Raw genomic sequence first — 71,536 nt, 5'->3', positions numbered from 1 at the left:
GTAAAACAAAAAACTACTAATATCTTCCTCTTAGGGTTGCTATGAGGTTTAAGGAACACTTGTAAAGATAACGTATGGAATTATTTGGTGACTACCATACCAAAAGAGGGCTTGCCCTATCTCTTAGAAACATAGGAAATTTGGTGTCTTCTGACCATCTGTGTGACTCACAATAGAATAAATCATTTTAAAAGCTAACATACATTAAATAAATGAAATGAAGAAAACTTTAAAAATTATTAAAATTTAAGAGTCCAGCAAGATTTTCTGTAGGTAAAGACAAGCTTGGCCGGGCGCGGTGGCTCAAGCCTGTAATCCCAGCACTTTGGGAGGCCGAGACGGGCGGATCACGAGGTCAGGAGTTCGAGACCATCCTGGCTAACACGGTGAAACCCCGTCTCTACTAAAAAATACAAAAAACTAGCCGGGCGAGGTGGCGGGCGCCTGTAGTCCCGGCTACTCGGGAGGCTGAGGCAGGAGAATGGCGTAAAAACCCGGGAGGCAGAGCTTGCAGTGAGCTGAGATCCGGCCACTGCACTCCAGCCGGGGCGACACAGCGAGACTCCGTCTCAAAAAAAAAAAAAAAAAAAAAAAAAAAAAAAAAAAAAAAAAAGACAAGCTTATTCTAAACTTTATACAGAAAGTCAAAGGAGCTAGAATAGCTAAAACAATCTGGAAACAGAAGAATAATCTGGAAGGAAGCATTCTGTCTGATGTTAAGATTTACTGTATTGCTATAGACTCACTGTAAAGCTATAGTAATCAAAACAGTATGGAGTAGTGACAGATACACAGGTCAATGGAACAGGCCAGAAATTGATTTTTGACAAAGGAGCAAAAGCAATTCAATGGAGGAAGAATAGTCCTTTCAATGAATAGCCCTGTAGAAATTGGACATCCACAGGCAAAAGAAAACAAAAAGAAGCTTGACCTAAATGTCACATCTTTTTTTTTTTTGAGACTGAGTTTTGCTCTTGTTGCCCAGGGTGGAGTACAGTGGTGAAATCTCGGCTCACTGCAACCTCCACCTCCTGGGTTCGAGTGATTCTCCTGCCTCAGCCTCCTGAGTAGCTGGGATTACAGGCGCACACCACCACGCTGGCTAATTTTTTGTATTTTTGGAGGAGACGGGGTTTCACCATGTTGGCCAGAGTAGTCTCAAACTCCTGACCTCAGGTAATCTACCGCCCACGGCCTCCCAAAGTGCTGGGATTACAGGCGTGAGCCACTGTGCCCGGCCTAACCTTCACATCTTACGCAAAAACTAATTCAAAATGGATTGTGAATTTAAATATAGCATGTGAAAAAAAGTTAATCACTGTATGATTCCATTTATATGACATTCTTTTTTAAAATTTTTAATTTGATTTAACTTAATTTGGCCCGGTGCGGTGGCTCACGCCTATGATCCCAGCATTTTGGGAGTCTGAGGTGGGTGGATCACTTAAGCTAAATTCGAGACCAGCCTGGTCAGCATGGTGAAACCTAGAGTCTACAAAAAGTACAAAAATTAGCTGGGCAGGATAGCATGCACCTGTATTCCCAGCTACTCGGGAGGCTGGGGCAGATCACTTGATCCCAGGAAGATGAGGCTGCAGTGAGGCAAGATGGCGCCACTGCACTCCAGCCTGGGCAACAGACTGAGACCGTCTCAACAAAAATAATTATTTTTATTTGTTTATTTATTTTTGGAGACAGAGTCTCGCTTTGTCACCCAGGCTAGAGTGTAGTGGCACTACCTCGACTCACCGTAACTTCTGCCTCCCGGGTTCAAGTGATTCAGCGATTCTCATGCCTCCGTCTCCTGAGTAGCTGGGATTACAGGGGTATGTCACCATGTCCTGCTAAGTTTTTGTATTTTTAGTAGGGACGAGGTTTTGCCGTGTCGACCAGGCTGGTCTTGAACTCCTGAGCTCAGGCAATTCACCTGCCTTGGCCTCCCAACGTGCTAGGATTACAGGTGTGAGCCACCATGTGCAGCCCTGATTTTTTTTAACTTAATTTTATTTTTTGTAGAGATGGGGTCTCCTTATGTTGCTCAGGCTGGTCTTGATAAACATTATTCTCTTTTAAATTATTATCATTATTATTATAAGAGGAGAATTATTCAGTCACACACTGCCTGGCATAGAGTAGGCAATCAATAAATATTTGTTGAATGAATAAATGATAGGTATGGGGAAAAGATGGAAGAGTGACAGATTTTCTTTTTTTTCTTTTTTTTCTTCTTCTTTCTTTCCTTCTTTTTTTTTTTTTTCTGAGACAGGGTCTCATTCTGTCACCCAAGCTGGAGTGCAGTGGCACGATCTTAGCTCAATGCAGTCTCCACCTCGCTGGCTCAAGTGATCTCCCACCTTAGCCTCTTGAGTATCTGGGTTCACAGGTGCACACCACCATGCGTGGCTAATTTTTGTATTTTTTTGTAGAGGTGGGGGTTTTCCCATGTTGTCCAGGTTGGTGTCAAACTCCTGGGCTCAAGCAATTTTCCCACCTGGGCCTCCCAAAGTGCTGAGATGACAGGTGTGAGCCACCCTGCCAGGTTGAACTCATGTTCTAATGAGGGAAACAGACTTAAGGCCTTATGGTTTTGAGCTGAGGTTTTGAGGATAAGCAGATGGACAAGAAGGATGAAGAATATACTGGGAAATGAGAATATAAAGATTAATTGAGGCTGGGCATGGTGGCTTACGCCTATAATCCCAGCACTTTGGGAGGCCAAGGCAGCAGGATTGCTTGAGCCCAGGAGTTCAAGACCAGCCTGGGCAACACAGTGAGACTCCGTCTCAAAAAAGAAAAAAAAAAAGCAATTAAAAAAACAAAAAAGATTGATTGAGGAGGCTTCTGAATACATGTAAAGAGTGTGGTCCTGGCTGAGCGTGATGGCTCATGCCTGTAATCCTAGCACTTTGGGAAGCCCAGGTGAGCCCAGGAGCCTGGGCAACATAGTGATAGACACACAAACACACACACACACACACACACTTATACATACAGAAAAAGAGACCTCTCTCTATATAGAGTCTTTATATATATATATAAAATATATATAGTCTTTATATTGTATATATTATATATAATAATATATATTATATATACAAAGTCTCTATTTATGTATGTATGTATGTATGTATAAAGACTCACAATATTTGTGAGCAAATTTCCTAGGGTATGGTCCTCCTCTTGCAATGCAGATGTCACACAGTGTCTATCTGTTCCAGCTGCCTGGACCATTTCCAGGGCTGTCTTCCTCTTGTCTTCAGCCACGGAGGTCTTCAATCCAGATGTTTTTCTCTCCAGTTTCTGGTCCTTTTCCATCTCAGGTGTGGTTTCCAGATCCTCAGGTGGTACTGGTGGATGGGGGCTCTGCCCCATGTTGAGATGCTTGTGGGAGAAGCAGGAAGAAAGGAATGACCAATGCAGAGATAGTTCTCAACTTCCCCAGACAAATAGGTGTCTTGCAGAGGGAAAAAAAAAAAAAGATTTAAAGTGTTAAATCTAAAAACTAGTGATTTCTATAAGGATTAACTCAAAGAAACTCTGCAACTAACTCTCCTAAGGTCCAGTTAAGGATGTTAATAATTTGGGAATTTGTATTTCTCTTCATTTCTCCACCAGGCCTATTTCCTGTTAGAAGGTACTTTGGTTGCCACGAAAACAAACAAATACAACCAGTTTCCTCTAGTTGGACTACTGAATTCCACCCTTAGCAGAACCTCTCTGGTTCCTCTCTCACTACCACTCCCTACTACACTTCAGTGAACCTTTGCCTCTTCACATTAAGCTACCTGCTCCTCCATCTTTCTCTCCTAGACTCCCTCTCCTGGTGTGATTGCACCTTGACTGTGTGGATAACTATGGGTGTTTGCCTCCCAACTTACACATTCCATGTGCAAACTGATCTCCCACCAGTGGGTTGACTCCTGCAAAGACACATTCTTTATGGATATTAGTTGGTCATTGGAATTAGGAATACCTTGGATATTACCATTTTATTTCCTATTAAACAGCTATATAAGGAAATAGTAATCATTTTTTGCGAGTAGGAATCTAAATAGCACAGAGAATCAAGGAAGTTGTGAGATGTATACAAATCAGTACAAAATGGTGATCCAAAACCATGAGTTACCTAGGCAAAATTAAGAATCAGGTTACTGCCTGGCTGTGGTGATTCATGCCTACCCAAAATGCCCCAGCACTCTGAGAGGCTGAGGCAGGTGGATTGCTTGAGTCCAGGAGTTTGAGATGAGCCTAGGCAGCATGACAAAACCCTGTCTTTACAAAAAATACAAAAATTAGCCAGGCATGGTGGTGTGCACCTGTGGTCCCAGCTACCTAGGAGGCTGAGGGTGGAGGATCACCTGAGCCTGGGGAGGTCGAGGTTGCAATGAACGGAGATGGTGCCACAGCACTCCAGGCTGGACAACCTAGCAAGATCCTGTCTCAAAAGAAAATTTAAAAATCAGGTTACTGTACAGCCCAAACATGAAGAAAAGGGATTCAGGCAAGTAATCAAAGCATGGGAAGTTAATAAATGAACTATGAATTAATTATTCTCTCCCTTGCCTTCTCCTCCCTTCTCTTTTCTTCTCCCTACTATATAGTCATAACTTGGGGAAGGATGTGATCGCACACGGCATAAAGTGCGGTGACATTGCTAATGGGATGAGAAGCAGATCAGCTGGGGAGGACGTTGGGCTTTCTGAGGAAAAGCTCCTGAAATGTCCTGAAGTAACAGGTGGATCTAATGTCAGAGCTGTTTGTAAAATGGAAAAACGGTGAAATGTGTCGTCTTCTGGGATAAGTGCTATCAGCATGATAATCCACATTTTACGCACCTGTTTGTGCTTTTTGCTGCTGGGAGCACTTTTCACCAACACACAACTTACTAATGAGGAAATTGCAAAAGAGAACCCAAGAGATTAAACACAGATCTGCAATGAAGGATGTGTTTACATCCTACACGTGAGTAAAGTGAGTATATTTTTAGGGTAGCAAGTTCTGGCCAAGCAAGCTGAACATGTAAACATGAGAATTGCCTTACTTTAAGGGACCCACCCAATTCAATGTTCTGTTTTGGAGTGTGGAACTGAAAACGTAATTAGTATATAGCGCTTAATATATAAATGATCAATTTAGTTTTCACTGTTTGCTGTCCTGTAATAAACCTACATCATCTTCTGAATGAGATGAACTGTCCACTAGGACAGGGTCCCTGTTAAATCACTGGCTACCTGGCAACTTTGGAAAAAGTCATTCTGGACAGACAAGTTAAACACACAGACAAGGATGACTTCTCCAGACATGAATTTTAAAATGTATATTACACTTCTCAGTCTCACACCTGTAATCCCAGCACTTTGGCTAAGATTGGAGGATCACTTGAACTCAGGAGTTTGAGACAAGTCTGGGCAACATAGCAAGACTCGGTCTCCACAAAAAATTTAAAAATTAGCTGGATGTTGTGGCACATACCTGTAGTCAGAGCTACCCGGGAGACTGAGGTGGGAGGATTGCTTGAGCCCAGGTGGGTTGAGGCTGCAATGAGCCATGACTGCACCATTGCACTCCAGCCTGAGTGACACAGTGCGACCCTGTCTCAAAACAAACAAAAACAACCAAAAAAAACCCAAAACCAAAACAAAATACCCCCAAACCTTTTCTAAATAGATCATGATGATATCAATGTTATATAATAAAGTTTGTAGAACCATTTTTCTCTACACCAAATGTCCCAGAATGCTGCACTTCTATGTGGAATTTGTATAGTTTTTCCTGTCAGTCTCCGTGTTATCCACTTCTACTTCTCTTTGCTGTAAGGGTAGAGTTTACTTAATACAGACTCTCTTTCCTTCTAATATAGGGTTGAATCTGCTATGGACAGGTGATAATTGTTACATTTGCACACTTTACCAATTACAAAGTACTCATCAGACCTTTGCAGGTGATATCATTGTCTTTGGATCACAGTCCTGGGGCTGGGGACTTGACCTTGCCTGGCCAATCAGAATATTCCATCTCCCTTACCAATGATTGGTTCTGGGATGAACACATGACCCAAGCTGGGCCTGTTAGAATCTGCCCTGGGAGTTTCATCAGTGTGATCAGGAAAGTGGTTATCTTGATGTTCTCCTGATGATTTTGTTTTTGTTTCTGTGTGTTTTGAGACAGGATCCCGCTCTATTGCCCAGGCTGGAGTGCCACAGTGGCATGATCACAGCTCACTGCAGCCTCAACCTCCTGGGCTCAAGGGATTCTCCCACCTCAGCCTCCCTAGTAGCTGGGACTACAGTCACAAGCCACCCCACCTGGCTGATTTTTAAATTTTTTTGTAGTTTTGGTAGAGATGGGGTCTCACCATGTTGCCCAGGCTGGTCTGGAACTCCTGAGCTCAAGCAATCCTCCTGCCTCAGCCTCCCAAAGTGTTGGGATTATAGGTGCGAGCCACCATACCCGGCCCTGATGTTATCTTATGCATAAACAAACAAACAGGTAAACCTGACTTCCAGAGTCCCTCTTGCTGCCACACGAAGAGCCTAAATACAGGGAAACAGCCAAAAGAGAGACAAACTTGACAACAGCATTTGAAAACCTAGATACTGGACTTTTCAGTTTGCACAAACTCCTTCACCCACCCCACCACACATATCAACATTTTGTTTATATATATACATATATACATATATATATATATTTTTTTTAATACACTTTTTTTTTTTTTGAGACACATTCTCACTCTGTCGCCAAGGCTGGAGTGCAGTGGTGCTATCTTGGCTCACTGTAACTTCCACTACCAGGTTCAAGCCATTCTTATGCCTCAGCCTCCCAGGTAGCTGGGATCACATGTGTGTGCCACCATGCCTGGTTAATTTTTGTATTTTTAGTAGAGATGGGGTTCCACCATTGTATTATTCTGTTCTCACACTGCTGTGAAGAAATACCCTTTATAAAGGAAAGAGGTTTGATTGACTTACAGTTCCACATTGCTTGGGAGGCCTCAGGAAACTTACAATCATGGCAGAAGGCAAAGGAGGAGCAGGCACCTCCTTCACAGGGCGGCAGGATGGAGTGAGTACAAGCAGGGGAAATGCCAGACACTTATAAAACCATCAGACCTCATGAGACTCACTATCGCGAGAACAGCATGGGGAACTTGCCCCATGATCTAATTGCCTCCAGTTGGTCCTGCCTTTGACACGTCGGGATTATGGGGATTGCAATTCAAGATGAGATTCTGGGTGGGGACACAGTCAAACTGTATCAGCCATGTTGGCCAGGCTGGTCTCCAACTCCTGGCCCCAACTGATCCACCCGCCTTGGCCTCCCAAAGTGCTGGGATTATAGGTGTGAGCCATCGTGCCAGGCCAATATTTTTATTTTGCTTAAACTAGTTTGAATTGGGTTTCTGTCATTTGCCACTAGTCCTGGTGCAGAGCTGTCTTCCGACCTCTCCTCATCACCTTCTGGAGATCCCCTTTACCTTTTTCTCCCTTTGCATCGCCTCATCCCATATTTTCCTCCTTCTTGGCTTACTTCCTCATTTTGGTGACACATATCCCCCAGTAGCTTCCTGAATAAAATATAGATGAGAAAGAAATTTTTGGAGACCTTGCATGCTTGAAAATATGTGTGTTTGTTTTCATACTTCATATAAAAGTTTGGCTCTATTTGGGGTTCTAGGTTGTACAGAATTTTCCCTCTGAAACTTCAAGGCATTCCTTCATTAGTGTGGCTGTTAAGAGGTCTAAAGTCATTTTGATTCCTAAGCTTTTCTATGTGGCCTGTTTTTGTTTAGTTTAGGTTTTCCCTTTCTGGGACCTCTTCTCTTTGTCTTTGATTTTCTGATATTTATTGATGACGTGCCTTGCTGTAGGTCTGTTTTGATGGACTACACTGGCACTAGATGGGACGTTTCAATCTAGCAATTCGTATCCTTCAATGTGAGGATCGTTCTTTATTACTTGTTTGGTGATTTCCTCCCTTCTGATTTCTATCTTCTTTTTCTTTTGAGCACCCATTAATTAGATGCTGGATCTCCCGGCCTAATCGAATTGCCTTGGAGCTTGTATTTTGTGTTTTCCTCCTCTATTTTCTTTTTGTTTGTTTGTTTTTGAGACAGGGTCTCAGCTCTGTTGCCCAGGCTAGAGTGCAGTGGTACAATCATAGCTCACTGAAGCCTTGACTCAAGGATTCAAGCGATCCCTCCCACCTCAGCTCCCCTAAACCCCTAGTAGCTGGGACTGCAGATGACTGCCACCACACCCAGTTAATTTTTTAATTGTTTGTAGAGTCAGGGACTCACTGTGTTGCCAAGGCTGGTCTTGAACTCCTGGGCTCAAGTGATCCTCCCACCTTGGCCTCCCAAAGTGCCGGAATTACAGGTTTGAGTTACCACATCCAGCCATCCTCCTCTGTTTTCTATGTTTGTCTTTTATCTCTAAGATTTCCTCAATTTTATTTTGCACATTTTCTGTTGAACAGTTAAACAAATTTTCTATTTTTAATTTCCAAGAGCTCTTTCTTGTTTGTGAAAGTTTCTATTTATGTGTACTGTTTTTGTTCCATTAATTCAATAGCTTATCTTATTTCTCAGAGGAATTACTGATAGATTTGAAATTTTCATGTTTCATTTTATGCTGAAAGAATTTCAAATTTAAAAAATATTTCAAGAAGTTTTTCTCCAAACCATCCAAGATTAAATTTCCAACACGATGCCCATCCTCCCTAACATGAGTACACACTTAAACAAGCATATGACAGCCATCTAATCCACAGGCCCCGATCAGATTTCTCTAATTGTCCCGCTACTGTCCCCTCTCCCTCGTTTTTTTTTCGGACAGGGTCTCACTCTGTTGCCCAGACTGGAGTGCAGTGGTGCCCTCATAGCATAATCTGGAACTGTTCTTCCCAAGGGATCCTCCTGCTTCAGCCTCCTGAGTAGCCAGGACTACAGATGTGCACAGCCATGCCTGGCAAATTTTTAAAAAAGTTTTTCATAGAGATAGGTCCCTATATTGCCCAGGCTGGTCTTGAACTCTTGGGCTCAAGCAATCCTCCTGCCTCAGCCACCTAAAGTGCTAAGTTACAGGTGTGAGCTGCCATGCCTGGCCCTAATACTGTCCTTTATATTAAAAGGGTCTATTCCAGGACCATGCATTGCATTTGTTTTCATGTTTCTTTCTTTCTTTTCTAGCCTCTTTTTTTTTTTTTTTTTTTTTTTAACTGAGATGGAGTCTTGCTCTGTCGCCCAGGCTGGAGTTGCAGTGGCGCGATCTCAGCTCGCTGCAACCTCTGCTGCCCGGGTTCAAGCGATTCTCCTGCCTCAGCCTTCCAAATAGTTGGGACTACAGGCGCCCACCACCGCACCCGGCTAATTTTTTTATTTTTAGTAGAGACAGGGTTTCTCCATGTTGGCCAGGCTAGTCTCAAACTCCTGAATTTAGGTGATCCACCCGCCTGGGCCTCCCAAAGTGCTGGGATTACAGGCATGAGCCACTGCACACCTGGCTCATGTTTCTTTCAGTCGGGAACAATTTTTCAGTGTTTCTTTTTTTGGCAGGAATAGGACAGAAGTGATACTGTGTTATTGCCTCCCATCTGGTGGTACCTCATTTCAATTTGTACCGTTATTGAGAATATTAACTTTGTTCTCTTTTTAAAAACAATTTGATACAATCATTTATTTTGTTTGCACATTTGATTTGTTTTTAATCCAAACCTCACCAGAATGTTAATTTTGACCCTGATTAAGGTGGTGTCTGCTAGGTCTTTCCACTGTAAAGTTACTCTTTTGTCCTTTGTAATTAGTAAGCGTTTTGTGGAAAGGTACTTCTTTGCGGTACATATCCTGTTCCTTATCATAGTTTTACTCACTATTTTTAGGTTTTTTGGCTGAATGAACTATTACTATGAAGGTTGCCTAATAGTGATTTTTTTTATTTCATTGTTCCTCCTAAATTTATTAGTTGTTATTCTGCTGTAAAGAAAAATATTATCTTCTCATTTGTTTATTCTTTTATTTATATCAGTATGAACATATGGATTCCCACCTCATTTGATAGATTGTGACCTTTTACTGTCATTATTTATTTTGATGCTCAGAGTTGGTTAGGGGAGCCTCCTTCAAGCCCCTTTGACATCTGTTGACATGTCTCTGTCATTCTTTAAGCACTTCTTTACTTTCTGCCACAGCAAGATGGTCTGTGGTCTGTGTTCATCTTGTACCTTCCTTACAGCCCTGAAATCAATCATTTCTCCAAGGATCCCTGGTTTCTTTTAGTGGAGAATGGTATTTAGAGACCAAGATTTGGGACTAGGGGTGTTAACTGCCATTGGAGTATGACTGTTTCCAAACTGTCTTGGTGCATAGAGCTAAGGAATACGCATATATGTCTACACTTTTTTTTTTTAAACTTTTATTTTTGGTTTGGGGATATATGTGAAGGTTTGTTACATAGGCAAACGTGTGTCATGAGGGTTTATTGTACATATTATTTTATCACCCAGATATTAAGCCCAGTACCCAATAGTTATCTTTTCTGCTCCTCTCCCTCCTCCCACCCTCCACCCTCAAGTAGGCCCCAGTGTCTGTTGTTTCCTTCTTTGTATTCATAAGTTCTTATCATTTAGCTCCCACTTAAAAGTGATAGCATGTGGTATTTGGGGCTCTGTTCCTATCTTAGTTTGCCAATGATAATAGCCTCCAGCTTCAGTCATGTTCCCACAAAAGACATTATCTTATTATTTTTTATGACTGCATAATATTCCATGGTACATATGTACCATATTTTCTATATCCAATCCATCATTAATGGGCATTTAGGGCCGGGCGCGGTGGCTCAAGCCTGTAATCCCAGCACTTTGGGAGGCCGAGGCGGGCGGATCACGAGGTCAGGAGATCGAGACTATCCTGGCTGACACGGTGAAACCCCGTCTCTACTAAAAAATACAAAAAACTAGCCGGGCGAGGTGGCGGGCGCCTGTAGTCCCAGCTACTGGGGAGGCTGAGGCAGGAGAATTGCGTGAACCCGGGAGGCGGAGCCTGCAGTGAGCTGAGATCCGGCCACTGTACTCCAGCCTGGGCGGCAGAGCGAGACTCCGTCTCAAAAAGAAAAAAAAAAAAAAAATGGGCATTTAGTTTGATTGCACGTCTTTGCTATTGTGAATAGTGCTGCAATGAACATTCATGTGCATGTGTCTTTATAGCAGAATGATTTCATCTCGGCTCACTGCAACCTCCGCCTCCTGGGTTCGAGCGATTCTTCTGCCTCAGCCTCCCAAGTAGCTGGGATTACAGGCATGCACCACCATGCCCGGCTAATGTTTTGTATTTAGTAGAGACTGGGTTTCACCATGTTGGCCAGGCTGGTCTCAAACTCCTGACCTCAGGTGATCCACCCGCCTCAGCCTCCCAAAGTGCTGGGATTACAGGCGTGAAACACCATGCCTGGCCAGGAGTCCTGTGTTTTATCTGGCAAGCCTGCACCCCTGCCCGTCCACCTTCCCTGCAAGCCTCTCCACTTTCAAACCATCCTGCTCAGTGTAATCCGTTGATAATTCATTCAACACACACTTTTACTGAAAAGCCAGGCACTAAGTGAGGAGCTGAGATTCAACAGCGCATGCTCTACAGAAATACAGAAAAATCACTTCCTTGTAAGTATTTAGTCCTTCTACAATTTTTTTTTTTTTTTTTTTTTTTTTGAGACGGAGTCTCGCTCTGTCGCCCAGGCTGGAGTGCAGTGGCCAGATCTCAGCTCGCTGCAAGCTCCGCCTCCCGGGTTTATGCCATTCTCCTGCCTCAGCCTCCCGAGTAGCTGGGACCACAGGCGCCCGCCACCTCGCCCGGCTAGTTTTTTTTTTGTATTTTTGAGTAGAGATGGGGTTTCACCGGGTTAGCCAGGATGGTCTCGATCTCCTGACCTTGTGATCCGCCCATCTCGGCCTCCCAAAGTGCTGGGATTACAGGCTTGAGCCACCGCGCCCGGCTTTTTTTTTTTTTTTTATTTTGACGGAATCTTGCTGTGTCGCCCAGGCTGGAGTGCAGTGGCCGGATCTCAGCTCACTGCAAGCTCCGCCTCCCGGGTTTACGCCATTCTCCGGCCTCAGCCTCCCGAGTAGCTGGGACTACAGGCGTCTGCCACCTCGCCCGGCTAGTTTTTTGTATTTTTTAGTAGAGACGGGGTTTCACCGTGTTCACCAGGATGGTCTCGATCTCCTGACCTCGTGATCCGCCCGTCTCAGCCTCCCAAAGTGCTGGGATTACAGGCTTGAGCCACCACACCCGGCCTGATTCTGACAGTTGCTATGGCCTCCAACCTCATCAAGTACACAGACCTAGTAACCTAGACATCATTCTTTCCATCTTCTTCCTCCCTGAATCCAACCTATCCGCAGGTTCTGTCGTTTCACTTATTGTCAGTGAATTCTGCTCTCCCTCCTTCTTTCTCCTCTTGCTGAGTAGAGGATGGATTAGATGGCCAAGGAGATCAGTTAGGAGCCATTTTCCATAGTCTGAGAGATGACGAGGGACCTCCTCATTGATCTGCTTGGCCCTTCTTAATCTATCTCTATTTGGTTGTCAGAGTAATAGTCCTTAAAGTCCCATTAAGTCATCCTCATCTTTGAAATCTTTAATGGTTCCCCTCACCTATAAGATAATGTCCAAACTTCATAGCCCAACACAGAGGCTGCTGATAGAGTGACTCCTGATGCCTCTGCAGCCTCAGGTATCGCCACTTCTCTCCCCAACACACACGTACACACTACAGCTACTTGCGGGACTCCATTCCTGATCTTAGTCAACCTGTTGTTGACTCAGCCAGTAATGTTTTTCCATCCTTAATCCACCTGACAATTTCCTACTCAACTTTCAAAATCCTGCTCAGAATTTCATCTTGAAACCTTCTCTGAAGCATCATGCCCTTGTCCCCTTGCAGAATTACTTTTTCCTCAGTACCCCTTCTAGCCTTAGTATATATCTTCATTATGGAATGGATCACTGTGTTATATTTGTTCATATGTCTATCTACCTTTGCTACTAATAGAATATAAATTCCTTGAAGTCAGCTATCTGTTTTCATTCATATTTTCTCCCCCATAGTCAAGTATAGTGTCTGGCACACAGTGGGTGTCCAGTTAATAGTTAGTAAACTGAACTGGATTTCTGTAAAGGTGAGGCATGAAGGAGGGAGGGGAAAGAGGGTGCCGAGACAGAGATAGGGAGGCAGGAACTAGGATTGGGAGAAGACATCTTGTATGCCAATCCATGAAGTTTGGATTTCACCCTATGGAAAACTGGAACCAACAGGATCTTCAAGCTGAGAAATGATATGGATAAATTTGTTTGTTTTGTTTTGCTTTTTGTTTATTTTTTAAGACAGAGTCTCGCTTTGTCACCCAGGCTAGAATGCAGTGGCGCGATCTCAGCTGATCAGGTTCTGGCCTGGCACAGTGGCTCATGTCTGTAATCCCAGCACTTTGGGAAGCTGAGGCAAGTGGATCACCTGAAGTCAGGAGTTCGAGACCAGCCTGGCCAACATGGTGAAACCCTGTATCTACTAAAAATACAAAAATTAGTCGGGCATGATGGCAGATGCCTGTAATCCCAGCTACTCGGGAGGCTGAGGCTGGAGAATTGTTTGAACCCAGGAGGTGGAGGTTGTAATGAGCCGAGATCGCACCACTGCACTCCAGCCTGGGTGAGTGAAACTCCATCTCAAAAAAAAAAAAAAAAAAAAAAAAGAGAGAAGCGGCAGCTGTGTGAGGAGTTAGGGGAGGAGTGCTCCAGACAAAGGAAACAGTAAATTCAAAGGCTGTGAAGTGGGAAAGAGTTGAGCTGATCAGAATCTCTAAGGGCCAGCATGACTGGAGCCGAATGAGCAACTAGGGTGTGGCATGAGTTGAAGTGGGAGGGAATGGTAGAATTCAGATTGTGTAGGTCCTTGTAGACCAGAGCAGGGAATGTGGAGTGTATCCTCAGCTCATTGGGAAGCAATTGAAAATGCAGAGTAGTGATACTTTCATTTACATTAAAATAATCACTAAGGCTGTGCACAGAATAGATGGGGGCTAAGGCAAGAGAATAAATAGGGAACCCAAGTTAGGAGACTACAGCAGTAAACATGCCAATGAAAGATATCTGTCTGGATGAAGGTGGAGGCAATGGGGCAACAGGGAGTGGACAGATTCAGAAAATATTTTAGAGGTTGAATTCATAGGGCTTGGTGACAGATTAGATGCACAGAGATCTAGAATAAGGAAGTAGAGATTGAGGTAATGTGTAGGTCTTTTGGAAAGTTTATTTTTGAAGAGGAGACTAAAGGGAAGTAGTTGATTCAAAAGCTCTTTCTGGCCAGGCATGGCGACTCATGCCTGTAATGCCAGCACTCTGGGAGGCTGAGGAGGGTGTACCACCTGAGGTCAGGAGTTCAAGACCAGCCTGGTCAACATGGTGAAACCCTGTCTCTACTAAAAATACAAAAATTTGCCAGGTATGGTGGTGAGCGCCTATAATCCCAGCTCCTTGGGAGGCTGAGGGAGGAGAATCGCTTGAAACCGGGAGGTGGAGGTTGCAGTGAGCTGAGATCGAGCCATTGCACTCCAGTCTGGGCAACAAGAGTGAAACTCTGTCTCAAAAAAGTAAAATAGCCTGGCGTGGTGGCTCACACCTATAATCCCAGCACTTTGGGAGGCCAAGCCTGAAGCGGGCAGATCACGTGAGGTCAGGAGTTCCAGACCAGCCTGGCCAACACAGTGAAACCCCATCTCTACTAAAAATACCAACAAAAATTAGCCGGACATGGTGGCACATGCCTGTAATCCCAGGTACTGGGGAGGCTGAGGCGGGAGAATTGCTTGAACCTGGGAGGCGGAGGTTGCAGTGAGCCAAGATCACACCATTGCACTCCAGCCTGGGTGAAGAAGTCAGACTCTGTCTCAAAAAATAAATAAATAAACAAAATAAAAATGCAAAAATTAGCTGGGCATGGTGGCACGCGCCTGTAGTCCTAGCTATCCGGGAGGCTAAGGCAGAAGAATCACTTGAACTCAGGAAGCGGAGGTTGCGGTGAGCTGAGATCACGTCACTGCACTCCAGCCTGGGCAACAGAGTGAGACTCTGTCTCAAAAAATAATAATAATTAATTAAAATAAAATAAAATTTAAAAATTAGCCAGGCATGGTGGTGCCTGCCTGTGGTTCCAGCTACTTGGCAGGTTGGGGTGAGAGGATGACTTAAGCCCCAGAGATGGAAGCTGTAGTGAGCAGTGATTGTGCCACCGCATTCCAGCCTGGGCAACAGAGCAAGACCTTATCTCAAAAAAAGAAAGAAAGAAAGAAAGATGAACATGACTTTGTTCCTGTCCTCAGTGAGCTTAGAAATAACACATCTTTACAAATGGGTATGATACAAGACTATAAATCCAGTTGTTACATAATTTATTGTCCCAATTGGGATAGTTTGGAGGATAAACAGGGCACTAATAATAATTACCCTAGAAAATCCCAGTGTGTTCTGAAGAAATCTGATTGTATCACCTTAGCAACAAACAAGCTCAAAGTGATGGGAGCACTGGGATGAATCAGCAAAGCTCAATGGTAGAAGTAGATTTGAGTTGGGCTTGCTGTTAGGGAGGGCAGAGGCAATCAACATGAAAACAAAATACTTTCAGATCATTTAATGGTGTACAGAGTGAGGGAGAGGGGCACTGCTTTAGTATCATCAGGGAAGGCAACTAGGAGGAGGTAACATTTACGCCAAAACAAATTATAAGAAGAATCAAGAAATTCAAAGACAAAAATATCACAAGAGCTGTCTTATCCCAGCAATGATCAGAAGGTCAGATCACTCATGGGGTTTGGGGTAAGGAGGTTCCAAGGGCCTCCTACTTATTCAGAAGAGAGATAAGGGATCAAAATGTTATCCAGTAGTTAATGGAGAATTATGAAAGACTCTTCAACAGAATAGGATCTGACTGGGAAAACTACTCTGGCATTACCGTACAGGATGGGTTAGAGAGGAAAAGAGGTTGAAGCAGGAAGTCCAGGAAATAGTCTAAGCAAAAGAAAAAAAAAAGACCTTGGGTTGAGACGTGGCAGTAATCATGGAGAAGCAGAGATGAAAGTGACATCCCAGAGCAAGAATGGCCAAGATTTTGCAAAGGATGTCACCTAACATAGCACATGTCCCTGGGAGCCCTTCAGTGAATACTAGTTCTTCTCTCCTCCTCATTCGACCTGGAACCAGAGTGAGGGAAGATTGTTTTTGTTTGTTGTTTAGAATGGAGAAAAACTTGGGAACAAATCCAGGTTGAGAGGAAGAAGCAACAGAGAGAGAAACATTTAATAATATTAAAAATATAAAGGAAAGGAGGTAACCAATGGAATATTTTACTTTAAAAAAGGATAGATTAGCCTTACATAGGAGGTGTGATGCTCTATCTACCAAGAAAGGAACAAAATGAAGTCTGTCAGGGACGGAGGTGGAAAGTTTATGAAGCTTCTGTGGATTTATGAAGATGGAAAGTTTATGAAGCTTCTATTTGATTTGAAGGTAAGCTTATGGATAGAAGAAAATATCTGGAATGCTGTAGTAGAAAATAATTGTCCTTTAAGAACAATTAAGTGGTTCTTACTCCTGGCTGGAAATTAGGATCATCCAGGAAGCCTTAACACACACAAAAAGGATGCTGGACCCCAGCCCCAAGGATTCTGATTTAATTCTCCTGGGATGGGGCCCAGGCACTAGCGGTTTCATAAGTGCCTCTGTTGACTCTAATGAGAATCCACAATTGAGAGCCAGCAGCAAAGGGTTTGTGGAGCAGCAGAAAGGGCTCAGCTGAGGTTCAGAAGCAAGAATTTATTGTTGAACCAATCAGCCTGGTTACAAGGTTCTCTTTAGCATCAACATTCCTGGAGCAGAGGCTGTGAAATTAGAGTGTGGCACTTGTTTATTAAGGTTGGTAGGGCACAAAGCTGAAGAGCTGAGTGACAACAGAGGCTAGGGAAATAGAATTGAATTGGCCACCACAGGCTGTAATCTGATAGAATAAGAAGAGTTTCAGACAAACGTCAATAAAATAACAATAGCAACACCAACTAATTTTTTTGAGTGCCATTTGCCAACTACTAAAATAAGTGATTTATTTTATTCATTTACCCTCATGACACTCTAGGTCCTATTATCTCCATCTTACCCACTTTATTGTTTTATTTTTTGTAGAGACAGAGTCTCGCTCTGTCGCCCAGGCTGGAGTGCAGCAGTACAATCAATAACTCGCTGTAGCCTTGAACTCCTGGGCTCAAGCAGTTCTCCTACCCCAGCCTCTCGAATAGCTAGGACAATAGGTGCACGCCACCCTGCCCAGCTTATTTTTTGTAGAGGCGTGATGTCAATATGTTGCCCAGGCTGACCTTGAACTCCTGGCCTCAAGAGATTCTCCTGCCTGGGCCTCCAAAGTGCTGAGATTACAGGCCTGACCCACGTGCTGGCCGCTTTTTACCCATTTTATAAATGGGAAAATTGAGGCTCAGAAGTTAAGAAATGGCCAGGTGCAGCAGCTCACGCCTGTAATCCTAGCACTTTGGGAAGCCAAGGAGGGCAGATCATTTGAGGTCAGGAGTTTGAGACCAGCTTGGTCAAAATGGTGAAACACCATCTCTACTAAAAATACAAAAATTAGCTGGGTGTGGTGGCACACACCTGTAGTCCCAGCTACTCGGGAGGCTGAGGCAGGAGAATCACTAGAACCCGGGAGGCAGAAGTTGCAGTGAGCCGAGATCACACCACTGCACTCCAGCTCAGGCAACAGAGCGAGACTCTGTCTCAAAAAAAAAAAAAAAAAAAAAGGTTGAGAAATGCTTCCATGTTTATGGAGTTAACAGTTAATAAATGGCAGAACTGGGATTATGGGATTTTGAACCCAAATCTGTCTGACTCCAGAGCCTGAGCCCTGGTTGCACAGGAGCAAAGGAATGGGAAGATGGAAGGATGGGGGCTTGTGATAATATAGCTAGGGTTCTGGATGAGATTTTGATAGACCCAGAGGAAAGGAGATGAGAGGGTTTCTAAGGGAAACAATCAGAGGTGATGGAATGTAACCTTTCAGGAGACCAGAGCAGCAAATGTATGGGGGGAGGAAGAGGAGGATATCAGAGTGGATAGGCATATTGGCAGTCTCAGTCAGTCTATGCAGTGTAGACTTGATGTAGTAAAAGGAAACTGGGAGCCACTGAGGGGGTAGTTTAGGGTGTGAAGATTTGACAAAAAAGTAGTCTTTAAAATTCATCAGGCAGATGAAGAGCAAGGAGGGCCACTGAGAAGATCTCTGCACTGAAATACTTTTCTCTTTGTTCCTTCCTTGTCCTGGTAGCCACAGATGTTACACAATCCAACCATGGCACTCAGGACAGAAGAGATTGCCCATTCTTTAGCTATAAATTACATTCCCAGGGCCCAAACCTACAATCACAGTTGTATTTTCAAGAATCAATAAAAGTCTCTGCAGATTGACTAGTGGCAGGAAACCAGGGCTGGACACTTACGATTATTCAGACTCCTGTCGCTACCCCTGCACGGATTATCAGAAGTAGAATCTTGTCACAGATTCTTGGGTACAAAGGGGGCAGATTACACAAACCAACATCAGGCAGTTCAACAAGATCGCCAGAGTGTGAATCCCCATCAGTGTTATTCCTCGGCAACTGCCCCTGAACTAACTTGGAAAATACCCAAGGAAAACAAGGTATCTTAGATGAAGATGATGTCAGTTCTTTCTTGATCTCAGTAAGTCAAAGTAAATTTATACCTAAATAGCTATTTTTCAGATTTCAGTGTCTTCCAGCCACACATATTTTCTTTTCTTTTATCTTTTTTTTTTTTTGAGATGGAGTCTTGTTCTGTTGCCCAGGCTGAAATGCAGTGGCGTGATCTCGGCTCACTGCAGCCTCCGCCTCCTGAGTTCAAGCGATTCTCCTGCCTAAGCCTCCAGAGTAGCTGGGACTACAGGCATGTGCCACCATACCCGGCTACTTTTTTTCTTTTTTTTAGTAGGGACAGGGTTTCACCGTGTTAGCCAGGCTGGTCTTGATCTCCTGACCTTGTGATCCGCCCGCCTCGGCCTCCCATAATGTTGGGATTACAGGCGTGAGCCACTGTGCCTGGCCCAGCCACACATTATTTTCAAATTAATAAATAAGTTAAAATTGCTGGTGTGCAGTCATCTTAGGAAAACTGAAGAGTCAAAACGAAAGCTAGAATTCTCTGGGTGATGACCAGAACATATACTATGCTGAGTCCTGATGTGGCTGAAAGACACCGTGAGCTGAGCCAGCTAACTAGCTTGGTTGTGGTGCACTGGGAATGGGGGTTATGTTATCTGTCAAAGGGAATATAAATTCTGCAAACTAAACCTGGCAGTTTGGGGAAAATGTGTTTAACTCACCCACTTCCCTCCTTGCTTGTACTACTGCTTTCCTATACTTTTTTTTTTTTTTTTGAGACAGTCTTACTCTGTCACCCAGGTTGGAGTGCAGTGGTGCAATCTCAGCTCACTGCAACTTTTGCCTCCTGGGTTCAAGCAATTCTCCTGCCTCAGCCTCCCAAGTAGCTGGGATTACAGGTGCGTGCCACCACACCCAGCTAACTTTTGTACTTTTAGTAGAGATGGGGTTTCACTATGTTGGCCAGGCTGGTCTCGAAATCCTGACCTCAGGTGATCCACCCACCCTGGCCTCCCAAAGTGCTGGGATTACAGGTGTGAGCCACTGCACTGGCCAACCTTCCTACTTTTCAACTTGAGTTTACTCAGGGGTTGGAACATTTATTCCAATAAAATGTGCCTGATGTGATCTCTCAGTGATTAAAGACACCTGCTTAGTATGCATTAACTTCAGTGCAGTATGTGCACCTCTCTGAGGACATCTCCACTAAGCCCTCGGTGACTGATGCTGCTTCACTTTCTTCAGGTGTATAAATTGAAAAGGCAATTTTTACCTGCTATGAAGTCCCAAGAAAACAGGACTTGGCTCCTTGGGCATATTAGCCTTTAGTCTTGTTAGTGACTATCAGATGTTGCTTGAGCATATTTGGAAAATAACTTTGTATGTTGAAATTTTGGAAAATCAAAGTATTATACTGCAAATCACTTGAAAGAGGGCAAAAACCAAACCGTAAAGCTTAGCCCGATGTGATATAATCATTTCACTGAAGATATGAGATAGGTAAAACTTTTTTCTTCCAGGTCATGAACACATTTGATTGTAATTTGAGTTAAAGTATTATAGTTCCCTTTAAAAAAATAAGCCCAGAATGTTAAAAGTGTGAAATCCATTTCAGCAAGTTGAAAACGTTTGGGTGTTTTAAGATATTATCACAGGTCTGCGTATTCCAGGTTCAACTTACTTGGAATTCTGGATTCTAAGTATTTTAAATTGAAGTTAAAGTGAAATCAAGTGTAAATTAACCTGTGATTTATTTTTTGGTTCTGGTTATTTTTAGGTAAATAAATGAGGTCAGGATGTCAGACTGGCGAATATTTGCTGAGATAACCCATTACTGTGATTGAAATTCCAGGAGGTAATTGAAGAGGGGTGATGACGCAAAGGTGATTACGAACAACATGAAAACGGCTAATACATGTTGGAAAACTTTTTTTTTTTTTTTTTTTGAGACGGAGTTTTGCTCTTGTTGCCCAGGCTGGTGTGCAATGGCATGATCTCGGCTCACTGTAACCTCCGCTTCCCTGGGTTCAAGCGATTCTCCTGCCTCAGCCTCCCAAGTAGCTGGGATTACAGGCACCTGCGACCACGCCCAGCTTTTTTTTCTTTTCTTTTCTTTTCTTTTTTAGTAGAGACGGGTTTCACCATGTTGGCTAGGCTGGTCTCGAACTCCTGACCTCAGGCGATCCACCCGCCTTGGCCTCCCAAAGTGCTGGGATTACAGGCGTGAACCACTGTGCCTAGCCCACGTGGGAAACTCTTTACCACAATTAATAGGTGAGTTCATTAGGGATGACAGCACACCCTCCAGAAACCATATTTACTACAGATCACTCACCACTATTACACTCAATAATAACTAAAAGGCTAGAGGATTGGATTCATATAACATTTTTAAAAGTATACATATATTTTATAAATATAAGGATATTATTTGCACTAGCAAACAATTTATCTGTATTCCTAAAGTGTCATACAAATGATTCTTGCAAATCTGTTTTAACTAGGGAGAAAACAATGTATTGAGATAGTTGGACTAGACCTATCAACCACTAACACTAAACTTGGAAGAAAAGATCCAAGAGTTCATAGCTTAATTCTAAACCATCTATGCTTCTCACTTGAAAACAGAGAAGGGCTGATATAAATGAGTTGTGAGGGTATCTGACTACCCTAAAAGCAGAATCTTTGCAGGTTTTAGCCCTGGAAGGATTCCTAGGTGAGATGGGGGTACCTATTTCATATTCTACTTTTGGTTGCCTCCTTACTTTTGTTTTGTGACCTCAACCAGACTCCTTGTGTAAGTTACAATTTATTTGTGGATGTGAACCCGGGCTCCTTTTGTAGGTTATAGTTTATTTGTGGGTGTGAACCCCCTTCCTTTGCCTGGTTCAATTTCTTCAGCGGTCTAGGAAAGAGACCCTTCCGAGCAGTGGCCTGTTTTAAATCTGTAGGCCTCTCTTCCTACCACTCACTTCTTGGCCCAACCCCCCTTCACATTCCTCTGCTTAGGAAGATAGCGGGGGCAAAAAAGGCCTCATACATTATTATTTTATTAAGAAACCATTTTCTCTCCAGGATGGGCACAAGGTGCAAGGCTATTTCCTTACATGAGCAGGTATTTTAAAAGCTGGGCAGGAGACGCCATACTGTAAATTTAAAATTTAAAAAAAATTTAAGGCGAACCTTCTTTTTAACCTTAAGAATAGTCTTCACTATTCTCCACCACCTTCCCACTGGCTGTGTAGAAATAACGACCACCAGATGAGAACAGGCTATTTACTCAGAGCTGGCAAGAGAGTCAGCCGAGACCCATCACTTGGTTTGGTAGACTCATAGGCAGGCAGGGGAGTGGAAAAGCTTTACATACAGTGAAAAAAGTGAGAAACTTCAGGCTGGCTCTGATTGGAGGCTCCCGGCACCGGGAAGTTGGAGGAGGGCTAATTAGAAGCAGGGCTTCTTATGTGATTGGTGTGAGGAGCACATTTGGCTTTCTCTGATTGGCCCAGAGCTGGAAGCAGGGGCAAGAAATAGGGAAGCGGCCAGCTAAAGATCAAGTCCTGACCATTCTGGGCAGATTACTGCAGAGGTCATGGGTAGGAGGTCATGGATAGGTTTGGCCATTCTTTGTATACTCAAGTCTCTCAATTGGGCGAGACCCAGATATTGTTTCGCTTGACCTAGTTAGCTTTTAACTCCAAAGTTTTGTTTAACTTGGAAGAAGACAGCAGTTCTATTATTTCTGTCAAGGATAAACGGAGACATTGGGATCTGAAAAGTAATTATGGAAAGATAAATAAATATCTTTATAGTGAGGGTCAGCCAGGAGGAATCACCCTCTGCCTTCAGGTTCTCCATTTCCTTACTGAATTCCTACTTCCATTATAACGGACGATTCAGTAGCTTCCCTCCCTTTGGGGGAGGGCCCGGCCTCCTCCGCTCCCACTTTCTTGAGTTCTTGAGTCTTGCCCTTCGACGGCAGGAGAAGAGGGTTGCGCCCTACCAACTCCTCACTTTACAGTCCAGCTTCTCCCCCCACCACTCCGGTGAGCTACCCCTGCTCCATGCGTTCCGGAGTAATCCCCCTCAGTCGCACTCTCACAGCCCGGCCCCTGCCCCCGCCTCATCCCCAGCTGTGCCTTCACCTCCCGGTTCCTCCCCAACAGGTCCCCCAAGATACGCCCTCACAGTCCGGTCCCCCGCCGTCCTCTCCCGGCGCACGCTCAAGCCTGGTCGGTGCCTTCCCCCCGCGGCCCCCCGAGGCGCACCCTCAAGCTCGGTGCCTTTGCCCCACCCAGCCCCACAGGGGCGCCCTCAAGCCTAGTACACTTCACATGAGAGCCCCTGGGGCGCACCCTCAAGCTCGGTGTACCCCCCCATACAACCCGCAGGCGCGCCCTCTTGCCTGGAGCCTTCCCCCGCCCAGGCACACCCTCAAGCCCGGTGCCTGCCCCCACCCCCAACCAGCCCCCCAGGCGCACTTTCAAGCCCGGAGCCTTCCCCTAGCCAGGCGCGCCCTACTGGCCCGCCCTGCCCCTCCGCGAAGCGCCCCCCGCGCGCTCCCTGGAGTCCTCCCTCCTGCCTGTCGCGGCCTCCAGGCCCGGTCGGCCCCCCTTCCGGCCCCCACACTCAAACGCGTGCCCCGCGTCTCCGGGCCGCTAGTCCCGCGCCTTCCTGGATGGACGCGGCCCCTTACGCCCGGCATCAGCCTCCCCGGCTAGCACGAGAAGTCAGGTCAGCTTCCTGTCCCCGAGCAGCTGCCCGGGGGCCAGTTTTCAAAACATAGCCTTAGACATGTAATAAAGAGATGCTCCTCTGGTCTCAACTCCCTATTTTTACTTTGGAGGGGCGAAGGCAGGGCTACCCTTGCCAGCCACCATTCCCCAATCACTTCGCAGCTGTGGAAAAGCAGCCGTCCTGTCCCTTCAGAAAGGAACTCATATTTCCCCCTCGAACTTTTCTCGTCGGTGTGAGAGAAGGGCCCTCCATTTTCTCCTCAGGAGGCTTTTGCGGCCCGGCTTCCTCTCACCACCAGGCCGGGAAGGCAGTGACGCCGCGGCGGATGTAGCCGCGGCGGCCGAGGTTTCGCCATCTTGAGTGGAGGAGGAGCCGCGGTCGCCGCCATGCGGAGAGGCAGGGAAAGAGGGAGGAGGCGGCGGGCAGGCGAACGGGCGAGCGAGGGAGGGGACAGAGGAGCCGAGTTAGCTCAGCCCGGCGGCGACTTCGGCGGCGCCACGAGAGCGGGCAGCGGAGGAGGTAGGGCTGGACGGCCGGGGGAGCCGGCGGCGCGGGCGGCTGGGCTGCGCGCCCCTCGGAGCCGGGTGGGGGCGGGGGCGGGAGGAGGCCGTAGCGAGGGGGCCGAGTGGGGGCGGGCGGAGGTTTCCGAGGAGGAAGGAGCGGCCGCCATTTTGGGAGCTTCGAGTCAACAATAAAGGACCGAGGGTGCCGAGCGGGAGTGGCCTCCTTGGTAGGACACGGGCCCGAGCCGCGAGGCCTGGGGTGAGGTGGTGGGGTCGAGGTCAGCGGCGCTGTGGGGGCTGCGGGGAGTCTCCCGGGCCGGCTCTGGGGGACTCTCTTGGGCGGAGGCCTAAGGCCTGGCCGGGCCTGGGGAGGAAGGCGGGCGGCAGCTGTGTGGGGTGGGGGCGCCTGAGAGGAGGCGAATATAGGAATGTGGTGCGCGGCAGGGTCGGCAGGAGGAGCAGGCTAAGTACTCGGAGGAGCTTTATCGAAGATGAGGGAATATGAGGCCGAAGGGGGCGGCAAGGACTTAGGGGGATGATGGTAGAGGTTATAGGGTACGAGGCGGCCCTATAGGGGGCGGCAGGGACATGCTGTATTGGAAGGCTCGGTTTAGAAGCGAACTGACCGCTGCTTGATTGCGGTAGGCCTTGCAGGTCAATAACAAGAGGGTGTATATGGAGCCCCAGACTCTTGGAGGAAAGGAGGGGTGTTTCTGGGTTGGGGGGTCCCTTTGGGGCCTTCTTGGGGGAGTCCCTATTGTTTGCTACGGATGGAGCTGGTTGCCGGTTCATATTGCGCAGATAGGATTGCAGAGCCCCAACCTTTTGTGTTTATGGTCAGAGGGAGCTGACTTGACGTGTGTGTGTTTGGGGCGAGGGGCAGCAGGGGGGAGGGCAAGAAATTTCCCTACAATTGTGGGGCTCCAGTCATTGACTTGTCTCTTTCCCTTATCTCTTTCTTTTCCCTTCCACAGCCCCCCTTTCCCTTCAGAATAAAACCCAGTCACTCCAGCTTGCAGGCAAAGCTTAGAAAAACTGCGCTGCATTTGCAAACAAAAGCTCTTGTTGGCGATGACGATACTGTTTTGGGTGTGAAACTGTCAATTGCTAACTATGATCTGAGAAGTGCTGTAATTAACTCCGCTAGGGGCTCCTCCCAACTAGTCTACGTTTCTAGTCTGTTTCTCGTTTTTTTGTGTTTTGTTTTGTTTTGTTTTGAAAATGTAGAAAGATAACTTGAAAATATAAATTGGGAAGGAATAGGAGGAATATTTCCTTCTCTGAGACAAAGCTGCAGTGCAGGTTTCAGTTTAAGGGAGCAGTTATCACATAGTCTCATTTTGGATTTAAGGATATAGGAGGTCTTACTGTGCATGATGGACAGTAATGATGATATCGTTCGGTCTTTAGAGGTTGCCCTTTTCATCCTCTTAGTGCTCTGCAAACAGCTAAGTCTCTGTGTGAACTGCATGATGTCGCTGATCATAATATAAACCCGTCAATACAGGAAAGTAGCTGTTAACCATATCTGCTTAAGATGTCAGAAGGACTTTAAAGTAAACAACTTTGTGTATGTGATAATCAGGATTTGCTTGTGAGCAACTTGTTCTTTTTTTTTTTAAGGAAGGCATAATCAAGGAGCATTTTCTCATAAATTTTGAGATCTGTTGACTTTAAAATTTTGAGTTTCACATGCCTTGGTGTATGGCAGAAAGAATCAGCACTCGTAAGCTGTGTATTTTATGTAAGAAATGTGACGGGGTTGCTGGGTGCGGTGGCTCACGCATGTAATCCCAGCACCTTGGGAGGCCAACCAAGGCAGGCGGATCAGCTGAGGTCAGGAGTTCGATACTAGCCTGGCCAACATGGCAAAACCCCGTCTCTCCTAAATATACAAAAAATTTAGCTGCGCGTGGTGGCGGGCGCCTGTAATCCCAGCTACTCTGGAAGCTGAGACAGGAGAATCGCTTGAACGCAGTAGGCGGCGGTTGCAGTGAGCCGAGATAGTGCCACTGCACTCCAACCTGCGTGACAGAGCGAGACTCCGCCTCAAAAACAAAAACAAAAAAGCCATGTAACGGGGTTAAATCAAAAGCCAACAGAGTAGGGCTTTGTTTTCGGGTCTTTGTATGTTTTTATTAACTACAATTAAGATTTCAGCCGGGCACGGTGGCTCTCGCCTGTAATCCTAGCACTTTGGAAGGCTAAAGCGGGCAGATATTTGAGGTCAGGAGTCTTGAGACCAGCCTGGCCAACTTGATAACACCCCGTCTCTACTGAAAAATACAAAAGTTAGCCGGACTGTAATCCCACCCAGCTACTTGGGAAGCTAAGGCATGAGGATCGCTTGAACCCACGAGGTGGAGGTTGCAGTCAGCTGAGATCGGGCCACTGCACTCCACCCTGGGCAACATGTCTCAAAAGTAATAATAATAAATAAGAGTGGCTGGGGGGGGTGGCTCACGCCTCTAATCCCAGCACTTTGGGAGGCCGAGGTGGGCGGATCACCTGAGGTCAGTTGTTCAGGACCAGCCTGGCCAACATGTCCAAACTACGTCTTTACTAAAAATACAAAAATTAGCTGGGCATGGTAGCGCATGCCTGTAATCCCCAGCTACTCAGGAGGCTGAGGCAGGAGAATCACTTGAACCCGGGAGGTGGAGGTCGCAGTGAGCTAAGAGCGTGCCATTGCACTCCAGCCCGGGCGACAGTGCAAAACTCTGTCTCAAAAAATAAAATGAAAAATAAAAGTAAGAATTTCCATTTACGGATAATTTTATTTGTTTTTTTTTTTTTGTTTTTTTGAGACAGAGTCTCGCTCTGTCGCCCGGGCTGGAGTGCAGTGGCCGGATCTCAGCTCACTGCAAGCTCCGCCTCCCGGGTTCACGCCATTCTCCTGCCTCAGCCTCCCGAGTAGCTGGGACTACAGGCGCCCACCACCTCGCCCGGCTAATTTTTTGTATTTTTTAGTAGAGACGGGGTTTCATCGTGTCAGCCAGGATGGTCTCGATCTCCTGACCTCGTGATCCACCCGTCTTGGCCTCCCAAAGTGCTGGGATTACAGGCTTGAGCCACCGCGCCCGGCCCCATTTACGGATAATTTTAAAATGACGTTGACCAGTTTTGTGTCTTTTTAAGCGGAGTTTTGCTCTTGTTACCTAGGCTGGAGTACAGTGGTGTGATCTCGGCACATTGTTGCCTCCGCCTCCTGGGTTCAAGTGATTCTTCTGCCTCAGCCTCCTAAGGAGCTGAGATTTCAGAGGAGCACCACCACGCCCAGCTAATTTTTGTATTTTAGTGGAAATGGAGTTTCACCATATTGATCAGGCTGGTCTTGAACTCCTGACCTCAGGTAATCCACCAGCGTCGGCCTCCTAAAGTGTTCGGATTACAGGTGTGAGCTACCGTGCCCGTCCTGCCAGTTTTTTGTTTTTTTGTTTTTTGGGTTTTTTTTAAGTATTAATTAGATTTACTACGCTGGGTTTCTTGGAAAGTTTTCTTAAAATTACTAGTGTGTTTAGTCTTCTACAGTTTTTTTTTTAAACAGGAATTTTCCTGTTTTTTTTTTTTATTCTATTTAAAACGAATAGTTATTAGCAGAGTTTGTTATAAATGAATAAAATTATTAGAGTTGTTTTGTCAGTTTCAAAATAAAGAATCATTTATACAAAATTTGTGTATCATCTGTCCTTAGGATCATTACTTGCTGAATATATTATGGCAGAAATACACTATTCTCTTGATTGCTTTGTGTATTGTTTTAAAGGACAAAAAGGAAAAAATAAAATACATTTTTCTTCATAGTTTTTTATTGTTGTTTTTTGAGACAAGGTCTCACTCTGTCGCCCGGCTCACTGGAGCCTCTGTCTCCTAGGTTCCAGTGATTCTCGGCCCTTAGCCTCCCGAGTAGCTGAGACTCCATTACAGTTGTGCGCCACCACGCCTGGCTAAATTTTGTGTGTTTTTTGTTGTTGTTGTTTTTGAGACGGAATCTGGCTCCATTGCCCAGGCTGGAGTGCAGTGGCACAATCTTGGCTCACTACAACCTCCGCCTCTTGGGTTCAAGCAGTTCTTTGTAGCTGGAATTACAGGCGCCTGCCACCACGCCTGGCTAATTTTCGTATTTTTGGTAGAGACTGGGTTTCACCGTCTTGGCCAGGCTGATCCTGAACTCCTGACCTCGTGATCTACCCACCTCGGCCTCCCAAAGTGCTGGGATTACAGGCGTGAGCCACCGCTCCTGGCCTAAATTTTGTATTTTTAGTAGAGATGAGGTTTGACTATGTTGTCCATGCTGGTCTCTAACTCCTGACCTCAAGTGTTCACCTGCATTGGCCTCCCAAAGTGCTGGGATTACAGACGTGAGCCACGAACACCCAGCCCATAAAGTTTAATAGTTGAAATTCATAAGGGCACAAAAGTGTTTTTTTTTTTTCCTGGAAGTGTGAAGTTCAAGTCAAAAGCTCACTTAAGTCTATAAAGACTCTCGATTGCCATCAGAAGTAGAAGAAAATTAATGAATTGTCTTGTTTAAGTCGTGTGATACTTCAGTGAGTTGTAATGCAATTAAGTATAATGAATCACTGACTTTTAGAGATGTCAGAGACTTTTAGAGAATTCCTGGGGAGGAAACTGAGCAGATTATAATTTGACAAGTAGTGGTAATTTACTAGTCTCTTTCTACATAATCTTCTCTGGATTGCTTTGAATTAACAGTTTTTTTTTTGTTTGTTTGTTTGTTTGTTTTTGAGACGGAGTCTTGCTTTGTCACCCAGGCTAGAGTGCAGTGGCCGGATCTCAGCTCACTGCAAGCTCCGCCTCCCAGGTTCACGCCATTCTCCTGGCTCAGCCTCCCGCGTAGCTGGGACTACAGGCACCCGCCACCTCGCCCGGCTAGTTTTTTGTATGTTTTAGTAGAGACGGCGTTTCACCATGTTAGCCAGGATGGTCTCGATCTCCTGACCTCGTGATCTGCCCGTCTCGGCCTCCCAAAGTGCTGGGATTACAGGCTTGAGCCACCGCGCCCGGCCTGAATTAACAGTTTTAAATGTTTGAGATTGGCCTCATCGTGTTTTTGAGATAGTTCAAAGTTGTGTCTTTCCTAGCTTGGCTAGTGATTTGGTCTAAGTGTAGCTGTATTATTAATTCTTAAATATAAAAGAGGAGAGTTCTTTCAAAGGGGTTCTTTTAAAAAGGAAACAAAGTTTTTCTGTTGTGTTTGCTAATTTAATTTTGTTTGTTTGTTTCAGATTGACGTGAGTGAATTCAGATATAACTCAAGCTTGTTAGAGGGCTTTTTAAAAATAAAAAGTTGATTCCGTGCAAGGGAGCAAGTTACTGCTGCTTACCGTTCAGAGACTTACAGGTGCTTGCCTGCATTGCAATAAAGGACTCATTTATTGAGCAAGACTTATTTATCTCTTCATTTTGGAGAGCCTAATAAACTGTTATTACAGTTTCTCTACTGACTTTCAAAAGTTTTGAAGTTTGAAAGACACCTTTGCAACTAAAACAGCATGAGCACGGCCAGAACAGAGAACCCTGTTATAATGGGTCTGTCCAGTCAAAATGGTCAGCTGAGAGGCCCTGTGAAACCCACTGGTGGCCCTGGAGGAGGGGGCACACAGACACAGCAACAGATGAACCAGCTGAAAAACACCAACACAATCAATAATGGCACTCAGCAGCAAGCACAGAGTATGACCACCACTATTAAGTAAGTGTTAGAGTAAATTATAATAAACACTTTTGGGGAACCAAGATTTTTGTTACTTTGGTGTTGACTATTAATACTTATGCCTTAATTTAACCATTTTGATTCCAAATAGAGAACAGATGACTTTGTTTTATGGCCAGTAGGTATTTGCAATAGAATAACATTATTTCTGCCATATTTATTCAGCATGTAGTGATCCTAAGGACAGATGATATACACAAATTTTGTATAAATGGTTTTTGGAAACATTTCTGGCTTTCATAATCAGTGTAAAAGTTATTAGCTTAGTTTGTTATAAATGAATAAAATTATTAGTCATCTTGTTTTTGTCTGTATAGTTTATTTAGTGTTGTTATGACTGCACCTTACCCTAAACAGCACATAAAGCCAACTTTAAGTATTAAATTTAAAGACTCAGTCTGAGTCTTTAGAGTATTTAAAGACTTGCCCAGCCTTCTGAACTCCAAGCATTGTTCACTCAGAAAATTTCCTCGTAACTTTTTTTAGCTTATGGAACTTAGCTTTTTTACTGCAAAAAAAAAAAAAAAAAGTTGGCTGATTGAGGTGATTCAGGGCTGTAATCCCTGTACTTTGGGGAGGCCAATGTGGGAGGATCACTTGAGTCCAGGATTTTGAGACCAACCTAGGCAACATAACGAGACTCTGTCTCTACCAGAAAAAAATATTTTTTTTGTTTTTCCTTTTACATATAAAACGGGAACTAAGAATTTTGAACTCACAGAACACAGTTCTGAACAGTCTCAGAAACCTTTTGTTAACCTTAAAATTGAAGAGCCTCCTCTTACTAGAGGGTAAGCTGAAAGTATGTAGGCTACTTTTAAGTGTATGTTTTAATTAGAGTATTTGAATGGTAACCATCACTGTAAAGATTCAGCTATAGGAAATTAACATTTAAGATTCTTGGCTCCAATTGATGTTTGGCTTTTGTTAAGAACTTGCCATACAGGGCTGGGCGCGGTGGCACGTGCCTGTAATCCCAGCACATTGGGAGGCCGAGGCAGGCAGATCACCTGAGGTTGGGAGTTCAAGACCAGCCTGACAAACATGGAGAAACCCTGTTTCTGCTAAAAATCCAAAATTAGCTGGGCGTGGTGGCGCATGCCTATAACGCTACTCGGGAGACTGAGGCAGGAGAATCACTTGAACCTGGGAGGTGGAGGTTGCAGTGAGCTGAGATTGCACTGTTGCACTCCAGCCTGGGCAACAAGAGTGAAACTCTATCTCACAAAAAAAAAAAAAAAGAAAAAAAAGGCCAGGTGCAGTAGCTCACGCCCGTAATCCCAGCACTTTGGGAGGCTGAGGCGGGCAGATCACGAGGTCAAGAGTTCGAGGCCAGCCTGACCAACATGGTGAAACCCTGTCTTTACTAAAAATACAAAAATTAGCTGGGTGTGGTGGCATGCACCTGTAATCCCAGCTACTCAGGAGGCTGAGGCAGGAGAATCACTTGAACTCGGGAGGTGGAGGTTGCAGAGAGCCAAGATCGTGCCACTGTACTCCAGCCTGGGCGACAGACTCCGTCTCCAAAAAAGAAAACAAAACTTGCCATGTGAAATAATTTAACCCTGGGAATCTTTATAAGATGTTGACACTGGGTTACTGAACTGAGGTATATGTTTTATTACAACCTAGATCTTTTCACTTCCTACAGAAAAATAGCTTATACAAGCTACCAGACTGTCATATAGTTACTGTATGTGTTTCACTAGGACCTCTAATAACTAATTTTCAACAGAATTGGTTAGGTCACTGGTAGAATTGGTATTAGTGTATATTCCATTATTTTTAAGGTGAATGCTTTAATTGGTATAGAAATGAATACTACTTTGGTTGTAGTTTGTCTTGACAGAATGTAAGTAGGTTAGCAAAATTTAGACTAATTTTAACTGTTTTTTAATAACTTTTTTTTTTTTTTTTTTTGAGACAGGGTCTCACTTTGTTGCCCAGGCTGGAGTATGGTGGCACGATCACGGCTCACTGCAGCCTCAGCTTCCCAGGCTCAAGTGACCCTTCTGCCTCAGCCCTACAAATAGTGGGGACTACTGGTTTGTGCCAGTAGCAATGGGGTTTTGTTGTGTTGCCCAGGCTGGTCTGGAACCCTGAGCTCAAGTGATCTGCCGACCTTGACATTTCACAGTACTGGGATTACAGATGTGAGCCACTGCGCCCAGCCTATTTTTAATTTTTTTTTTGAGATGGACTCTCACTCCCTTGCCCAGGCTGGAATGCAGTGGTGTGATCTCGACTCACTACAACCTCCACCTTCTGGATTCCAGCCATTCTCCTGCCTCAGCCTCCCAAGTAGCTGGGATTACAGGTGTCCACCATCACGCCTGGCTAATATTTGTATTTTTAGTAGAGATGAGATTTCACCATGTTGGCCAGGATACCCTTGAATTCCTGACCTCAGGTGATCTGCCTGCCTCAGCCTCCCAGAGTGCTGGGATTACAGGCATGAGCCACCGCACCTGGCCTATGAGAATAGTTTCTATTTTAAAAATTCTGGGGCTGGGTATGATGGCTCATGCTGTTCATCCCAGCACTTTGGGAGGCTGAGGTGGGAAGATCACTTGAGGCCAGGAGGTTGAGACTAACCTGGGCAACATAGCAAGACCCTGTCTCTACAAATATTAAAGGCCGTGGTGAGCTATGATGGCACCACTGCACTGAAGCCTGGGTGACAGGGCAAGACCCCATCTCAAAAAAAATAGTAAATTCTGATTTTGGGACAACAGTGGGTTTTCTTTTCTGATTTTCCTACAATTAATGGTTTCTTTTCAATTCTGTAAGTTCTTCAGATCTCATTTTCTGTGCCATCTCTTCCATGAAGTCCTCTAGATCCCGTCAAGTGTCTCAGAACGCTTCTAATACTTACCTCTGTCACTTACTTTGTCACTTTAAATAGTTTTTTCATCTCATAAGATTATAAATTTCTGTCCGGGCGCGGTGGCTCAAGCCTGTAATCCCAGCACTTTGGGAGGCTGAGACGGTGGTCAGGAGATCAAGACCATCCTGGCTAACACGGTGAAACCTCGTCTCTACTAAAAAATACAAAAAACTAGCCGGGTGAGATGGCGGGCGCCTGTAGTCCCAGCTACTCAGGAGGCTGAGGCAGGAGAGTGGCGTAAACCCGGGAGGCGGAGCTTGCAGTGAACTGAGATTGGGCCGCTGCACTCCAGCCTGGGCGACAGAGCGAGACTCCGTCTCAAAAAAAAAAAAAAAGATTATAAATTTCTTGTGTTCAAGCTTTGGATTGTATCTTATGCATTATTATTCACTATTTTGTTGAATTCAACAGTATGTCATACTGACATTTTTTAATCAGAAACTTTGATGATACAGACTTAGATGAAAGGCTTTAGTAGGCTGGGCGCGGTGGCTCACGCCTATAATCCCAGCACTTTGGGAGTTCAAGGCAGGCGGATCACAAGGTCAGGAGTTCGAGACCAGCCTGACCAACATGGTGAAACCCTGTCTCTACTAAAAATACAAAAATTAGCAGGGTGTGGTGGCAGGCTCCTGTAATCCCACCTACTCTGGAGGCTGAGGCTGGAAAATTGCTTAAACCCCGGGAGGTGGAGGTTGCAGTGAGTTGAGATCATGCCACTGCACTCTAGCCTGGGTGACAGAGCAAGACTCCATCTCAGGAAAAAAAAAAAAAAAAGGCTTTAGTATAGTAGTCTTGGAATTGGTAGCAAAAAGTTACCAGTGTTAGAGTATTTGCATTATGTAGGACCTAGTTTTAAGTAAAGTAAGTGGTCTTTTTTTCTATCAGTTGAGCATTTGAAATGTTTTGGGGACTCTGGTTATGTAAGAACAGCTACAGTGAAAACTTTTTCAAAGATGTCACAGTTAAATGCTTTGTCTGCAGATGTTCCCTGATCTTTTTAATTATTAGATGCTTTGAGTATTTATTGCTTGAGGTTTTTACTTGGCCCAAAAGCAAGTTTATTTATATTCTCCTTGTTTTTATTCTCTTTCATGGTTTCTGGCATTTCCAATAAAAAAAAAGTTTAAGAGATGCTCATTGGCTAATATTCTGCTATTATTTTGCCAGGCACTGTGCTGAGTGCATTACATCAATTATTTGATGTAACTGTTAACCTGTTTTGTTTTGTTTATTGGTATGGAGTCTTGCTGTGTCGCGGGGTGCAGTGGCGTGATATTGGCTTCCCGGTTCAAGCGATTATCCTGCCTCAGCCTCCTGAGTAGCTGGGATTACAGGCGCATGCCACCATGCCTGGCTAATTTTTGTATTTTTAGTAGAAACGTGGTTTCACCATATTGGCCAGGCTACTCTTGAACTCCTGACTTCAGGTGATCCACTTGCCTCGGCCTCCCAAAGTGTTAGGATTACAGGCGTGAGCCACGGCACCCGGCTTACTTATTTTTGAGACAGTCTCCTTCTGTCACTCAGGCTAGAGTGCAGTGTCGTGAGCTTGGCTCACTGCAGTGTCTGCCTCCCAGGTTCAAGTGATTCCCCTGCCTCAGCCTCCCGAGTAGCTGGGGCTACAGATGTGCCCACCATGCCTGGCTAATTTTTGTATTTTTAGTGTAGATGGGGTTTCACCATATTGGGCAGGCCGGTCTCGAACTCCTGACCTCAAGTGATCTGCCTGCCTCGGCTTCCCAAGTGCTGGGATTACCAGTATGAGCCACCATGCCTGGCCTGTTAACCTGTTATAAAAATGAGAATAGCCGGCCATGGTGGTTCACACCTGTAATCCTAGCACTTTAGGAGACCGAAGCAGGCGGATTGCTTGAATCCAGGAGTTCTATAAGAGATATAAAATCTTAACAACTTTTAAATGTTGAAAACTAATTTAAACCAATTTAAATTCAAACACACGCTGTGTAGGTCAAACAAAACACCTTTGACAACAGTTATACGGTATACAATATTGCTTAAGACGATGGATGCCTTAATCCCTTCTGTTCTTGATTTTTTTTATCCTCCTGGGATTGTTTCTGTATAAGAACACTTTTTCTAAAGTTGTTTAATTTTCTTGTTAGATATATTAAATGGAATATATTAAAACTTACCATGCTTTTAAAAACAATTATAATTGAGATGAATCATCTTGGATGCTATAAATTTTGATACTTCAAATTTACTGTATTCTCTCTAGACCTGGTGATGACTGGAAAAAGACTTTAAAACTCCCTCCAAAGGATCTTAGAATCAAAACTTCGGTAAGTTGGTTGTAAAATACAAGTAGAATAATGGTGGGGAACTAGAAGTGAAGTACAGCTGTCCCTCGGTATCTGGAGGGAATTGGTTTCAGGACCATAACACCGCTGCCACCCTCCTCCTCCAGCCCAGTAAGATAGATATTCAGGCTATGTATTCCCGTTTTATGGATGAGAAAACAAAAGTTCGGAGTAGTTAGTTACCTTAGTGTATTGTTTTCAACCAGGGAGAATTTTTGTCCCCCAGGGGGCATTTAGCAATTTGTAGAAACATTTTTGCTTATCAATGGGGGGATGCTAAAGAACAGCCCTTTACAACAAAGAATTTTGTGGCCCAAAATGTCAGTAGTGCTGAGCTTGAGAAATTTGACTTAGCCAAAGATATCTGTAGCTCATGAGTGGTAGAGGTGGGATTTGACTTCATATCTTGTGATTTGCAATTCATGGCATGATAGTTGTGTAAAAAAATAACACTATTCCACCAGTCCTTACAAGACTATGACGAGGGACCCGGCGCAGTGGCTCTTGCCTATATTCCCAGCGCTTCGGGAGGGCAAGGCAGGCGGATCACCTGATTTCAGGAGTTCGAGACTAGCTTGGTCAACATGTTGAAACCCTGTCGCTACTAAAAATACAAAAATTAGTCGAGTGTGGTGGCGGGCGCCTGTAGTCCGGCTACTCAGGAGGCTGAGACAGGAGAATCACTTGAAACTGGGAGGCGGAGGTTGCAGTGAGCCAAGATTGCACCACTGCACTCCAGCCTGAGTGACAGAGCGAGACTCTATCTCTCAAAAAAAAAAAAAAAAAGGCTATGACCAAGTGCCCTTTCCCCAAAACATAGTTTTTTAAATAGCTTGTGTGTCAAAGCAGGACAAGTGAATTTTCTTCAGGAAAAGTTGAAATACAGATTAAAACAAGTAATCTGCATGTATTTATATTTAAGATTGGGCAGGTAAAGTACTAAAGTCAGATAAGTTTTCTTTCCTTGTTTTTTTTTTTTTTTTTTTTTTTTAAATTGAGATAGAGTCTGGCTTTGTCCCCCCAGGCTCTGCAGTGGGTGCGATCGGGGCTCAATGCAACCTGTCTCCTGGGTTCAAGCGATTCTCCTGCCTCAGCCTCCCGAGTAACTGGGACTACAGGCGTGCGCTACCACCCTGGCTAATTTTTTGTATTTTTCATAGAGATGGAGTTTCACCATGTTGGCCACCTGAGGTCTTGAACTTCTGACCTCAGGTGATCTGCCCGCCTTGGCCTCCCAAAGTGCTGGGATTATAGGCATGAGCCACCATGTCCGACCCAGATAAATTTTCCAAAGGACACCAAATTTTCCAGACACTGTTATTTATTCTTTTATTGTTCCTTTTGTTTGTTTGACTAGGATGTGACCTCCACAAAAGGAAATGAGTTTGAAGATTACTGTTTGAAACGGGAGTTACTGATGGGAATTTTTGAAATGGGCTGGGAAAAGCCATCTCCTATTCAGGTATGTTAACCCTTTTTATAACATATATAAGGTTATGTGTCAGCCATTAAACAGTTTTCTTTTTGCTCTGCGGAAGTGGTATAGCGAACTAACATTTTTCTTTCATGTGTATACAGTTTTTCTGAAATATTTAAGGGTAAAGTAGAAAATCATGGTCTTTACAACTCTAAATATTTCAGTGTATATTTCTTAAGAATAGGATATTCTCTTATGTAACCACAATACAGTTACCTTCAATTAACATTGACAAAATACTTTTTTTTTTTTTTTTTTTTTTTTTTTTTTTTGAGACGGAGTCTCACGCTGTTGCCCAGGCTGGAGTGCAGTGGCGCGATCTCGGCTCACTGCAAGCTCCGCCTCCCGGGTTCCCGCCATTCAGCCTCCGTAGTACTGGGACTAAGGCGCCCGCCACCGCGCGCCCGGCTAATTTTTTGTATTTTTAGTAGAGACGGGGTTTCACTGTGGTCTCGATCTCCTGACCTTGTGATCCGCCCGCCTCGGCCTCCCAAAGTGCTGAGCCACCGCGCCCGGCCTCGACAAAATACTTCTGTCTCATCTGTCATTCTAATTATTAATGGACCCAAACATGTCCTTTATAGGAGTTTTTTTCTTCTATACAGGATCCAGTCTAGGGTCAGGTATTACTTGTAGTTATGTATTTTTTAGTCATTAGCGTTTCCCTAGTGTTTTTTCTTCCTTTTATGACATCGACATATTAAAAATACAGCCTACAACCCCTTTCCCCCACCGCTCTTTTTTTTTTTTTTTTTTTTTTTTTTTGAGACAGGGTCTTGCCCTGTTACCCAGGCTGGAGTTCAGTGGCCTGATCTCGGCTCACTGCAGCCTTGACCTCTTGGGCTCTCAAGTGATCCTCCTGCGTTCAGCCGCCTGAGTAGCTGGGACTACAGGCATGTGCCACAACACCCAGCTAATTTTTGTATTTTTTTGTAGGGATGGGGTTTTGCCGTGTTATCCAGGCTGGGTTCGCCATAGTGCTAGGATTACAGACATTAGCCACCATGCCTGGCCTCCTTTTTTTATTAATGGAACATTTCCCATTTTGGGATTTTCTGATATTTGAAAGTAATTGGATTCAAGTTAGGCTTTCTCAGCCTGAATAATGCAGAAATCACATTATGGCCTTCTCAGGGTATCATGTTTGAAGGTGTACATAGTGTCCATTTATTTCTCTTTGGTGATGTTAATTTTGATTACCCTGTCAAGGTGTTGTATGATTTTTCCATTCTATGATTACTGCTCTTTCTCCTCTCCGTTGAGATGAATAAGCAATCTGGGGTGCGTTTTGAGACCATGCAAATACAGTAATACTATTGCCACCCTCCTCCTCCAACCCAGTAAGATAGATATTCAGGCTATGTATTCCCGTTTTATGGATGAGAAAACAAAAGTTCAGAGCAGTTAGTTCTCTTAGCGTGTTGTTTTCAACCAGGGAGAATTTTTGTCCCCCAGGGGACATTTAGCAATTTGTAGAAACATTTTTGATTATCATTAATGGGGGAATGCTAAAGGACAGCCCCTTACAACAAAGAATTTTGTGGCCCAAAATGTCAGTTGTGCTGAGCTTGAGAAACTTAACTTAGCCAAAGATACTTGTAACTCATGAGTGGCAGAGGTGGGATTTGACTTTGTATCTTCAATTCATGGCATGATACTTGTTTAAAAAAATCACAAAATTTCCCCTCTAGTTTTAGCACCTATTGGTGATTCTTGCTTGAGCTCATCTCTGCTCTGATGGGTTATGATGACTTTCCAATTCTAGCACTCCCTCTGTATTTGCCCCTATAAAGAAGAAACTTTCCTTCCCCTCATCCATATTTATCTGTTATCAGTGTGGACTTACACTCACCTTTCTTTTTTTTTTTTTCCCTAAAAATATCCTAGATCTGGCCAGTGTAGGCTCTTTCAGGTTGGTTCCTGTGTTTTTATGATGTGTCCCCTTCATTTTTCTTGAGTGCTTTCTTGCTTTTATTTTTTTTTTTGAGACGGAGTCTAGCTCTGTCACAGAGGCTAGAGTGCAGTGGCATGATCTCGGCTCACTACAGCCTCCCCATCCTGGGTTCAAGCAGTTGTGTCTCAGCTTCCCCAGCAGCTGAAATTACAGATGTGTGCTACCACACCTAGCTAATTTTTGTATTTTTATTAGAGACAGGGTTTCACCATGTAGGCCAGGCTGGTCTCGAACTCCTGATCTCAAGTGATCGCCAACCTTGGCTTCCTAAAGTGCTGGGATTATAGATGTGAGCCACCGCACCCAGCCCCTTTCTTGCTTTTTGACATAACATGATGGCAGGCTTATCTTATATCTACCTTGGCCCAGCATTGACATCCAAGGATCCTTGATTCTTTTTTTTTTTTTTTTTTGAGACGGAGTCTCAGTCTGTCGCCCAGGCTGGAGTGCAGTGGTGTGATCTCGGCTCACTGCAAGCTCCACCCCCCAGGTTCACACCATTAACGTCCCATGTAGCTGGGACTACAGGTGCCTGACTCCGCGCCCAGGTAGTTTTTTTTTTTTTTTTTGTAGTTTTAGTAGAGACGGGGTTTCACTGTGTTAGCCAGGATGGTCTCCATCTCCTGACCTCGTGATCCGCCCGTCTCAGCCTCCCAAAGTGCTAGGATTACAGGCGTGAGCCACAGCGCCCGGCCTCCTTGATTCTTTTTAGTGTGGAGTAGTATTAGGGACCAAGACCCAGGCATTAGGTACCCTGTTTGCTACTTGGTTCTTTCAGTGGAAAGAGCAAGGAAATAAATGCATGTATATACACATATCCACACACACATACACATAAATATACATGTACATATAAACATGCATTATACTATAGGCCAGTTTGATAAATGATGACAACAGACATACTTAAATTGATGAAATGATTGAATTCAGGCTGTGCTAAGGACAAACCCTGTCACTGAGTACTTTTTCATTGAGCCAACATGTATTGGCTCAAAAAATGTGTTGAGTGACCTGTAAAGTGACCTTGGGAATTCTGTGATGAATAAAACAGATATATGGTTCCTGTCTTACAGTTTGGAAAGGACAGCTAATTGTACAAATAATTCACTGTAATATGATAGGTACCTTTCTGAATTGGCATATGAATGTAGTCATTAGAGGAAGATGGGACAACCTGGAAGAATTGAGCCATGTTCGAAACAGAGAATGCTGGGTAGTGATTACCCAGAGTGAGTGTGCTATTGGCTGGATAAAGTATTAAGACAAGGATATGCATCATCACAGCGGTAGTTTGGGTGTAGGTATTAGAAATGCCTAGGAATTGGCCGGGCGCGGTGGCTCAAGCCTGTAATCCCAGCACTTTGGGAGGCTGAGACGGGCGGATCACGAGGTCAGGAGATCGAGACCATCCTGGCTAACACGGTGAAACCCCATCTCTACTAAAAAATACAAAAATCTAGCCGGGCGAAGTGGCGGGCGCCTGTGGTCCCAGCTACTCGGGAGGCTGAGGCAGGAGAATGGCGTAAACCCAGGAGGCGGAGCTTGCAGTGAGCTGAGATCCGGCCACTGCACTCCAGCCTGGGCGACAGACCCAGACTCAGTCTCAAAAAAAAAAAAAAAAAAAAAAGAAATACTTAGGAATCTACTATGATGTAGGTCATGTTAATCCATTTTATCTACACGGAAGTTTTTTTTTTTTTGGAGACAGAGTCTTACTCTGTTGCCAGGCTGGAGTGCAGTGACACGATGTCGGCTCACTGCAACCTCCGCCTCCCGGGTTCAAGCGATTCCCCTGCCTCAGCCTCCCGAGTAGCTGGGACTACAGATGTGTGCCACCGCACCCGGCTAATTGTTTGTGTTTTAGTAGAGACGGGGTTTCACCATGTTAGCCAGGATGGTCTCCATCTCTTGACCTTGTGATCCGCCTGCCTCAGCCTCCCAAAGTGTTGGGATTACAGGTGTGAGCCACCGCGCCTGGCCCACTGAAGTCTTTTTTTTTTTTTTGGAGACGGAGTCTCGCTCTGTCGCCCAGGCTGGAGTGCAGTGGCTGGATCTCAGCTCACTGCAAGCTCCGCCTCCCGGGTTTACGCCATTCTCCTGCCTCAGCCTCCCGAGTAGCTGGAACTACAGGCGCCCGCCACCGCGCCCGGCTAGTTTTTTTGTATTTTTTTTTTTAGTAGAGATGGGGTTTCACCGTGTTAGCCAGGATGGTCTCGATCTCCTGACCTCGTGATCCGCCCGTCTCGGCCTCCCAAAGTGCTGGGATTACAGGCTTGAGCCACCGCGCCCGGCCACTGAAGTCTTATGAGAGTTCTTCTACAGTAGGAACTGCATCATTCAGCTTTTATTTCTAGTACTTAGCATAGTGCCTGTGCTTATTTAGCATGCTTTGATGAAACTTAGGTAACTCATGTCTGCAGGTGAACATGGTGTAGGGAACTGCCCAGGTTGAATCCCAGCTCTGCTCCTTCATAAATTGGTTATTTGGGAGCTGTAAGTCTTGGACTCCTGACCTATATAATTGAGATAATAGTATAATACCATAGGGTTGTTGTAAAGATTAAATGAGATAGTTCATGTGCTTAGTATAATGCCTAGTACATGATAAATGCCCAAAAAATGTTATGGGTTATTTTATATAATGGTTTCAAAAAAGGAAATTAGTTAATTTAGGAGACGTAATTGTTTTAAATTTGTTTTAAAGAGACGGAGTCTTACTGAGTTTCCTGGGCTGGAGTGCGGTGTCACGATCCTAGCTCACTGCAGCCTCAAACTCCTGGGCTCGCATGATACTCCTGCTCCAGCCTCCTGAGTAAGGATGATAGTGGAGTACCATCACACCTGGCTTCTTTTCTTTTCTTCTTTTCTTTTTTTTTTTTTTTTTTTTTGGTAGAGTCAAGGTTTTGCCATGTTGACCAGGCTGGTCTTGACCTCCTTGGCTCAAGCAGTCCTCCTGCCTTGGCTTCCCAACGTGCTAGAATTATAGGTGTGAGCCACTGCACTTAGCCCAGTCCTCATTCTTTTTTTTTTTTTTTTTTTTTTTTTTTTTGAGACGGAGTCTCGCTCTGTCGCCCAGGCTGGAGTGCACTGGCCGGATCTCAGCTCACTGCAAGCTCCGCCTCCCGGGTTTACGCCATTCTCCTGCCTCAGCCTCCCGAGTAGCTGGGACTACAGGCGCCCACCACCTCGCCCGGCTAAGTTTTTGTATTTTTTTTAGTAGAGACGGGGTTTCACCGTGTCAGCCAGGATGGTCTCGATCTCCTGACCTCGTGATCCACCCGTCTCGGCCTCCCAAAGTGCTGGGATTACAGGCTTGAGCCACCGCGCCCGACTCCTATTTCTTACCTTGTATTAAAATTTAAAATTAACTTTGTTACTAGTACTCTCAGTGTTGGTATAGCATAACAATTAACTCTTCAGCCACTTAACCAGTCTGACATCTAGCTTTTTCTGTAAAGTAGAAATAAGTACTCTCTCACGGGATTTTTATTGTGAAGATCAAATGTAGGGTATAACCAAAGTATTTTGAAATAGCAAGGTATCGTATGAGTATATTGTTTTAGATACTCAAGGCCACCAATTGTATTGCCTTTTTCTTTCCTATTGTTTTGTCCTGGGGATCCATGGAAAGCACAAGATTATCTGTTTCTTAGAGTCATTCAGAGTAACAAGTCACAAATATTAGGATTTTAGAACCGAAACAAAATCTACAGATCCCCTAGTAAAAAAAAAAAATTTTATTTTTATTTTCGTAGGTTTTTGGGGAACAGGTGGTGCTTGGTTACATGAGTAAATTCTTTTGTTTTTGTTTTTGAGATAGAGTTTCGCTCTGTCGCCCAGGCTGGAGTGCAATGGTGTGCTCTTGGCTCACTGCAACCTCTGCCTCCCGGGTTCAAGCAATTCTCATGCCTCAGCCTCCCAAGTTACTGGGATTACAGGTGCGCACCAGCCTATCAGGCTAATTTTTGTATTTCTAGTGGAGACGGGGTTTCACCATGTTGTCCAGGTTGGTCTTGAACTCCTGACCTCAGGTGATCCACTCTTCTCGGCCTCCCAAAGTACTGGAATTACAGGCATGAGCCACCACGCCTGGCCAAGTACATTCTTTAGTTGCGATTTCTGAGATTTGGGTGCACCCATCCCCCCCCCGGTAAAATATAACCTCATGGCAGGCTGTCTTCTAGTATTCTTTCCATTATCTACCTTCTCTCTCTCTCTCTTTTTTTTTTGTCATCCCTCCCCCGTGCCTAAAAGCATGTCTTCTATCATGCTTGGTTTTACAGTTTCATCCAGGCATTTTTTCCCCCTAAATATTAAAGCTGCTTTGATTAGTTGGGTGAGTCTTCTGCATTTGAATGGAATTCAAATGCAGAGGTGGAATTTTTTTGAGGTGGAATTCAGTTGCAGTTTGGCTGTGAGATTATTGGAGAATTGACTGGGTGCAGTGGCTCACACCTGTAATCCCAGCACTTTGGGAAGCCAAAGTGGGTGGATTGCTTGAGCCCAGGGGTTCAAAACCAGCCTGAGTAACATGGCAAAACCCTGACTGTACAAAAATTAGCTGGGCATGGTGGACATGTAGTCTTAGCTGTTCAGGAGGTTGAGGCTGCAGGTGAACCAGGATTGTGCCACTGCACTCCATCCTGGGCAACAGAGCAAGACCTTGTCTCACAAAAAAAAAAAAAAAAAAAAAAAAAGTTGGAGAATTAGGCACTTAAAATTATACGCTCTCAAAAGAGCTTTTACATTGATAGCCTGGAACCAGATATACTACAGATTGCTCCCACACATATTTCTTTGATAGAGCCATCTGTGACCAGTTCTAGGTATGGATGCTGTGGCCAGTAGAATAACTGCCATTCTAAAGGTGTAGCTTTATAGGAACATAGACTTCTTTGGAAGGCCTAAGAATATACTGTATTTGTCTGCTTAGCATTATTTGAAAGGTTATATTAACTTTGAGATTATGATTGAGAAAGATGGCCTCTCTTGTTGCTTCCAAATCCTGGGCACACCTCTTGAACACTTTTTCGAAAATCTAAGAAGGTGAAGAAATGAGTAGTTCATTATTGAGGGAAACATGGAAGCTCCTTACTGTTGGCAACAAAATTTTGTGCCAGGTCAACTAAGGTCTAATAAGGATTAATAGTTTACTATTTATAGTTAGGAATTATAGCATTCTGAATCCTGTAATAAGTCATTCCTCCTGTTCACAATGTGTTTATTTTGATTAAAAAATTAATTCCTAAAAACTCAGTTTTTTTGGTTGTTTTTTGTGGTGGTTTTTGTGTGTGCGTTCTGTTTTGTTTTATTTTTGGGTGGGGTCGGGGAGACAGAGTCTCTCTTTGTCACACTGACTGGTCTTGAACTCCTGGCCTCAAGCAGTTCTGCCTCAGCCTTCCAGAGTGTTGAGATTACAGGCGTGAGCCACCATCTGCAGCGTAAATTAGAGATATTATTAGAAATTACTATCTCCCCTTTTTTTTCCTGGTAAGCAGCGAACATCTGTAACAATCACTGCTACCTCCTCTGCAGTACCCATAGGGTTTTTTTTCCTCTTGGAAATTAAGGTTTGGAAAATAAGAGGAAGCAGTCAGTGTAAATGCAGCTAGTTGGGCAATGTCGAGCTTTTGTTGGTACCACACTTTTGTAAAATGCCTCTCAATACTAGGAAATTGGAAAGTACACCATTAATTATAGGTATCAGAAACCAACTTGATCTAACTTAAGCAAAAGGAAATTTATTGGAAAAAGAAGAGGAATTCACAAGATTGAGAAGACTAGAGAAACATACTTGGAAATGACTGAGAACTGAGATAGCTCCGAAGGACTTAGGAAGCTGTAATGGATGCACTGTAACATTTAGATTCTTAGGAGGCAACATTCCCCTGGCCTAGTGTGGGCTATGTGTCTACCACTTGGCTTAGAAAATTGGTGAGGCTTGGTCTGTTGGGACAGGGGAGAGCAGGGCGTATGTAATTCCTTAGAAGGAAATTGGAGTATTACTTAGCAAAGGGATACTGGAGAACCAATACACAACAAATACTCTTCAGTCAGTATCTAAATGGTACAGTGAGTGTGAACTTGGAGACCTAAGGTGGTAGATGTCAGCCCTAAGCTTGTGGGGTTGATTTTTTTGGGGTAATAGCTCTATTGAGATATAAACAACAAATCACACATCAAAAGTATAAAATTTAATGCTTTTTAGTGCATTTAGAGTTGTGCAACCATTACCACAATAAATTTTAGAACATTTTGATCAGTCCCACAAAAGAAACCCTTTTAGCAGTCACACCTCATTTTCTCCCACTCCTAGTATACTTTCTGTCATTCTAGCTTCGCCTAGTCTAGACATGTGATATAAATGGAATCCTATAGTATGTGATTTTTTTGTAACTGGCTTCTTTGACTTTTTTTGTGACTGGCTTCTTTGACTTAGCATAATGTTTTCGGAGTTCATCTGTGTTTTAGCATGTATCAATATTCCATTCCTTTTTGCTGAATGGTATTTTATTGTATGGCTTGACTACTGATTTATCCACTCATCAGTTGGTAGATATTTGGGGTGGTTTTCCAAGGACTGAGGAGTTAATGTGCTATTTTATGAAAATCTAGGAAGTAGGAAGGGGATTTAATGATCTCAACTGCTATCCATTTGAAAAACCTAACTTGTGATTTTTAAATAAAATAGCAGGCTGCCTTCCCCGCTATTTTTAAAATAGAAACTGCCCCTGCTTTTAACCTTATGAAGTTTTATTTATGAATAAAGTTTGTACTGTTGTTAAAAAAAATACATAGAAGGAACTGACTATTAAGGATAATGCTGCTGTGAAAATTCAGGTGCAGGTTTTTGTGTGGAGATATTTTTATTTCTCTTCACTGTATACCTAGAATTGCTAGTTCATATGGTAACTCTTTAACCTTTTGAGGAACTGCAAGACTGGTTTCCTTGCATGACTATACGTTCCCACTAGCAGTGTATGAGAGTTCCATTTTCTCCACCTTCTTGCCTACATGTTATGTGCAGATCTACATTCAAGTACTGGCTAAAGCATTTCTTGCTTTGTGATCTTGGGCAGACTAATCCTGTGAAGACAACAATATTTTATTCTCGTGTGTCTGTGTGTCTGTGTGTGTGTGTGTGTGTGTGTGTGTGTCTGTGTGTCTGTGTGTTGGAGTCTTGCTCCATTGCCCAGGCTGGAGTGCAGTGGCGCGATCTTGGCTCACTGCAGCCTCCTCCTCCTGGGCTCAAGCGATTCTCCTGCCTCAGGCTCCCAAGTAGCTGGGACTCCAGGTGCGCGCCATGACAATTTTTGTATTTTTAGCAGAGGCGAGGTTTCACCATGTTGACCAGGCTGGTCTCGAACTCCTCAGGTGATCCACCTACCTCAGCCTCCCAAAGTGCTGGGATTACAGGCATGAGCCATCTCGCCCGGCCAACAACATTTTCACAGTTGTTCTGGCAGCTGTGTTGTTTTGACCATATAGAACCCATTTATATCCTGTGATTGGAGCTCTAGGTAGAAGAGTGTTGTGGGAGATGGAAGTCGTCCTGCTTATTATTTAGTCATTTCTAGCAATAGCGGCTTTAAAGGGCTAAAGCTGTTTTTTGTTTTTTTGGTTTTTTTTTTTTTTTTTTTTGGTCATTAACCCAGGCATAGAAGGGAGAAATGTCAGTGACTGTGAATTTGATTCCTAGTGTCTTAGTTTTAGAAATTAAAAATTCAGGCCAGACACGGTGGCTTATGTGTGTAATCCGAACACTTTGGGAGGCCAAGGTCGGTGGATCATCTGAGGTCAGGAGTTCAAGACCAGCCTGACCAACATGGTGAAATACCCTGTCTCTACTAAAAATACAAGAATTAGCTGGGCGTGGTGGTGCATGCTTTTAGTCTAAGCTGCTCAGGAGGCTGAGGCAGGAGAGTCACTTGAACCAGGAGGCGAAGGTTACAGTGAGCCAAGATCGCGCCATTGTACTCCAGCCTGAGTGACAAGAATGAAACCCTGTCTCAAAAAATAAAGAAAAACATTTAAAATTCCACATCATGGCCAGGCGCAGTGGTTCACGCCTGTAATCCCAGCACTTTGGAAGGCCGAGGTGGGCGGATCACGAGGTCAGGAGAAGACTATCCTGGCTAACATGGTGAAACCCCGTCTCTACTAAAAATACCAAAAAAATTAGCCGGGTGTGGTGGTGGGCGCCTGTAGTCCCAGCTACTCAGGAGGCTGAGGCAGGAGAATGGCGTGAACCCGGGTGGCCAAGCTTGCAGTGAGCCAAGATTGCACCACTGCACTCCAGCCTGGGTGACAGAGCGAGACTCCATCTCAAAAAAGAAAAAAAGCCGGGCGCGGTGGCTCACGCCTGTAATCCCAGCACTTTGGGAGGCCGAGGCGGGCGGATCACAAGGTCAGGAGATCGAGACCACGGTGAAACCCCGTCTCTACTAAAAATACAAAAAATTAGCCGGGCGCGGTTGTGGGCGCCTGTAGTCCCAGCTACTCGGGAGGCTGAGGCAGGAGAATGGCGTGAACCCGGGAGGCGGAGCTTGCAGTGAGCCGAGATCGCGCCACTGCACTCCAGCCTGGGCGACAGAGCTAGACTCTGTCTCAAAAAAAAAAAAAAAAAAAAAAAAAAAATTCACATCATTTCCTTTTAACAGTTTTAACAACTAATTGAGCTTTTTCGTTGTTGTTTGTTTTGTTTTTGTAGAGAGGGGGTTCTTGCCATGTTGCCCAGGCTGTTCTTGAACTCCTGACCTCTCTTTATTTATGTCTATTTATTTTTCAGTAACTTTTGAGAATCCTTTGCTGTTTGAGAAATTTAAGTTAATATGAACTATTGTTATCATTTGCAAAATACGTAAGAAAGTAAGCCAAATATTAAAATGAGAGGTCACCTTTAGTAATGTGACCGTATTTGAGATAACTGCAATAGAATTGAACCCTCAATAGAGAGCACATTTCAGAACAGAGAAGTAGGCTGTGAGACAGACATTGGAGATTTACTTATTATATAAATAAATGACAAGTAGGACCTGAGATTAAGCTTTCCCAGCCTATTTGTGTTTTGTTGCAGGGATGAGGTGTCCAAGCTACAGTTTTTCACTGGTCAAATTGGTTTGCTAGTCAAAATATATATAGTCTTACCTTGGAATTGTTTTTGCTTTTTCCTTTAAAAATTTTTGTAGAGATGGGGTCTCACCATCTTGCCTAGGCTGGTCTCAAACTCCTGGGCTCAAGTGATCCTTTTGCTTTGGTCTCCCGTAATGGTGGGATTACAGATGTGAGCCACTGTGTCTAGCTTTTTTTTTTTGGAGACAAGATCTCTTTCATGGTGGAGTACAGTGGTGCAATCATGGCTCACTTCACCCTTGACCTCCTGGCTCAGCCTCTCAAGGGTTACAGACACCTACCACCACACCCAGCTAATTTCTGTAATTTTTGTAGAGTTGGGGTTTTTTCATGTTGCCCAATTGCCCAGGCTGGTGTTGAACTCCTGGGCTCAAGCCATCCCCCACTTCTGCCTCCCAGTGTGCTGGGATTACAGGCATGAGCTGCTGTGCCTGGCCATTTTTCCAATTTTTGTTTGAAGGAGGCTTTGCTTTTGTTTTGTCTGTATTTTCAAGTGCTATTTATGGGTCAGCCTGAGTTCCTCCACTTTCTTTGTTGTTTTCTTCAGACACACACATAACACAGTTTTTATGACATTGGGTTACAATTTAAAATTCTGTGAGCAGTTCTAGTAAATACTGGTTTATAATGATGTTGATGTTGACTGGTCCTGCTGATTTACTTGGATCTCTGCTATTCATGTAGAATTCAAATGTAGGATACTTAAAGCAATACTGAAAAGAGGTATCCTTCAGTGTATTTCAGAGAGGAATTTGCTTGTGTACTAAATTCTCAAGTAATTTTGTATTGTCTTATCTCTTTTAGGAGGAGAGCATTCCCATTGCTTTATCTGGTAGGGATATCTTAGCTAGAGCAAAAAATGGAACAGGCAAGAGCGGTGCCTACCTCATTCCCTTACTTGAACGGCTAGACCTGAAGAAGGACAATATACAAGGTTAGTTGAACAAAAGTTTGTTTTTAAACTAAAAATGGGAGTTTCAGCCTTGGAGCTATGTGTAGAAGATACTACGCCTTTTTTTTTTGTCAGAATTTACATTATCTAAAATCTGTATTCTTTCTTTTCAGATTTTTTTTTAGCCTGATGATGGTCTTTTAAAAATGATTCCCAGCTTTTTAGAGATTTCTAGTTTTAAGAGTGTTTTTATATGATACACAGTTTTGACAGCATTCCAGTGAGACAGGAAAAATAAGTATTAGTGCCCTATAGGTAGGAAAGCTGAGGCTGGGCACAGGGCCTCACAGCCTGTAATCCCAGCACTTTGGGAGGTCAAAGTGGGTGGGTCACCTGAGGCCAGATACTTAAGACCAGCTTAGCCAACATTGCAAAACGCTGTCTCTACTAAAAATACAAAAATTAGCTGGATGTGGTGGCACACACCTGTAATTCCAGCTACTCGGAAGTCTGAGTCACGAGAGTCACTTGAACCCAGGAGGTGGAGGTTGCAGTGAGCCAAGATTGTGCCACTGTACTCCAGCCTGGGTGACAGAGTGAGACTCTTAACTCAAAAAAAAAAAGACAGCTGAGAATCCTGAGAGGTTAAATTAGTTGACATTGCTACTTATAAACTATGGAACTATTTCTTGTGGCAGATGAGTGTTAGCAGAATTCCTTGTAGAAACATGAACTTCTGTTTAAAGTCTGTGGGTTCTGAGATTTTAAGAGCCTCGGCAGTGGGAATAAACAATTTTCATAGTTATATTCAGTGTAAGTTAATGGAATTAAGATTTCACCTCTGAAACTTTACATTTTTAGCTTTCTTAATCTGTAATTACCGTTTCTTCCCACTTTTTTTTTTTTTTTTTTTTTTTTTTTTTTTTTTTTTTTGAGACGGAGTCTCGTTCTGTCACCCAGGCTGGAGTGCAGTGGCCGGATCTCAGCTCACTGCAAGCTCCGCCTCCCGGGTTCACGCCATTCTCCGGCCTCAGCCTCCCGAGTAGCTGGGACTACAGGCGCCCGCCACCTCGCCCGGCTAGTTTTTTTTGTATTTCTTAATAGAGACGGGGTTTCACCGTGTTAGCCAGGATGGTCTCGATCTCCTGACCTCGTGATCCGCCCGTCTCGGCCTCCCAAAGTGCTGGGATTACAGGCTTGAGCCACCGTGCCCGGCCCCCACTTTTCATATGATATAAATAGAACCTAGAGAGCAGGAGTTTCCTACTTAGGTATTTTACACTGGTGAATCTGACTCAAATGTAGTTGGGGCTCTTAGAAATATGAAGTTAATAAACTTTGAGCTAATAGTTGCCAACTCAACATGCTAAAAGTTTGTAATTAAGAAAGGGTATTGGCTGGGTGTGGTGCCTCATGCCTGTAATCCCAGCACTTCTGGAGGCTGAGGTGGGCGGGTCACCTGAGGTCAGGAGTTTAAGACCAGCCTGGCTAACGTGGTGAAACCCTATCTCTACTAAAAACACAAAAATTAGCTGGGTGTGGTGGCAAGTGCCTTGTAGTCCCAGCTACTCAGGAGGCTGAGGCAGGAGAATTGCTTGAACCTCGGAGGTGGAGGTTGCAGTGAGCCAAGATCATGCTACTGCATTCCAGCCTGGGCAACAGAGCGAGACTCTGTCTCAAAACAAAAAAAGAAGCAGCAGCAGCAGAAGGCCGGGTGCAATGACTCACACCTGTAATCCCAGCACTTGGGGAGTCCGAGGCAGGAGAATCGCTTGAGGTGAGGAGTTTGAGACCAGCAGGGCCAACATGGTAAAACCCTGTCTCCACTAAAAATACAAAAAATTAGCTGGGTGTGGTGGCAGACGCCTGTAATCAATCCCAGTTACTCAGGAGGCTTAGGCAGGAGAATCGCTTGAACCTGGGAGGCGGAGGTTGCAGTGAGCTGAGATGGCGCCACTGCACTCCAGCCTGGACAATAGAACAAGACTCCATCTCAAAAGAAAAAGAAGAGTGTAATATTTATGTGATAGTATTGCTGAGGGAAAGTCTAAATCTGGGACACTATAATAAGTTCTCTTTTTGTAAAGAGATTTGTCCATTTGAGTTTTCATAATGTCCTGTGAGTCTTGTGATGATTCAACTTTTAGTTTTTTTGATTTTTTTAGTAGAGATGGGGTCTTGTTACGTTGCCCAGGCTGGTCTCAAACTCCTGAGCTCAAATGATCCTCCCGTCTCAGCCTCCAAAACTGCTGGGATTCCAGGTGTGAGTTACTCACTGTGCTACCCAGCCCAATTTTTTAATACATCTCGGTGTCTAGATTATAAGGGCAGTGTTTCCTTTTCTTTTTTTTTTTTTTTTTTTTTTTGAGTTTTGCTCTTGTTGCCCAGACTGGAGTGCAATGGTGCGATCTCGGCTCACTGCAACCTCTGCCTCCTGGGTTCACGATTCTCCTGCCTCACCTCCCTAGTAGCTGGGATTACAGGCATGTGCCATCACGCCTGGCTGATTTTGTAGTTTTAGTGGAGATAGGGTCAGGCTGTTCTCAAACTCCAGACCTCAGGTGATCCACCCACCTTGGGTGGATCCCAGCACTCCCAAAGTGCTGGCATTATAGGTGTGAGCCACCGCATCTGGCCGCCTTTTTTTTTTTTTGAAGCTGAGTCTCATTCTGTCGCCCAGGCTGGAGTGCAGTGGCGCGATCTTTGCTCACTGCACCCTCCGCCTCCAGGGTTCAAGTGATTCTCCTGCTTCAGCCTCCTGAGTAGGTGGTATTACAGCTGCGTGCCACCAAGCCTGGATAATTTTTGTATTTTTAGTAGAGGTGGGGTTTCACCGTGTTGGTCAGGCTGCTCTCAAACTCCTCGTGATCTGTCCACCTTGGCCTCCCAGAGTGCTGGGATTACAGGCTTGAGCCACTGCATCATAAGGGGCAGTATTTCTGTAGCTTCTTGAATTTTGTAAATATAATGTATAGTATGTTCTCCCACCTCACCCCATATTTTCTCATATGTTCCTTGATGTTGTTTCAGCAATGGTGATTGTTCCCACTAGAGAACTTGCTCTACAGGTCAGTCAAATTTGCATCCAGGTCAGCAAACACATGGGAGGGGCCAAAGTGATGGCAACCACAGGAGGAACCAATTTACGAGATGACATAATGAGGCTTGATGATACAGGTAAGAAATGATTACTAAAAGGTAGTGTAGCTCTCTGTAATTTTAGTCTCAAGTGTTTCAGTAAATTATTAAAAATTATTTTTAAGAATTAAGGAACAGAAATCCTGCAGTAAAAAAAGGAAATGACCATTGCATTCAAGAGAAAAAAACAGATTGACGGTAATTGAAAGCAATATTTGACTTTATTACTAATTCTAAAACAGCAAGTTTATAGTAATTTTACCTGTTTAATTGGTAAAGCTAAAAGTAGTAGTAGACATTAATGTGAGTTTGTGGAGAAATAGGCTATGTTGTAAACGTGGGGGTGTCAACTTATCTCTATCATGAGCAATTTGGCAGTCTTATTTTAAAATTATAAATTATATTTTTAAGAATCTTTCTTGAAGAAAAAAGTTGGGTAAATGTAGGGCTGTATGTACAAAGTTGTTTACTATGGGGTGGTTTGTCGTGCCAAAAAATTGGACCAACTTAGAAGGAGATTGGCTAAATAAATACATTAAAGTATAGTCTGAATAGTATTCTACATAGTCATTAAGGAGTGAAGTTGATCTGTATTCATTTTCATTAAGATTTTCATGATACATTGCTGAGTGGAAAAAGGTAACAAAACAGCAAGAATGAGATCACTCATAAAATTATATCTAAAATTTTAGTTAGAATACTATATATAATTATGTGATATATTCTTTGTATTGCATAGGTTTTTTAAAAATTGTTATCTTGTTTGATCCTTTTAACAATACTCGGTTCACTGTTCCAGATTAGAGGCATTGCTTTTATGTCAGAAGTCTGGTGTGCCTTCTGTTATTAATTGGGAATTACCCTAAGACAAGAAAGTATGCCTCCTGTTGGAAGCAGGTGATTTGGGAAGCTGTACCCCACCCAGTGTAGAGGTGAAAAGTATTTTTTAAGCATCCTGCGGTGAAATGGAAGACTTTATCCTAAAACACATCTTTGGACCTTTTTGTGTTATTCCCACCTCTATAACACAATGTGTTTCTTTTCTTTCTTTTTTTTTTTTTAATTTGAGGCACAGTCTTACTCTGTTGCCCAGGCTGGAATGCAGTGGTGTGGTCTCGGCTCACTGCAACCTCTGCCTCCTGGGTTCAAGCGATTCTCCTACCTCAGCCTCCTGAGTAGCTGGGATTACAGGCTCCCACCACCACACCCAGCTAATTTTTGTACTTTTAGTAGAGACAGGGTTTCACCATGTTGACCAGGCTGGTCTCGAACTCCTGACCTCATGTGATCCACCCACCTGGGCCTCCCAAAGTGCTGGAATTACATGGATGAGCCACGGTGCCCGGCCTAGTGTTTCTGATAAAAGATAGTCATGTGCTGCATAACAATGTTTTGATCAGTGACAGACCGCATGTATGTCGGTGTTCCCATAAGATTATAATGGAGCTATACAGTGGAGTAGGCTGTACCATCGCATAGCAATGCATTTCTCAGAATTATCATTAAGCAACTGAGGACTGTAATATGATAAACCTTTACAATATCCTTTTTGCCCAAATTAAAATTAATGAGAATATATGTTTTCTAAATCTTGCATAGTGCACGTGGTGATTGCTACCCCTGGGAGAATCCTGGATCTTATTAAGAAGGGAGTAGCAAAGGTTGATCATGTCCAGATGATAGTGTTGGATGAGGTAATATCTCTTCATTTGGCATTATACTATTCTGTACTTTTCTGTGCTTTGCTTATAACTGCCAGTGAATGAAGCAAAAGCTGCTTGTGTTTATGATCTAGTAAACACATAAGCGATCAGTTTAAATTAATTTGCTTATAAAATGTGTTTTACCTGTCAGCGGGAGTAGATTATAGGCATTCATTGGAATTCTCCTTTTTGTCTTTTTCTTAGAGATAGCAGAGATTGGGTTTTATTTTCATTTTTTAGAAGAGGAGTGAATAACCGCAAAGCCAAATTTATTCTACATCTCTTTCTACTCGGCGATTAATTTTTTTTTTTTTTTTTTTTTTTTTTTTTTTTTTGAGACGGAGTCTCGCTCTGTTGCCCAGGCTGGAGTCCAGTGGCCGGATCTCAGCTCACTGCAAGCTCCGCCTCCCGGGTTTATGCCCATTCTCCTGCCTCAGCCTCCCGAGTAGCTGGGACTACAGGCACCCGCCACCTCGCCCAGCTAGTTTTTTGTATTTTTTAGTAGAGACGGGGTTTCACCATATTAGCCAGAATGGTCTCGATCTCCTGACCTCGTGATCCGCCTGTCTCAGCCTCCCAAAGTGCTGGGATTACAGGCCTGAGCCACCGTGCCCAGCCTCGGCGATTAATTTTTAAAAGCATATAATATATATTGTCTCCTTTTGTGCATACTACTTTGTAGTGTTTGGTTATTAATCTCTGTTAGACGTATTATCTCACCATGTTATAAATGCCTTTTAAAAACTTATTAAAATCTGTAGTCCTGGGATCTAGCCATGTTTTGTACATATATAGATGGTCCCTGACTTACGATGGTTCACTTTATGGTTTTTCAGTGGAAGTGATAAGCTTTTATTAGAAACCGTACTTTGAATTCTTAAGATTAATTTTTTTCCTGGTTAGTAATATGCTATATGATATTCCCATGATGCTGGGCATCAGCAGCAAACTGCAGCTCCCAGTCAGCCACATGATCATTGAGGGTAGACAGCTGATACTGTACAGTATACGGTGTTGTCAAGTGATTTTGCCCAACTATAAGCTAAGTGGAGCATGTTTCAAGGAGGCTAGGCTAAGTGATGATGTTCAGTAGGTTTGGGTAGTATTTTCAACTTAGGATAAATTTATCAGAACATAATCCCATTGTAAGTCAAGGAGGATCTGTAGTGTATCAGTGTTAATGTTTTGACATGAGGTTATTTTCACATTTGGTTTGTGTTTTATTATTATTACTATTTTTTTGAGACAGACTCACTCTGTTACCCAGACTGGAGTGCAGTGGCGTGATCTCGGCTCACTACGATCTCTGCCTCCCGGCTTCAAGTGATCCTCATGCCTCAGCCTCCTGAGTAGCTGAGATTACAGATGTGTACTACCCACACTTGGCTAATTTTTGTATTTTTAGTAGAGGCAGGTTTTCGCCGTGTTGGCCAGGCTAGTCTTGAACTCCTGACCTCAGGTGATCCTCCCGCCTCGGCCTCTCAAAGTGCTGGGATTGCAGGTGTGAGCCACCACACCCGGCCTGGTTTGTGTTTTAGGTAACATTTAATTCAAATCAGGCTTTTATCTTTAAGTAATGAGAGAAAACATTTATTAGTCACTGGGTACCAACACTAAGTGCTTTACTTTTTTTTTTTTTTTTTCATTTAATTTTTACAAGAAACCTATAAGGTAGGTGTCCTGTCAAGTAGTTACTATAGTATGTAGACATCCAGATTTTAATTTGCTTATAAAATATGTTTTATACTTCAGATGCAGTAGTTAGGCATTCGTAGGAATTCAGCTTTTGTCTTTTTCTTACAGGTGCCAGAGTTTAGGTTTAATTTTTAAGAAGAGGAGTGGCTGGATAACTTGAAAGCCGAGTTTTTTCTTTTTTGTTGTTTTGGTTTGGTTTGGTTTGGTTTTTTTTTGAGACGGAGTCTCTTTGCCCAGGTTGGAGTGCAGTGGCACAACCTCAGCTCACCGCAACCGCAACCTCAACCTCGTTCAAGCGATTCTCCTGCCTCAGCCTCTCGAGTAGCTCGGATTACAGGCATGTGCCACCATGCCCGGCTAATTTTATATTTTTAGTAGAGACAGGGTTTCTCCATGTTGGTCAGGCTGGTTTTGAACTCCTGACCTCAATGCTTTGCCCGCCTCAGCCTCCCAGTGTGCTGGGATTACAGGTGTGAGCCACCACACCTGACCTTAGCCAAGTTTTTTCTAAATCCCTGTAAAGTAGTTACTACATGATGTAAACATCCAAATTTTAGTTTTACAGTTTTACAGTTGTGGAAACTGAAGTACAGAGTAGTTCTGTAACATTCCCACACAGCTAAGAAATGAAGGAGGCAAGATTTCAACCTGGCAGTTTAGCTCCAGAATCTGTACTTTTTTTTGAGACAGAGTCTTGCTTTGTTGCCCAGGCTGAAGTGCAGTGGTGTGATCTCGGCTCACTGCAACCTCCACTTCCCAGGTTCAAGCAATTATTCTGCCCCAGCCTCCCAAGTAGCTGGGATTACAGGTGCAATCCACCACACCCTGCTAATTTTTGTATATTTAGTAGAGATGGGGTTTCACCATGTTTGTCAGGCTGGTCTCGAACTCTTGACCTCGTGATCCTCCTGCCTCGGCCTCCCAAAGTGCTGGGATTACAGGCGTGAGCCACCGTGCACAGACAGAACCTGTACTTTCAAACACATATACCATACTACCTCTTTAATGAGAATCATCACATTAAAATTCTGTTGAACTGGGCTTGGTGGTATGTGCCTGTAGTCCCAGCTTCTCAGTAGGTTGGTAGGCTGAGGCAAGATGATCACTTGAGCCCAGGAGGTTCAGGCTGCATACAGTAAGCTATGATTATGCCACTGCATCCCATCCTGGGTGACAGAGTGAAATGCTGTCTCTAAAAATAAATTAATTAATTAAATTCTGTTATAGAAGGGGGGAGGTTTATCTGTGTAGTGTAGAATTTTTTTTTCCCCTAGAAGATGGGGATCATAGATTCTGCCCCCTTACGCATATTTGACTCCGCAGTGTTGGAGAGAATTTATTGTTTTCCACCAGGAACATTTCATGGATGCTTTTGTTGGATGATGCCTTATTCTTTGACCATGTATTAACCAAAGACCTTAGACATTATTTTATTGTTTTTAAAATTGTCTTTTCTTTCTACTGCAGGCAGATAAGTTGCTGTCACAGGATTTTGTGCAGATAATGGAGGATATTATTCTCACGCTACCTAAAAACAGGCAGATTTTACTATATTCCGCTACTTTCCCTCTTAGTGTACAGAAGTTCATGGTGAGTATAAATCTGTACTTGGAATCAGTGCCATCCTATGATCTATGAGTATGCTTTTATTCATAATTACATCTTCCTATCTGTGAAAATACTTTATACTAATTATTTCAAGCCTTTGGCTCTTTCTTCAGTTGATCAATTAAAGATTTGTTTTATATAAATTAACTGACTTTTTAAGAAGGTTGTAATAGTAATTAATTAAATTCCTCATTTTTCTCTTAGTTTTTGGTGTCATGATGACATAGCCATTGGTGCTAGCTGAATTGATTCCAGTATTATTCTATATACAAAATAGAGTTTGAGTATCGTAAACTGAAATCCAAAATACTGCAGAATTTGAAACCTTTTGAGCCACAAACATGATGCTAAAAGGAAATGTTCTTTTGATTTTGAATTTTCAAATTAAGAATGCTCAGTCACTAAGTGTAATGCGCATATTCCAAAATTAGAAAAAATTTAAAACCTGAAACGCTTTTGTTCCTGAGCATTTTGGATAAGGAATACTTAACCTGTAGTAACTTAGCTGCATTTTTGAGATCTTATATCTTAATTTATTTCTAACGTGTCTTGCGTGGTGACTCAGGCCTGTAATCCCAGCACTTTGGGGGGCCAAGGTGGGCAGATCACAAGGTCAGGAGTTCGAGACCAGCATGGGCAACATGGTGAAACCCCCGTCTCTACTAAAAATACAAAAATAAGTCTGTTGTGGCAGCGTGTGCCTGTAATCCCAACTACTCGGGAGGCTGAGGCAGGAGAATCACTTGAACCCAGGAGGTGGAGGTTGCAGTGAGTGGAGATGGTGCCACTACACTCCAGCCTAGGTGATAGCAAGACTCCATCTCAGGGCAGCGGGGGGAAAATTCTGTAATGACAGATCATATATTTTGTTTTGAAGAGAGTTGCATCCCTTATAGCAAGAGTTGATTAGACAGAAACCTATAGGGTGGGTATATTTTGAATTTGAGATGAACTCTGCTTTCATTTAAGAAGAACCATCTTTTTTTTTCTCCCCTCCCAGAATTCCCATTTGCAGAAACCCTATGAGATTAACCTGATGGAGGAACTAACTCTGAAGGGAGTAACCCAGTACTACGCATATGTAACTGAGCGCCAAAAAGTACACTGCCTCAACACACTTTTCTCCAGGGTAAGAAGTAGGCTTCTGCTGTTGAATATTATCTCTCGAGTCCCAGTAAAACAGATTATTTCATCAGTTTTCCTACCATCTTCACTGTATAAAAGTTCATAGTGTTTCTGGCTTGGCGTGGTAGCTCATGCCTGTAATCCCAGCATTTTGGGAGGCTGAGGCAGGCGGATCACGAGGTCAGGAGTTCGAGACCAGCCTGGCCAACATGGAGAAACCCCGTCTCTACTACAAAAAAACAAAAAAACTAGCTGGGCGTGGTGGTGCGTGCCCATAATCCCAGCTACTTGGGAGGCTGAGGCAGGAGAATTGCTTGAACCCAGGAGGCAGAAGTTGCAGTGAGCCAAGATCACGCCATTGCACTCCAGCTCTGGGCGACAGAGCAAGACTCCATCTCGGGAAGGAAAAAAAAAGTTTTTAAAAAATTCATAGTGTTTCCTAAAAGGCAGTTTTAATTGTTGACCTAAAGTTGATACTAAATGATTAACAAGTCACAGATACACTTTTGAATAGTTTCTGAAATACTTAGACCTTTACTAGGGTTAATACTCATTATTCACATATTCTGTATTTGTGAGTTTGCTTAGTCACTAGAATTTATTTGTAACTCCAGAATTAATACTCAAGGCAGTTTAGCAGTCATTTGTGGACGTGTACAGTGTGGCAAAGAGTTTAAGTCACCTGACACGCACATACCCAGCTGAGGTTGAAGAAGACAATGCTCTGTCCTCTTGTTTAGCTCTCATACTGTGAACAACTATCCTTTTCACTGTGCCATATTTTTCAAATTTTTGTTGCTGATTTCACGGTTTTAATTGACCCCTACTCATGGTGCTGAAGTGCTGCCCAGTGCTAGTGGCATTGGTTGTGAGTATATTAAAGATGTTCTTGGCTGGGCACGGTGGCTCACACCTGTAATCCCAGCACTTTGGAAAGCTGAGGTGGGCAGACACCTGAGGTCAGGAGTTCGAGACCAGCCTGACCAACATGCTGAAACCCCGTCTCTACTGAAAATACAAAAATTAGCCAGGCATGGTGGTGGGTGCCTGTAATCCCAGCTCCTCAGGAGGCTGAGGCTGGAGAATCCCTTGAACCCAGGAGGTGGAGGTTGCAGTGAGCTAAGATTGTACCATTGCACTCCAGCCTGGGCAACAAGAGTGAAACTCCATTTCTCTCTCTCTCTCTCTCTCTCTCTCACACACACACACACACACACACACACACGTATTCTTAAATGGAAAAACATAAAACATAACTACTTGGAATCAGATAATCAATTGTATTACTCTTGTTGACAGTTATGTGGCCCTTAAGAAATATACTCTAATACAATAAATCTTAGATATTATTATATTCCATCTATTAAAGTACTTAGAATTTACCATCTCTCTCATATCATAAGATTCTAAATTTTAGACCATGTTAATGTTTCTTGTTTGCTGGTTAGTGTTTTCAAGATTTGGCAAGCCAAATGAAGGTTTTAATTTTTCTCATACTTATTTTTTCTGTGCTCAGCTTCAGATAAACCAGTCGATCATTTTCTGTAACTCCTCTCAGCGAGTTGAATTACTAGCCAAGAAGATTTCTCAACTGGGTTATTCTTGCTTCTATATTCATGCTAAAATGAGGCAGGTGAGTATAAAACTAGAACTTGCACAAATTTAACAAGAAATCTCTGATTTTATTTTGTTTTAATGTTCTTTTAAATGTCCTGAGTTTAAGAATAAACTGTTCCTTAGTAGCCAAAGGACCTTTCATTTTGACCTACCTAAGGTTCATTTTCTAGCAATAAAATAGAGATAATAGTACATATTCATAACTTACAAGGTAGTTAGGAAAATTAAGGTAAATGTTTAAATTTGTAAGCTGTCAGGCATAATACAAATGTAAAATTGTATTCTTCCTTTCATTCCCATGTTTAATTCTCTGTTTAATCCAGTAACCACTAGCCACATGTGGCCATTTAAATCAGTTAAAATTAAAATAAGGCCGGGCGTGGTGGCTCAAGCCTGTAATCCCAGCACTTTGGGAGGCCGAGACGGGCGGATCACGAGGTCAGAAGATCGAGACCATCCTGGCTAACACAATGAAACCCCGTCTCTACTAAAAATACAAAAAAATTAGCCGGGCGAGGTGGTGGGCGCCTGTAGTCCCAGCTACTCGGGAGGCTGAGGCAGGAGAATGGCGTAAACCCAGGAGGCGGAGCTTGCAGTGAGCCGAGATAGCGCCACTGCACTCCAGCCTGGGCGACAGAGCGAGACTCTGTCTCAAAAAAAAAAAAAAAAAAAAAAAAAAAAAAAAAAGTCAGTTTCTCAATCACAGCCACGTTTCAAGTGCTCAGTTAGGCACCTGTTGCTGCTGGATACTGTATTGGAAGTGGAAGTACAGACACAAACATTTCCTTTATTACAGAAATTTCTACTGGACAGCATTGCTCTGGATTTTTAAATATGGCCCCTCAGCTGGCTGATTTTTCTTTTTTCTTTACTGTTTGCCTTTAGAGAAAGATGCAATGTCTAAATTTCAGAATTTGATTTAGCAAAAAATAATTTAAAACTTAACAAAATGACTTTTTGTTAACTACATTATGAAATTTCGTAAGTAAACAGTTTCTGTAGATGAAGAGATCAATAACTTAACTCATATTTGGTTTTGAAAGCAGCTTAATGTCATGGATCACTTATAAACAGGTTTTGGGTAGAACCGATCGACTAGGAGAAATAATCATGGGAAATTTGGGGCTGTATATGAGTGCTAATCAAATGGAATAAATTGCTTTCTCCTAGGAACATCGAAATCGTGTATTTCATGATTTCCGAAATGGCTTATGCCGCAATCTTGTTTGCACTGGTAAGTATTTTTGTATTTCCTTTACCCAGTGTTTTTCTCCCAAGTTCTTTTTTGCTTTCTTTGTTCATACTGCACGGTGCACCCTGTGACATAGTCCAGCACACCCTACCAATACTTCTAGGATTTCTTTTTTTTTTTTTTTTTTTTTTTTTGGTGGAGGGGTGGATGGAGTTTGTGTCACCCAGACTGGAGTGCAGTGGCATAATCTCAGCTCACTGAAACTTCCACCACCTGGGTTCAAGTGATTCTCCTGCCTCAGCCTCCCAAGTAGCTGGGATTGTGGGCGCCCGCTGCCACACTCAGCTAATTTTTGGTAGAGATGGGGGTTTCACCATGTTGGCCAGGCTGGTCTTGAACTCCTGACCTCAGGTGATCCGCCTGCCTCGGCCTCCCAAAGTGCTGGGATTACAGGTGTGAGCCACCGCGTCCAACAGTTAGGCTTTTAAAAATCATTACTTGCTTGCAAGGTTTCTTCAGATAAGTTCTTGAAGGACCAATACTGAAGGGCATATATAAAATACCACCCCTTTGGGGGAGTGTGGTTTAATTGGAGAGATAAAAAGGTAAACATTAGGAGTCTAAGGAAGCACCCACATACTTTTCCTATGAAGTGCCAAATAGTAAATTTTTTAGAGTTTGCACATTAATTGGTCTTTATTACAGAGTTTTGCTATTGTAGCTCAGAAGTAGCCTAGACAATACATAAACAAATGGGCATGGCTATATTGTAGTAAAACTGTTAACAAAATCATTCACTGGACTAGATCCACAAGGCAGTAAAGGTGACTTGCAAATGGGAAGTATGTGTATAGTAAGTAATCCCAAGTGTTCGTAGCAGAGTAATATAATTGGCTGAGGTGGTTTGAGAAGAGATGAGATTTTAATTGGCTTTCTAGGCTAGGTAAGTTTCAAACACATGGATTAAGTTTTAGGGGACTGATGGTCAGATGGCTAAGAAGATAAGTTTGATAGAGAAGAAAAACTGAGATGTGTTAGGGAAGTAAATTAGGACAAAGCATAGCATGGAGGACTTTGTTGTTGTTGTTACTCTTGTTGTTGTTGAGACGGAGTTTCGCTCTTGTTGCCCAAACTGGAGTGCAGTGGCACAATCTCGGCTCACTGCAGCTTCCGCCTCCCAGGTTCAAGTGATTCTCGCGCCTCAGCCTCCCGAGGAGCTGAGACTACAGGCGCACACCACCATGCCCAGCTATATTTTGTATTTTTTGTAGAAGGAGTGTTTCACCATGTTGGCCAGGCTAATCTCCAACTCCTAACCTCAAGTGATGCACCCACCTCTGCCTCCCCAAAGTGCTGGGATTACAGGTGTGAGCCACCAAGCCCTGCCTGGAGGACTTTGAATATCAGTCTATTTTTTTTTAATTTATTTTTTTGAGACGGAGTTTTACTCTTGTTGCCCAGACTGGAGTGCAATGGCGCGATCTCGGCTCGCCACAACCTCTGCCTCCCAGGTTCAAGCGATTCTCCTGCCTGAGCCTCCCGAGTAGCTGGGATTACAGGCACCCGCCACCACGTCCAGCTAACTTTTTTTTTTTTTTTTTTTTTTTTGGGTAGAGATGGGTTTCTTCATTTTGGTCAGGCTGGTCTCAAATTCCTGACCTCAGGTGATCCACTGAGCTCGGCCTCCCAAAGTGCTGGGATTACAGGCTTGAGTGCACCCAGCCTCTTTTAGACATATTTTTAAAAACTTGCTTACAATTACTGGAAAAAAGTAACTTGTGAGCAGAAAGTTGTTCATGATAACGTGATTATGAAAGGTAATGCCAGTAATATGCAAATGTATTTGAATAACTGAATTAATAAACTTAGGTTATGCTCTGTGTGTTAGAGATTATTGTACTGAGAGACATTTCTAAATTGAAAGATAGAATGAAAATTATCTTTTTTTTTTTAAGATCTGTTTACCCGAGGTATTGATATACAAGCTGTGAATGTGGTAATAAACTTTGATTTCCCAAAGCTGGCCGAGACCTATCTCCATCGTATTGGAAGATCAGGTGAGGAAAAAAGACGTGATATTCTTGATAGAAGTTCTTTTTTGAGATGCATAATGACTAAATTTTGTTCCTTTGTGAAATAGAGTACAGTAGCTATGAGAACAGTGAATTAACACTAATTCAGTTGTTTGGTATTTAAGACTAATTTCTAATTCTTCTGTAACGTTTATTAAGAAAAGTTAAAATAACTGCTTAATTTGAGATGAAATTAACATGAGAACTTCACTCATTAGGTGGTATGGTCTGTGACTAGTGTATATTTTATGACAATTTTTGACACAGATGAGTAGCCATTTTGTCATTTGAGAAAGGTAAAATAAAGTACTACTTTGGGCTACAAAACCTGAAGTTGTAGGGAAACCTGTGTTTGAAGACCATTAAGAAGTTGTTTTGCATGCTAAGAGTGGCACTGAACAGAATTATCAATCCTGTGTGGTTTTGCCACTGCTTGACTTGCACAATTTGCATTGATTTTCATATTTTATTCATTAAAATTTTTAAACAACTTTTTTTTAGGTCGCTTTGGTCATCTTGGCTTAGCCATCAACTTGATCACATATGATGATCGCTTCAACCTGAAAAGTATTGAGGAGCAGCTGGGAACAGAAATTAAACCTATTCCAAGCAACATTGATAAGAGCCTGTATGTGGCAGAATACCACAGCGAGCCTGTAGAAGATGAGAAACCTTAACAAGCATGTACGTCCCTGACAGAATAGCTAAGAGGAACCTTTAAATGCAGGAAATAAAAATCTTTCCTGGGGGAAATTTGATGTCACACCGTATATAATAGCAATAAAGGGTAAAAATACCAACTAGCATGAATGACAGTAAATAATATGTCTTGTGGGAGGTTGTAGTCTCGTTAGAGAATCTGTAAATGTTGTTCTTGAATGCAGCTTCCTGAGTAATGTGGTAGGTCAGCAGTACTTAAATTCAGAGACCTAAAATAATGAAAGCAAAAAAGAATCTTTTTCAGCAGTTTGTTTTTCATTTTGAGACAGGGTCTTGCTGTCATCCAGGCTGGAGTGCAGTGGTGCAATCATAGCTCACTGCAGCCTAGTTCTGCTGGGCTCCTGAGTAGCTGGAACTGTAGGCACATGCCACCACACCTGGCTAGTATTTTGAATTTTTGGTAGAGATAAGGTCTTGCTTTGTTGCCCAGGCTGGTCTAGAACTGAACTCCAGCAATCCTCCTGCCTTGGCCTCCCAAAGTGTGGGAATTATAGGCTCAAACCACTGTGCCTGGCCTTTTTTGGCAATGGCGGGGGGCGGTTTGTTGTTTGTTTTTTGAGACAGTCTTGCTCTGTTGCCCAGGCTGGGGTACAGTGGCACAATCATGGCTCACTACAACCTCTGTCTCCTGGGTTCAAGTGATTCTGGTGGGCCTCAGCTTCCCAAGTAGCTGGAATTACAGGCATGCGCCACAATGCCCAGCTAATTTTTGTATGTTTTAGTAGAGATGGAGTTTCACCATGTTGGCCAGACTGGTCTCGAACTCCTGACCTCAAGTGATCTACCCGCCTCAGCCTCCTAAGTGCTGGGATTACAGGCATGAGTCCCCGCACTCTGCCAGCAGTTTTGAATATGAAAGTATTTACATTTCTGAAAATGTAAAATGTTTTTAGCATTTATTCTTAATTTCTAGGAAGTACATTAGTAACTCTGGTAAAACTATCCATAATACCTTATTACCAAATGTTTAATCAGATTATGAGAATGGCCGTCTTTTTAAAATACCCACTCTGGGCCAGGTGCGGTGGCTCACACCTGTAATCCTAGTACTTTGGGAGGTCGAGGTGGGTGGATCACGAGGTCAAGAAATCAAGACCATCCTAGCCAACATGGTGAAACCCTGTCTCTACTAAAAATACAAAAATTAGCCGGGCGTGATGGCACACACCTATAGTCCCAGCTACTCAGGAGGCTGAGGCAGGAGAATCACTTGAACCCAGGAGGTGAAAGTTACAGTGAGTCAAGATTGCGCCACTGAACTCCAGTCTGGGTGACAGAGCTAGACTCCATCTCAAAAAAAAAGCCACTCAGTCTGGGCTCAGTGGCTCACGCCTGTAATCCCAGTACTTTGGGAGGCCGAGGTGGGTGGGTTACCTGAGGTCAGGACTTCAAGACCAGCCTGGCTAACCTGGTGAAACCCTGTGTCCACTAAAGATACAGAAAATTAGCCAGGCATGGTGGTGGGCACCTGTAATCCCAACTACTCAGGAGGCTGAGGGAGGAGAATCTCTTGAACTTGGGAGGCAGAGGTTGCAGTGAGCCGAGGTCAGGCCATTGCACTCCAGCCTGGGCAGTAAGAGCGAAACTCCGCCTCATAAGTAAATAAATAACCCACTCTGATTTCCTAGGCAATAAGGGTGAAACTCTGTCAAATACATAAATTTTAAAAATACCCACCCTTGATTTCCTGGACAACCTATTCTCCATCTTTTCTTACTTTTATTAAGATGGGGTCTCACTATATTGCCCTGGCTGGTCTCAAACTCCTAGGTTCAAGTCATCTTCCCACCTTGGCCTCCCAAAGTGCTGGGATTATAGGTGTGAGCCACCACACCCGGCCTCTATCATCTTTTGATGACTATTGGGCTCTAGTTAGAAATGCACGAAACAAGGCTCAGCTTTAAGCAAGGTAGGTTGTTACAGTATTTCCTAAAGAAAATCTGATTCTGTAGTCCCAGCTACTCGGGAGGCTGAGGCAGGAGAATGGCGTAAACCCGGGAGGCGGAGCTTGCAGTGAGCTGAGATCCAGCCACTGCACTCCAGCCTGGGCGACAAAGCGAGACTCCGTCTCAAAAAAAAAAAAAAAAAAAAAAGAAAATCTGATTTGACAAAGGATAGTTTCCAAATTATAGGTGAACATCTTACCTATTTAAGTAACCTAATGTTACTTAAAATTTTTGTCTCTTTGTTTAAATAAGAGACAGGGTTTCACCATGTCGACCAGGCTGCTCTCAAACTCCTGACCTCAGGTGATCTGCCCACCTCAGCCTCCCCAGAGTGCTGAGATTACAGGCGGGAGCCACCTCACCCAATCAATTGTTACTTAAATAATTTTTGAATTACTCTTTACTCTTTTTTCCTTAAGTTAAACATCAAACACAAACCCCTGGACAAGCATAAAACTAGCCAATGTTTGCTAGTACTTTGGCAGAGTATTCAGTTTGTTTAAGGTGTAATTTTTTCCCCATGATTTAATTGTTACGAGTGAGGGTTGCCTGCTGTCAGAACATTCACATTCATTCGGCCCCCCAATCTGTCTCAGAGTTGCCTACCAGAAATTATTTAATCCTATAACCGGTAGATTCTGTAGTAGGCACAGGGTCAGTAGAAACTACTAGAAAAGAGCATTTGGGATGAGGATTGTGAAAACCTATGTATCCTTGTTTGTGTTGCTTTCAGAATGTTAATTTTATATTTCCTTTTTCTGTAGGCTTTGACAAACTACAAAAGGCTCGTTTGGATCTGTGACACATCGTTTTGGGGGGAATGCTCTTCTCTTTGTGGGTTTTTCATCTTTTATTTTGGAACTACGAAGACTTAAAAGAGCTCAGACATTTTTTCTTTTTTTAACTGGTGAAGAGAAAAAGGCTGAAAAGAAGGAATATACCTTTTTTGTTCCACTTGTTTGCACTGTGTGCTGACTGAACATTAGTTGCACTAACTGCTGGTTTTTAAAAAATGTTTTCTGGGGAAAGGGGACAAGGAAGGAAAAGAAAGAAGGGGAGAAACCCTAAAAAGAGAAGAATCTTAATGAACACACAAGCTTGTCTATGATTTCAAAATTCTCCAACAGCTGACTCTCGAGTGCATTTCAACTTCTCCCTGATTACTCATCCGTTTTTTAAGCCTGAAGAGCTTATTACTTATTTGTGCGAAGTGCCTTATGCTATGAGACCATTCAGAATATCATCTTTTAGACACAGCCCGAGGAATCAACAATAGTAACTCTTTCTTTCCTTTTTTCTTTCTTTTTCTTTTAAAAAATGTTGTCTTTTCATTTGGTTTCAAGTTGAAGTCTCTTCCCTTTCTACCCAATACTCAAGCCCAGGGCTAGAAGTTGAAACTTACTAGTAATGTTGAACACCTTTTTTTTTTTTTTTTTTTTTTGTGGAGGAGTTGATATGCAACTGCAGTTCATCCGCACTGTAAATACATGTATTTAAAAAAAAATCCCAAGTAAAAGTTTCGTCTGGGCTGAGTAGATAAAACATCATCGCTCCCAAAGGAAAGAGCAGTCTATCATTGCAGGAGCCATATGACAAGCCTTTGTGCTCTATAGCAGACACTAAAGACTGGTTTACATACGCCTCCAGTAGCAGTATGGCACTTGATGTGTAGACATGTCAGAGCCTTGACCCTCTTTCCTCTGTGGCAAAGCGTGTCCCATAGAAAATTGGGTGTGTATACTTGTATAAACTTTGTAAATAAGTTTTTTTTCTGGGTTCATATATATATATATATATATATACATATATATATATTTTTTTTTGGATGAAGGTTGCTGGGATTAAGGGGATTAGAGTGATTATGGGAGCAGCTAAAGATGAGAGGGGCTCAGTTTTACGCAACACTAAACTCTAGAGAGTACTTTGGCCTCTTGCTGTAGAGAGCAGATTTCTGTGGTACCCTGTGTTGGTAAAGGGGCCCAGAAATCTGGGAAGTACTGTTTGCTGCCACACTGTCTCATCTAGTACCTTTGGAGTAGGTTTCCCAGAGAGCAAGGAAGCTTCAAAACCTTGATAATTCAAGATTTATTTTGAGAAGCTCTGATTTTGCTTCTTCCCCCTCTAGAAGTTTGAGGAATATTCCAAGCTCTGCAACAGGGGGCAAAGAGATTAATCTACCTTGCAGTGTGGGAATTCTATTGAGTGGCAGTGTCATTGAGCAGTATATATATAAAGCACAGATTTGCATTTCAGAATATTAGCCAGTACCAGCTTTGGTAACGTTAGCAGTTCTGGAGCTTAATTTTCTGTGGATCATTTCCTGTAGTGTGTAAATGTGTTGCCCTCTGCCCACTTCGATACATAAACTTTTGCAGGAATGGGCAACCTGAGAGCTGTTAACTTTCATGCTACAGAATGCTGCTTGCCATTCTCTTGCGTTGTGACAAGAATTGTTATCTGTCATTTTGCACTGTAAATTGCCGGCAAATGCTTTACAGTCAATAGTGTTGCTTTAAATTGTGCCCCTCCCAACATGCTTGATGTTTGGCCTGATCTCCAGGCAAAAGGAGTGAGATGAATCAAAACCAGTGAAGTTTTTTTTTGTTTTTGTTTTGTTTTTTTTTTTTTTTTAATGTTTTTAATTCCCTTTTAACCCAGTGTACTAGGTCAATCAGGAGGCATCGGGAAAGGGGGGAAAAAACAATTTAAAAAAGTTGATTTCCATATTTTATTGTTTTCAAAACCCTAAAATATTACAAAATAAGTCCTGCATATACTTTAATGTTTTAACTCTTGGACAAAGAAATCAATTACTTGAAGTTGCTTTTTTGACTCTGCCTACTTGTGAGCAAACGATTTGTGACTCACCCACAATTCCTTGGAGATCAAAATCCTACAGATGCCTCCTGATGGGACATAGCCCTAACTCCGTAACAACTGTAGCAAGAGCTGCACGGTACAAACACAAAAAAGAGTAAGCTCATCTATTTGGAACCCAAGCCTCATATATTCTGTCCAGTTAATGTTGGTTACTAAATAGAAAACCTAATTAAGGAAGTAACTTTTTTTCCAGGGAGGGGTGGGAGAGGGAATTTAAAAGGTGTCAACTTTTGACCAAAAAAATTTTGCCCTTGTACCGATGCAGCTCTCTTTCTCCCCCACCTCTTGCGAGATAAGAGGGATCATTCATATAGAAGAAAAGAGTATAAATGCAATTCTGTATCTCGCTAGAGAACATGTGGGTGACTAAACAAAAAGTGCAGTCTCCTTTGCCACCTTGAGACTGCCTGGTGCCACATGCCTGTGGGTCCCTCTTAAAGCACAGACTTAAAATTGAAAGTATTACTGAAGTATAGCCTCTAATGAGGAGTGGCACTTAAACTATCTGGGACACCACTACTGGACAAGGTCTTGTAGAGGCAGCTGTCCAGTTTTGGTGCTTGACTCTTGAATAGGAATTGTTCAATGGAAAGATGCTCTAAGGACTAGGTCAAAGCCTGGTCTTTTTTTTTTTATTTTATTATTTTTGTTTTCTTTTTTGGGCCCTCATAATAAGGAGCATTGTTACTGTTGGAAGTTGTTTTCACATTCTTTCCAATGTTGGATATATATTTTTTTTTAAAGTAACAATATTTTCCAGTAGCTCATTTGGATGAGAACTACCCCCTATTTTTAATGTTAAAACTACATCCAACTCATGGTTTAGCCTTTGGTTGTATAGTTGTGTAATGGGCTATGGACTGTTACACACCTTGCCACCTCTAGGCCTATGTTTTTTCTTTCCCCATATATTCTCGATGGGGATAAATACTGTTTTGCCTTTCCCATAGGAATGGAATACATTTATTGTAAAATGATCTTTCACAGAAGTAAGGGAGAGGGAAACCTAAATATACCTCTAAATTGTTTCAAGTTGGTCCCAGCAGCATAAAATGGGTTGGCCCCAAAGGGTTGGAGGGTGGGCTTGGTTATCAGTATTTGTTTTCAGAATGAGATGGGAGCATCTTTCCTTTGCCACGTGCTTTGTGCTTGATACCATCATGCTTGGTTCAAACGACAACTCAGCACAAAGCCTTGAGTGTAAATTGTTGGAATCAAAACATCTCATTCTGATGACGTTTAATTTTTTAGTTTTTTAATTTTTTTTTAATGGGGTGGGAGGGAGGGTACTTTGCCCCAAAAGGGAGGGTGTCTGCACTAAGGATTTAGAAACACTTTGGAAGCTCATAACCTCATCAGAAACTGCCTTTAGCCACACTCCTGACCTTCTAGATGAGTAACAAAAAATGAAATAAGTTCTTGGGAATTAAGCCATGTTATTTTGATTTGCTATTTTTTCAGCGTTCTTGGTATCTTTAAATTTGTTATTGTGGAATCATTTTCTTGCCAAATACCTTTATCAAAATTATTGGCTTCATGAGAGCTGAAGTAAGTCAGCTTTTTGGTGAACTTGAGTGGACTTCTGTGAGATTGTAGTTGTACATTATATCTCTAAAGATAGTTTTTTAAAACTCCCAAAGAAAATCTACTCTCCTTTCTGATCTAAAAACTCATCTTTGGAGTAAAGAGTTAAGTGTCCAAAGGTTGTCACAGTTCATGAGGTCAGAGGGAGCTAGCCTGGCACCTGGACTCTGCCCCTCCACAGCTGACAGATTCCAACAGAAGTGTATTTAAATTCTCCAGTAGACAATGCTGGGCAAGGGAGGGGGTAGGGCTGGGTTATTAAGATACAGGCTGCTGTGTTTTAACCATTGGTTGTGGGGAAAGGGGTGCCTGGAGAAAACAAAGTCACTGTTCCCTTTTTTGAAACAAAGGAAAAAAATTACTTTTTGTTCAGTAAAAATGGTAGAGAATTCCGATGTCCCTAGCCACAAGGGACCAGTTCCACTGAGAAGTGAACAGTGGGAACTCAAAATTTCTGAAACATCGGGGGAAGGGAAAATTGGCTTTCTCTTAATTGGCAGATGTTCCAGTGGGGCTCTGTTTTTGTTGGGATGTGTTATGTTGTATGTACACATATATGGACCAGAGTCTGCTGAGTTTATAAGGTTCAAAAAATATGGTAAAATCTTGGTTTTTGTTAATTTATCTCAATAAAAACCCACTGGAACTCCAAATGTGTGTATGGTATGTCCTTAGTAGCAACTGTGCGCATAGGAATCTGAGCATTTTGCTGACGTAATTCATACTATGAAGCAGTCAGACATTTCTCAACACATCATTGCTGTGAAGCCCAGGTTAATTCAGAGCCCCTTCATCTGTTTTAGCTACTGTTCCACCATGCTGTCAGATTTCACAGCCTAAATGGAGAAGCAAGATAATCAGTTGGGAAGAGGGGAGATGTGGTCCTTAATATGTCCAAATATATCAGTAATTATCACCTCCTACAATTGTTCTCAGATGTAAAACTGAACATACCCCCAAAACTGAACATACCCCAATACTACATCTAAGTATGAACGGAATTCTTACGCTGGGAACTACAAACCACTGATGAAATAAAAGATCTAACTTGGGAAAAGCAGACACTTGAAGCTGCGCACACCACTCACCAGCTCTCTACCCAAAGAAATGCTTAAGTATAACTGAGAAAATAGTCAGTCCCCTGTATCTGGGTTTTCACATCTGTGCATTCAGTCAACTGCAGACCAAAAGTGTTAGGCTTAACATGGTTGGGTCTGTACTGGGTATGTACACATTTTTCTTGTTCCCTAAACTACAGTGTAACAACTATCTACATAGCACTTACTGTACTAGATACGAGTAATCGAGATGACAGCGTATACAAGATGATGTCCAGAGATTATATGCAAACCCTACATCACTTTAGGGATTTGAGCATCTGAGGGTTTGCGTATTTGCAAGGGAGGGTGGAATCCTGGAACCAACCCCCATGGATACCAAGGGACAAACAACTATGTGCAATACATATATGCTGAAGCTACAAAATAAACTGACAGAAAAAATAAGACCTAGGTAAATGGAGATGCCATGGTTCATGGACTGGAAGAATAAATCTGAGTTTCACCAATTTGGTCTAGAGGGTCAATGCATTTCCAGTCAATCCCAATAGGCTTTTTTGTAAATACCCACAAGCTGCTTCTATAAAATACATGTGGAAAGCTGGGTGTGGTGGCGTTCACCTATAGTCCCAGCTACTCAGGAGGATAAGATAGGAGGATCACTGGAGCCCAGGGGTTCCAGGCCAGCCCGGGCAACATAGTGAGACCTCTCTAGTAAAATTTATGTGGGAAGACAAATTATGCCATAACAATTTTGTAATAGGAAGAAATTGGAGGAGTCGCTACCTGGTTTGGACTCAATTATAGATGCAGTAACATTGTTGGCAAAAGGATAGAC

The 71,536-nt window shown here is 43.2% G+C and overlaps 1 protein-coding gene across 3 annotated transcripts; it reads left to right on the top strand.

The window, feature by feature from the left end:
- Window positions 1–23,181: 23,181 nt before the first annotated feature.
- Window positions 23,182–70,293, top strand: DDX6 (DEAD-box helicase 6). Of its 3 annotated transcripts, none has more exons than XM_050758414.1 (14): window positions 23,182–23,970; window positions 29,204–29,670; window positions 34,821–34,884; window positions 36,260–36,364; window positions 48,273–48,402; window positions 51,391–51,537; window positions 53,098–53,192; window positions 56,364–56,486; window positions 57,505–57,633; window positions 59,146–59,262; window positions 60,417–60,480; window positions 62,394–62,495; window positions 63,012–63,194; window positions 65,941–70,293. In XM_050758414.1, exons 2-13 carry the CDS (start codon window positions 29,471–29,473, stop codon window positions 63,185–63,187), a joined length of 1,452 nt encoding a protein of 483 aa, XP_050614371.1. In that variant the 5' UTR covers window positions 23,182–23,970; window positions 29,204–29,470; the 3' UTR covers window positions 63,188–63,194; window positions 65,941–70,293. The 3 variants fall into 3 exon arrangements, with proteins under 3 accessions (XP_050614371.1, XP_050614372.1, XP_050614370.1); XM_050758415.1 differs by lacking the exon at window positions 23,182–23,970 and adding an exon at window positions 24,081–24,181; XM_050758413.1 differs by lacking the exon at window positions 23,182–23,970 and adding an exon at window positions 24,125–24,213.
- Window positions 70,294–71,536: the final 1,243 nt, after the last annotated feature.

Source organism: Macaca thibetana, chromosome 14 (genome assembly GCF_024542745.1).
Source record: "Macaca thibetana thibetana isolate TM-01 chromosome 14, ASM2454274v1, whole genome shotgun sequence".
In the NCBI taxonomy this organism is placed as follows: domain Eukaryota; kingdom Metazoa; phylum Chordata; class Mammalia; order Primates; family Cercopithecidae; genus Macaca; species Macaca thibetana.
The sequence above is the reverse complement of the archived record's forward strand: the minus strand, read 5'-3'. Positions and strand labels throughout refer to the sequence as shown.

What these genes read in the sequence shown, in the direction of transcription:
- DDX6 (XM_050758414.1), top strand. Translation starts at nt 29,471, where the DNA reads ATGAGCACGGCCAGAACAGAGAACCCTGTTATAATGGGTCTGTCCAGT. An exon ending in AGTATGACCACCACTATTAA is followed by an intron (nt 29,671 to 34,820) that starts GTAAGTGTTAGA and finishes TATTCTCTCTAG; the next exon opens with ACCTGGTGATGACTGGAAAA. An exon ending in AGATGATAGTGTTGGATGAG is followed by an intron (nt 53,193 to 56,363) that starts GTAATATCTCTT and finishes TTTCTACTGCAG; the next exon opens with GCAGATAAGTTGCTGTCACA.